Source organism: Aythya ferina (assembly GCF_964211825.1).
Source record: "Aythya ferina genome assembly, chromosome: 2".
NCBI lineage: Eukaryota > Metazoa > Chordata > Aves > Anseriformes > Anatidae > Aythya > Aythya ferina.
The window spans coordinates 46,733,542-46,804,689 of NC_140297.1; the positions used below are offsets into that span (position 1 = coordinate 46,733,542).

The window sequence follows — 71,148 nt, forward strand, 5'->3', positions numbered from 1 at the left end:
TATATCCATGCTATTTGTGAGGATCAACAAAGAGGCCATCAGTGGGTGATGTCCAGAACATGCAGGGGTTTGTTAAGCTCATGCAATCTGTTCACCAAGTGCAAATAATTTCCACTGAATGTCATGTCTCAGTTCTCTTCCAGTGCTGAGGAAGACGTTTCTCTGGCCACATCACCAGCCTGCACTGACTTCCCTTGAAAGGGGCTCTTTGAGCACTACACCTCTGTCACCAGCGGCACGCTGCCAGGAAAGCTCCAGGTAGTCCTGAGAAACAGAGCTGGCCTTTCTGTGCTTTCTTATGTATCTTCCCTTCCTCTCCTGAGCTTGACCTTCTGGGAGAGACCTGGCATCTGCCCTTTCACTACAAAGACGCAGAGTTTTACCTTGGCAGATGGATGGTTACTTTCCGCTCCTGCCTTTCCTGCTCTTCACCATGCCCTATCCCAAATGAGAAACGCAGAGGCTTTGCTCGGTGCTCCGCTTCTGTGAAAAAAAAAAGTCACTTCTGATACTATTTGATTAACAACCTGCCGCAGAAGAGGGCTTCCAAAAAATGGAGCTTCATTTTCTTCGTAACAATCTTTCTTATCCCTGCAATAATCTTTTCTGCCACGTGACCAGAGTCAGACTGCAGAGATGCGATGGGGTCTGACATTCACAGGCTCAAGTGGCTGCTGTAGCAAGTGCTAGCAGAGGGGAAAATGCTGATGGTGAGTGAGGGATGGACTTCAGTTCAGAGGTGCTCAGTGAGGTGGCAGAGTTCATCTCTAGCTCGGAGCTTCTGTTGCACTGAAAAAAAACATCACCTTCTAAAGTTTTGGCAAAAGAAGAGGGCTTTTGTCTTACTTGTTTGCAACTCAGAAAGGTCTTTTGCCTAGACCCTAAAGCAAGGACAACCCTCACCTCTGCTAGCAGCTTCTCACCCTGCCCCTCTTTCTTTTCACTGCTTCTTTTAGCTTCGCTGTTGTCACAAAAAAGCCTCCTGACGGGTTCATGCAATTAAGAAATGAGATGCTCTCTCCACAGAAGGTGCTGTTTAAAGCAGGGGTTAATGTGCTCTTCTGGCCTCAGATGAACCCAGTTGCAGAGCACCCGCATGCCCCAGCTGTCCTTTTCCACCCTGCTAAACATTATCCCTGCTTCGGATCTGCCAGCATAACTGCAGGTTGGAGGTGCTCCCTAACCCAATTCTGTCACAGTAATCTGGGTCAGCCTCAACACTTCCAGTAGTAAGTTTATTTTTGTAGCTCCCTTCACTTCAACAGTTGGGTTAGAGAACCCTTTCATGTGCAATTACGCTGACAAAATCGAGAGGGATGTGAGCTCCAGAGAGAGCTGAGCAGAGTGCCATAGGGGTGCCAGTGGCCGGGACAGCAGCATGACCATTCCCTAAAGGACACAATGAACAAACCTGGGGAGGGACAGCTCTGACTGGATTTTTTGGCCTCTTGAGACTCTACCCTCTCCCTGTAAGAAGAGTAGGTGGGAAATATGCAGACTGAGAATTTCATTTCTAAGCCCATAATATGCCTGCATGTTGACAAAGGATAGGTTCCTCAGCTAAACCATTTCCACCTTGGCATGACCCTTCTTTTCTAGCTGAAGTTAGTGATTTGGGCATCAGCCTTGCAATGAACCTTGCAGGGTACAGGTATCAAGCTACAAAAGATTTCCTAAAGGGACCTTGTGTTTTCTCAGGTATGCCTTCACACTGGCTGAAACATGTGGGCATCAAACTAGTGCAACAGCTGATGAGCCCAACCTCTATGGAAACAGCGCAGCAGCAGGTGGATTTGCTGAGGACCATAATCATTTGTGAATGCCAGGATTTTGGGTTTGTTATCAAATAGGAACAAACTACAAAGCTTGGAGCTGAACGTCCCTGAAGTTTAGTAGAGGAGCTGTGCATATCACAGGTTTTGATATTTAACTGTTGGCAGAAGGCACTAGTGAGGTGCAGAAAGAAAAGAAGTGACTGTAAATCATCTGGACACTTTGTTTTATTATTAGCTGCTTGATATTTTCCTAGCTGCTCTTCTTCTAACCCTACCCTCCTCTACTTCCTTCCTTCATTTCACTGAGATTATTGTATATGCTGGAGCTGTTTCTCTACCAAAAAAAGCAAGTTACAAAATCTTTAGACATTTGCCCCTGGAAAAGAAGTATGCTGTAAGTAATATACAGGAGCAAGAGCCTCATGAGGATCCAAGTCCAAGCACATGTCACTCTAACTTGGAGCTGAATGTAATACCTCTTATACCGCTGAAAACAAACCCGCCCTGCCAGTACCAGCCTCTGTCACCTCTTCAATAATATCTGCTCGTTGGAGCAGGCTTGGTAATTCAAGGAAAGTTGTCCTTTGCCCCATGAAAAACTGGCATACAGGAGAGCATGGGCTGCCAAGTCAGCATCAGACTGGAGTCACTAACCATTTTACACACACTTGGAAGCAGCTTTTACACGGCCTCCACCTCCCCAGGCTTTTCGACCTCTCTCTGCAGCCTCTTCCTTTATTAAACATAATGAAAATGTCAAGACTGCTCTTAGACCCACTCGCCCAGGCACATTCACCTCCCTGGTGAAAACAGGTTTGTGACTGTGGGTGCAATACGCGCTTATTGAACTATTTCAAGAGATACCCATGGTCGATTTTCCAGTTCAGCCTTAACTAACTCCACATAGTGGTGGAAATGAAACAGACACTGTAAATAAATAGATGCTTTGTGCCTGTGGTTTAGGTCACTTAAGCTGTCTTTTACAGCTGAAGAAGCGAGCGAGGAACTGATTGCCATGGAGAGTCCAACCAGCTGCTTGCACTGGGGTACACTTCCAATTCCAGAGCAAGAATTGCCACAGAGGACGGTGCCAGAATAGCTGCATGTGTTCAGATTCACATTTTGGGTTATAGCAGTGTAATTTCCCTGTAGGGCCAAGCTTTTCAATATTAAAGTGAATGTATTCCCAGAATTATGTCTGTATTTACTATGGGCGCACACGCGTATTTATACCCTATGAGGTGATCATATATCCATGTGGTAATCTGCCAAAGCAGGTGCTAAATTGTACTTAATCTGGCTTTCACCTTTGATCACCTCAGTCCTTGGCCTTGGTAATTTAAGAAGCCTTTTCCTTGAGAACTGCTTCTCTGGTTGCAAATTCCCCTGGGACTGCTTACCTGGAAATCTCGACTCTAATTAGAACAAATTTATCTATTTGTAAATGAGAACGTATATCTGAGATGTCATACCTCAGCCAATTTACTTTAAGCTTCTCCACGTTGACCAACAGCAAAAATTTCATTTTCAAATACAAAATGCTGCTTCCACTCAAAAATCACCCAACCAATCAATCAATTAGCCTGCTGGCGGGTTTTGCTCTCTGGACAGTATTCAGTCCCCAAAACAGTGACAGCTGTAAGAAACAAAAACCAATATCTATCATTATGAATGCTTGAAAGGAAGGCTTTCTGCTGCTGGTAGCCTGAGAAATCCTCCTTTACAGAGGAATATATCAAATGTTTCTAGCCATGGAGATACTAGATTTTGGAACCATGACATTGCCTGACAGAACTGCTGTTTTAGGGAGCTGCTTAGACATTTTAAAATGCACCATTTATATTTATTTTCCCTCCGAGGTCTCAGCTAAGGCAAATTAGTGGTATAGGTAGAGGGATTAAGAACATAGACTTTATTAAAGTCTCAGAGTTAGGGTTTGTGTCTGTAAATCCGTTGGCATAAACAAGAGGCAGTGGTGTGGCACAGGAAAAATCCAAGTGTCAGTCATGCCAGGGTGACTAATATAACTCACTTGTGGCCTCATTAATCATAAGTGGAGCAGGCATCCCAAATTCGTGTCAATAACAGCTTTATGTCACCCTAGCAAATAAGGAATCCTCTATAGATATCCTCAGGTAGAGTGAAAAACCCTAGCCCTTTACTGGTGTAAAGCAAAAGAGCTCTGCTGAGGGCTGTCAAGCGATGCCCGTTTTTGTTAGCTGAGCATCTGACCCGCACATTTGCTATTTGTTATTACTATGTTATTTTTTGGGAGTCAGCAGAGTTCTTCTTGCCACTCTGAGCAAAGTGTTTGCTTCCAAGTTCTGCATGTGGAAAATTGTGCTGCACTGTCTTTATCTCCACAGCTCCATAACAATATGAATTTGGGATGAGGAAGAAATGATGCTTTCAACCTGCTCTTCAGGGGGCAATGCTGGTTAGGAGCCCTCCTGTCTGCTGCCCAAGACCTGCATGCTACACTTGAAGATCAGCCTGCCTTTTCAATTCATCTGCAATGCATAAGGGACAGCAAGCCGGCAGGTTGTGTCCCAGGATGTGCCACCAAGATGCCTGCTGAAGCAGTCACGCATGCACAGATGTGATTTGAAAGAGGTGCCACTTCCCTTTGTGTGTGCACACCTCTGTCTTCAAGTAGAAGCCAAGCAATAAGAAAATGGAATAAAATAAAGGAAAGCAGAAAGTGTCAGGAGGTTTCTAGTTGGTCTGTCTCTTCGCTGAATTTAAAAGCATGGTGAAATACTCATTATTTGTGGACAGTAATTGTAATGTATTCTTGAACACCCTTGAAAATGGGCTGACCCTGGCTCTGCCAGGACAGCATCCCCACTGGTGCTGCCTGCAGGTCCTGTGTCCCCTTGGTGCTGCTGGCAAACACCATTCCTCTGCCAGCACAGGAGCTGTAATGGTTCCTGTGGAGCTGCGTTGAGTCCTCTGGAGCCAGGCCAACTCATACTGAGTGTTTCATACCGTTCATGTAACTTGAAGATCTAAGGCTTCATTTCTAATGAACCCTCTGCATGAAAGGGAGCATATCAATGGCAATGGTTGTTCTTCCAGCTAGCATGATGGCTAGCATGCCTCTGTTAGATGGCTTTGGCACTGGGAAATTTGCTCATGCTCACTTTCTGTGAAGCAGAGGAATGATGAATTTCTGCTCTTTCATCCCAAACCAACCTCATGCTGTTGCTTGGAGCCAGAGCAGAGCTGGGAGGCAGTAGCAGGGATGATAGGCACCAGAAGAGATGCAGCGTGGTTGTAAGCCATGAATTTGTTCCTTGCTCCTGACCTCCCTCACACTTGCACACCTCACTAAGGGGCATCTCTGAGGAAGCAGGCAGACCTCATCAGTTCTTGAGGTTGTTTTGTTCCTGTGCTGGAGCAGGCAGGCTCCCTCCTACACCTCAGCCTGAGCAACATGCAGAAGGGGACAGGGTTGTCACCTCCCACAGAGAGAGGTGACAGCTTTTCCCTATGCCTCTTCAGCAGTGACTGCATGGGCAGAAAGAGAAGCACAGGACAGGGTCCTCTGCTTTGGGCTGTACCCTGAATTATCATCAAGGTCAGTTGCTGGTGCTGGAGCTGGGGCAGAGGTGTAGCCACCAAACTCAGCCCTGCCAGCCATAAGGGGCAGGCTGAAAATCCGCGATGAAGGTCAGTGTGTGGTCACCGGCACTTCCCAGGCTGAGGGCTGACACCGAGGTAATTGGCAGATCTCATCACGCTGGTCAAAGGGAGCTCTCCTGCGCGGCAATTATTGCCTGGGGGGAAAGGGAAAAAACCTGGAGGCAGGGAATTAGAGTAAGCGCTGATGAGTTGGCAGATGCTGCTGGATCAATGGTGGCGGCGTGGCAGGGAGAGCAGCAACAGCCCTCTCGGAGCCATCAGTCACTGTTGTCTTGGGTAAACGCCAGCAAGCGGAGCGAGAGGAGAAACAGGGGAGGGGGCCCGGGCCTGCTGGGCCATGTTTAATTACTTCAGGTCACATTAGAGAGAGACCTGCCCACCGCCACTGATCAGTCCCGCTCGGAGGGCTGCGTGCACTGGGGGGTAGCATCAGGACGTAATGCTTGCACGGCCCCTTTTATCCAGGAAAAAAAATATATAAAAAAAGAAAAAAACAACATCTCAAAGCACTGCAACAGCCAGCTGACAGGCAGCAGCATATTGTGCCCACCCGTGAGGCCCCGCGCCATGCCGGCTCCCCTGGGCGGTAGCAGTGAGGGGCATGTATCTGACAGCGGCCGCCGAGGCCCAGCACGGCAGGCCCGAGCTTTAGGGGAGCCTGGCTCCTCTTACTTTCTCCTCAGCAATCATCCTGGTTTCAGGATCCCTCCCTGCCTCTGCGCTCCTCCTTCAGCGCAGCCGATCTGATTGCTGGTGGCGCTGCGCTTTTGGCTGTATTAATGAGCCGATCCAGGTTTAATTAGCACAAGCAGGCAGGGTTGGTTTGACAGTGCAAACAGTTCTGCCAGAGATGACGCAGGGATGCAAAGGAGCAGGGAGAAGAGGGGTAAAACTATTTAAAGTGAAATTTGCCATCATAGTGTTGAATTGTGGTGGGAGTAAAAATTAAATTGCTCCTCAGTTAAGCCAAGACATGCTAGGAGGATCAGGCGTTGTTTCTGTTTCAACCCAAAAGCTGGTATAGTCCAGCAAAGCCAACTGGGGACTTCTGTAGTGGAGAAGTCCTCGTTAAAAAAACAAGTAGCTGCTTTAATGAGTAGGTTTAATCTGAAGTGGTTGAACCGATGGCGGAGGATTTGGCACAGGCAATGCCGACTTGCCTGGGACCTGGGGTGCCTGGGCACATGCCCCACCGTGGCTGCAAGGATGCCTGGGCTGGGGGTTCCCACTTGCCCCATCTCACTTGGTGATTTTCTCCCCTCTTTCCAAATTTTTCCATGTGGCTGGCTCCAGCTAACAGCTTCGGGCAGAGTAGTTTCAGGAGCATGCAGCCTATTTCTGAAACATAACAGTGTCTTTCTGTGCTACTCTGTCATTTAGGGGGACAGCCTTTCTGTTATCAACACGCTGCCTCCCCCTTCCCCCAGCCACCTTTTAACTCCAGCAAGGTTAAAGCACAGCATTCTTATTCTTAGCCTGTCAGGTTAGTACAAACAGAAAAATGGAAAAAGGAGAAATTTTAATGCCATTCCGGAATTTTTGTGCAACTTCAGAATGGTGGCTGTAAAGACAGAGCTGACCAAATACGATAAAAAGGTTATTCTCAGATACTCATTGCTATTCCAGATAATGAGTCTACTTCATCAACAAGTCATACTTCATTTACTTATTTGTTTGCTATTTGATTATTGACCTGAAGAGATTTTCTCTCACAAAAATTAGGGGAATGGCTGCTCTTTGCACAAATGCCCCTGTTCACCTGCAAACAGAAGTATTTGAGAGGAAAGAAGAAAGCCGTGTTCCTCATTGTTTGCCAACTGCTCTTCATCCATGATTGCTATTACTGCTATTGCTAGTCAGGATCTGCACAGCATCATGCAGCCATGCAAGGGTTTGCTGTGATCTCACCTTCTTTTACAGGTTCCAGCATCTGACTTGGTGTTGTTTGGTGGGAATAATGCTCAGTAGGGGAAGAAGAGGGTTTACAAGCAATCACAGATACAAGGTTAAAATCAGATGGGTAAGTCACAATCATGAAACAAACAAACAAACAAAAACTTAAAAATCGGGAATGAATGTAAGCACTAGGGGTGAAACGGAATGTTGTAGATTGCTGGTCCCAACAGGTGTGGAGCAGTAGGGGTGATGTATACTGAAGGAGAAGGTTGGTGGATGGGAGGACACTCAAAAAGTGATTGGAGACCTACCAGCGGGATACAGTTATTTTTTACTTGTGGGCCGAAGATTCACAGAGGTACTGAAATCTGCAGGAAGGTCAGTGGTTGCTGGCCCAGTTTCAGGCATGTAGTCTTTGTGCTCTGTGCTCACAAAGACATTATTTTTTTAATTATTTTTATTTTTTTCCAGAAGTGCTAAATTATTTTGCAAGCTATTTAAAGCAAACAAACAAACAAACAATTCCTTTTTTTTTTTTTTTTTTTTTTTTTTTGCTAAGCACTTAGTGTATTACATGGGCCCAAAGGCACTTTTTAATGACAAATATTTCCTAAGGATTCTGTTCACGCTTGGACACAGCGACTGCATGCCGAAGCCACATTATGCACACATCGGCCCAAGCATAACAGCACCTGCTGCTGCTCCTGCTGCTATTAAAGAGAGAGCAACTAATCTCTTTAATTATTGGAGAAGAATTAAGGCTTTGATTTTTCTTATTGCAGGAACATAGGTATTTCCCTCCTGCAGGCTGGGGAAGAGATGCTCTTTGCTGTCCTGTTCTGCTGCAAAAAGGGCTTAAACCATTTGGTGGGTGGCCAGCAGCAGCCGAAGGAAGAGCGGGGTTGTACAGACACCCATCCCTCCATCATCGATACGGGAGCTGGCCCGTGTGGGTTTTATCCCACGGCAGAGGGGGGCAGGCCGAGGGCAGGGTTAGGGGACCAAGGCGAATGCAAATGGCAGGGGGATTGTCTGGGCACTGCTGGAGCCCGCTCGTCTGCAGGCGTGCTGCATGTTCCCGGCATGCCGGGGAGCCGCAGGACAGCCAGCACATCAGCCAGCTCCAGCAAGGAGACAGGCTTGTTATCAAGCAAGCACATCTGCTGCTTCAGCCCCGGAGGAAGATGCTGTGGATCAGGAGTAGAAAACAATCGTGGGCCAGTCATCTTCTTGATGAGGGTTTGGTGGTGCGTCATTAGGACGGCATTGATGCTGCCCCTCTAAGGGGCAAAGGGAGTCAGAGGAGGAGGACTAGGGAGGGTCTGTTGCCAGGCCCCCCAGGTAAAGCTGGACTGGGCTGAGCCCTGGGGTCTTCTCTCAAACTCTTCCAACATTTGGTGAGCCTCCTTTTCTAACCTCCCCTCCCAGATCCCTTTTTGTCCCCTTCCAGACCCATGCCTCCTTGTCAATGTTAAAGCAAGAGGAGTGCAGACATGGAAAAGAGCAAAAAAGATCCTTTCCATCCTTTTGGCTCCCTGCTGCCCTCATCTCCCTCCCTCTTTCCCTTCCCACAAAGGAGCTGTAAGGCTTCCTCTGCACCACAAAAACGACCTGCCGAGGGCTCTAGGACAGAAAGGGTTAAACTCAGGCGAGCGCTAGCTCCAACACAGTTAATCCATATAAAGCTCATGGATTTCTCTGCAGTGATCTTTGTGGTTGTCATTTGCATTTTTTTCCTTTTGTGAAATCTTTTCTTCTTCCCTTTTACACTCGTATGCATGCAGAAATTAGCATATTGTACCGAGAGTGGGAGATGTAAGAAGCCGACCCCCTGCTGTTCAGCGGATTGTGCAATCTGCAGGCGGCATCAATTTTTCAGCAGTTTTCTCATTTCTCATTACAGTCAGGGCACCGCACAGCTCCCGATTCAACACAATCCCTAGTGGTCCTACAGACAAGCATATGGGCTGTCGAATATCTGTACCGATACTTTCATAGCATTAATATCCTTGTTTATGCTTCCGCTGTAATTAATCCTGGTATTAATATAGTTTTGGCTTAGCTTTACTAATTATGCATGGGATAGCGGGATAATTATGTCAGCACGCTCTGGTGCAGATACTTGACAGCAGTTTCCTAACCTTAGATAGACGCGTTAACACTTTGGCCGATCCTGCCTTGGAAACAAGGAAGGCGAAGAGAGGAGGAGGAGGGCGGATATGGCGAATCAATGTCTGATACCTATAAATAGTGCTTTTAAAATAAGGGAATTTCACAAGCACAATAAAGTTGTCCTCGGGTATCAAACTCTGTGGTTGTCATAGTGATGTGTGCATTATTAAGAGGGTGTTGTTCGCTCCGGCATCTAATCTCATAATGAGGACAGCTCATTATCGGCCTGACGAGGGTCCCTGTCCCCCCGACCACATCCCAGCTTCGTGGGCGCTTGGGGCGGAGGGGAACTTCTCCCATGCTCTGTTCCTCTCCTCCATCCCACCCCACCCCACGCAGCCTCGGCAAGCTCTCTGCCCTCTGTACCCCCATGCAGGGCTGATCTTCCTCTGGTTTTTGACTTTAATGGGTGTGAAAAATCGTACTCTGGCTGCTTTAGCCACTTTGGCTCTCCCTGGCCCTTGTGCTCATTAACATTGCAGATTGGGGAGTTTAAAACGAGCCCTTGGTTTGCTTTTATTTCTGCACCTGTTTCTGTTGCCTGCCCATTCCCAGCAAATACCCTTTGCAGGGTCAATGATACCCTTCTGCATCAGGCGCCGGGCTTAATGGAACTTCCTTTGCTTATCATTAGCCACTTTGCATTTTTATAGAGCGCCATTAGCTGGGATGCAGGCTCGCTTTTAATTCCCTTCTGAGGTTTGTACACAGCGGTGCCTTCCCTCCCCCAGCCCCCAAACAATCCAATTATCACAGTTTGTCACACAGGCGCTGGTGACCCACACACCACCTGCTCCGCTCCTGGGACCGATCCTTCAGGGTGGCAGCGAGGCACGGCAGTCCCACTTCTGCCTCAGCAGGACCCTTTAAGTGCCTTTTAAAATCATATATATATATTTTTTTTCTTTTCTTTTTTTTCTTTCTTTTTTTTTTTCTTTTTTTTTTTTCCTGGCAAAACCAGAACCAGAACCTGAAATCGGCTGTGAAATTGCATTGTTTGAAGGACTGGCATTTGAAAACGGCTTGAAAGGATTTCATTTGTCCCTCTCTTTCTCTCTTTATTATTATTATTATTTTTCTTCAGAAATAGATCCCTGTCTAGACAGGCAACCTGTGCATTGTTCCAGCCAAGTTAGGATTGAAATGACCCTGGCAACATAAGGATCTGATCAGCTGGAAAGTCTGAAAGTGGGAGTTAATGGGAGTACTGCTGTTAGCCTCCTGTACAGGTATGTGTGTAAGCATGAGATCAGAATTAAAGCTGTGATTAAATGTCATCATCTTCAATTGGATTTATCATGTGCTGATGCATTTTCCTGAAACGGGTCCCAGATCTTGTCCAAGGGCATGAGTAGAAATGCTCCCCATGACTTCAGCCAGCTTTAGCAGCCCTTTTGAGCTGTGCCATTAACCTCCCCCTCCCCAGGCCAGGATTTTTTGGGCTCAACCCTCCCTGCCTGATTTCAGCCCTTTCCCTACAGCTTTGGGCTGTCGGCAGCCCCAGGGCACCTGGCTCCTGTGATCCCAGTGGCTCGTCCCTCATCCTACAACATTCTACCTCTGGTCCTGCTCCCAAGCATCTTTCTTGAAGTGGAAGGGCCACTTGCTAAAACACAGAACCAGGGCCTCATTGCAGGCCTCCATGCCCTCAGGCAAGGATTGCAATGAGAAACGACAGTGTCTTGCTCTCCTGTTGGCCCCCAGCCCTGAACTTGCCTTCCCCAGCAGCGTGGTTTCAGTGGGGCTGGCGGCTGGCTCTGGCAGCCCTGGGGGAGGCGAGATAGGCCGAGCTTGGATTTCAGTGCGCAGAGGTAAGGCCTGAGCCAAGCTTTTACGTTTCGAGGAAAATATGTCACCACTGAAGCATGCGGGCAGTGCTGCCTCGCTGGGTGGAGATAAAAGAAAACGATGACTTGGAGGAGTGACAAACAACCTCTTTCTGGTTCGCAGCAGCATTTAGGAAAAGCAAGGTGCCAGATAGGGGTAGGTGGGAGGAACACACAGGCCCTGTGCCTTTGAGAGACCTCGTGGACCCATTTCCATGAGGAGTGGCGGCTACTTGACAAATGTCACCACAAGGGCAGAGCCTGCAGTGAACAGCAAACACATAGTGTCACAAACAGCACGCACAGGGATGAGCCAAGGTGCCATGCACAGCGAGGGCCGCTGACTCCATGCCTGGGGTAATCCTCAGGGAGCAGAGGGTTAGCTGTGGTTTGCCCAAATGGGAGGTAGTCCTTCTAAACTGCCCACTGAATTTTACCAAGACATCTCTTATAAAGAGTTCCATACGTACACAGCATGCTCCAGGGCTTCTCCGCTGCCTCCTTCCTTCCTTACATTGTTTTATTTTCTTTTGGCCAATGCAGTCATGCATTCCCACTGGTTAGTAGGGTCTCTCCAGCAACAGTTCCACTCTTCTTCTCTTCCTCACACCAAAATCAAAGGGAATTTTGCACATGACTAAAGCAAGGAGTTGGAAGAGGCCCTCAAGATATGGCCTGGCAGTCCTGGATTCCTCCATCAGTCCACAGGAGGAATCCTGCTGCCCTGAAGCAGTCATCTCCAAGTTAAAACTCAGTGTTTTGTGCTTTTAGACTCAAACGGATAGACCGTGGACCAGTATGAACCTTTGAACTTTCCACTGAATCCCCAAACCATGCTATTCCCAAGTCTTCAGATCCAGATTTTCTGAAAGTTACAAGGTGTTTAAATGCTGGACGTTCCTCTCAGTTCTGTATCTTTTGAAGGCTGAGAGCCAGTAGCAGGGAGCAAAATAAGAGAAATGTTTTAAATATGTGTGACTAGTAAATGGATTGACATTTTGTCTTGTGTTTCAAAAGGCTTTTTCTACTGGGAAATTAGGCTCTACTCATAGCGTTGTGATAATCCGCTTATAGCCCAGTTCATCACATGCTTTTCCTCCACAACAAAGTAACTTTGTCATTTACATGCTGGTTGTCAACCATCTCAAGAAAATTGCCTAGCAGAATATGGGTGAGTTTTAGTCAGATGCATATACTTGAATTTCATGGACTAAATAGTACTACCAGAAATTATATTGTCCCCTTACCAGGAGCTTGTTGGACCCCTCAGAGCACAACTCTGTTGCTCTCTGCCATCAAGACCTTGCAGACTGACATGGATGCAGTAGGGAAAGGGGATAGAATGACTGACTACAGGAATGGCTCGTAGAGCTACAGCCACTGATTGCCAGGACAGCCGTAAGCATAAGTGGTTTTGGCAAAGTTTTGGATAGAAATAGGGAGGATGGATCTGCTGGTAACTAAAATACAATCTCTGCATACACAGCCTGCTTCTGTCCTTTGTAAATATTTGCTTCTGGCCACTGTCAGAGGCTGGTGGGATGGAGAAACCCTTGGCTTGATGCAGTGGGGCCTTTCTTAATTCAGTTCACAGTGGACTGTTGCATGCAGGTAGCACTACAAATTCCTGGGCAGAAATCAAGGCCCTTGCTCTTCATCCCCATGAGTCAAGATGAAAATTAATTTTAGCCCCTACAGGGGCAGAATTACTAATGCAGAATGCTACCAAGAGCTTGCTCTGTTATTTTGGGGTCTTGAAAAGGGAATCCAGTGTGGATATTAACTTGTTTTCCTAGATTATTACAAGGGAGATACAGAGGAACAGAGATGTTAATGGAGCAAGGGATTTTTTATTTTTTTTTTAGTGCATGAGCTCTGAAACTGTAACTCATGACGTATAGTTTGATTCAATGCAGTTTTACGTTATCTGCTGCACATGTATTCACCATACATAAACGTCTGACTGCAGTTAAACTTAGTCATGCCATTGGAAATCAGAATCGTATCTCCTCCCTGAGTTTATAAAAGGAGCTGTTCAACCTTAAGACGTCAAATTAGCAAACAAATTATTCATACATGCTATTTTAAGCATGTGCTTTAACGCAGGCCCAGTCTTTTAAGCACACCTCCAGCTGAGCAGGTAAGGGAGTGCTTTGCTCAACCAGACCAGAGTGAGATTTCCAAACGCTCTTAGAAATCAAACAGCTGGAGTTATTTTAGTATTTCCAAGGCTGTAATGTCTTTGTAAGGAGTCCAGGCTCTGATAAAGTGCTGGTTAATGAATTCACTTGGAGGAGGATAATTCCAATTCTGTGGCAGCGTCTGAGTTTTGCCATTTGTTTTCATTCTTCCCATTCAACACAGTTGGACAATCCTGGGTTTTCCCCTTCCTTCAGCACAGCTGCAGGTGAGTGGTGCTGTACAGAAATATGCCTGCTTTTCATGTATACCGAATAGGTGTGCTCACCCACTTTTTGACAGTCTTTGTTGCACACCAGGAGTTATTTAGTCCATGACGGCACCCTGGTATTTTCTCTCTCATGAAACTTTTCTCATGAAAGGTAATTTGCCCGAAAACATTTTGCTTTCAGCAAAGCATAGAAGTCACCAGAGATGTCCCTTTGGCAATTTCTGCTCTTTGCATCCGCACCCTTTCCTGGTGGTGTCTGTAAGGGCAGTGAGGCTCTGGGTACCACTTCCTCCTGTGGTGTACATGGCACAGAAAGCTCTCCGTGGTGAGGTCCCACTCCTGCACAGCCCCAAGTGTGCTGGGCTGAGCTGAGAGATCTGGTCTTTCTCTACAAGAAGTCAGGACAGAAGAAGCAGGTCTCTGATGAATTGCATGCCAAAGGAGATCCACATTCTGCCAGTTGCGTGATTATGTGCTGGGACATGTTTTTTTAATGGAGACTGTAAACAGACATTTTGACAGGACCGAATTTTGCTCAGGGCTATCTATGTGCTGCTCCCACTGAAGTTTCTTGGCCAAATGCGCCCCTTGTTTGAGAAGACACAGCTCTACTGAGGTGTGATGGAGCTGAGTTTGATACTGAGGTGCAGCTGAAGAAAAATAATCCATGCTGTCTTCTGTCAGGGTAGTATGAAGAGCCCTGTGAGAACCTTGTTACGAAATTCTACTGCTGCCCTGTGCTTTTTTTTTGCTGGCAAGTATGCAGATTTTAAGAATTATTTGATTCTCTAATGGCTTTTTAATTCTGGCTGTCTTCGTCTAAGATTGTCTTGTTGACCACACTCCCCATGCATATGCTGTTTTTGTTCTGTGCATAAGAAAATCTCAAATGCTGGCTAACCTTCATGGGCATAACATTTTGTTGAAATAAAAATAAATAAATAGATGAACAGTAGTAGAATCACAGAATCACAGAATATCCCATGTTGGAAGGGACCCACAAGGATCATTGAGTACAATCCCCTGCTCCACACAGGACCACCCAAAAATCAGACCATGTGTCTGAAAGTGTTGTCCAACCACTTCCTGAACTCTGGCAAGCTCCGTGCCATGACCAATTCCATGGGGAGCCTGTCCCGGTGCCAGAGAAACATAGAAAGAGAGGAAAAAATAACACAGTGAATAATCTGCAGCAGCGTTTCAGCCCCTGAAATACAAGAGGGAGAGAATTTTACAAGGACCTGTATGTGGAGCTTGTTAGAAGTGATCATGTCAGCACAAGCTGATGTTTTCTTCTCTTTGGTGACGGCACTTGCAGAGCTTAGGAAAGCACCAGTGCTCTAAGTACTGCAACATTACCTTTCTACAGGTTTGGGAGGAATTTCTTTCCTCTTTTATGAAGGTACTTTTTTTTGAAATGCCTACACTGGTGCTCAGCCATCTCTCTGGAAGACTTCAGGTCAAGGCTAAGATTGTGTCGAAAGATGCACCATAGATAGATGCAGTTGAGCCTGGCTGAACTGCAGTATCTTCGCTGTATTAGCCCTTGGCCAACATTAGATGGAAGGTCAAATTAGGGTATTTGAGAACCTATTTACATAAACAGCTACCACTGTATTAATAGGAACTATCAGGCTGTTAAGCTAATGCCAAATGTCAACAATGACATTGACCTCAGAATGCTTCAAGAAATATTGGAAAGAGGTTTTAGTTCAACAGGCTAGACTTCATGTAGTCTACACACATGAGGCAGTCTCACTGAAGTCTTAGGATCTATTCTTGTCTTTTGGCCCAGGTGTCCTCAGTTACCCTGCTGGACTACAAGCTTATCATTAACATTATCTCATATGAAACTCATATGAGCCCATATCGAGTCATTTGAGCTGTTCCTCTGAGAGGTTCAAAGGGCCACCGTGGGCGGTGGTTGATGCTGCCAGCGGGGGTAGTTAGAGCTAGCTGAAGTCAGTCTGGCTCTTGCAATAAAACTGACTCCACCACCTAATCCCATCCACCACTGAGTGACCAAGCCCTGGAAATGACTTTAAGCTTTGTCTGTCTCTGCAAGGCTTAAAATGAAGGTGTAAAAGACAAACCTCTCCTCCATCATTGCACATAGCAGCCTGCTTCCTGCTTGTTTGTGGAAAAGTTTATTTATTTATTTATTTATTTTAAGGAAAAGTCAAGCATGATAACAGGGTATGAAAAAAGTATGAAATCAAGCTATCTGCAATGAACGGGGTAATAATTCTGAGAAACAAAGCAATTTAGGTATTTAAATCTTCTTTCTCCATAGTAGAAAAACCCATCTGTTAGAAGAGCCATAAAGCCCTTTAAATCAGGCTCAGGTACCTTTTTTAGAAATTGATTGCCAGATCAGGATCTGCTCAATGTGGAGAAGTACAAATGTACTGTTTTTAATCATGATAAATAACTTCTCTTTTATCAAATCTTCTCGGTTGGAAATAGTTCCACTCCATGCAGTAACAATAATTTGCGCACTTATCATTCAGTCCCTTCCCAAGACAAGCAGCCAGCCATGGGATGTAATTTAACAACTTATCAACCACGGGTTCAGCCAGCCCTTTCCAGCCAAAAGGGCATTTCACATTATTTAAGAGACCTCACCATATATCGCCATCTATTTAAGACTTCACCAGCCCCCCCTGTCATTAAAATGTTCCATTCAGCACTTTCCTTTATGGCCCGGGGACGTTACCAGGCCCTCAGGATTATCTGCTCCACGCAGGTGATGGAATAATTACCAGAAGGACTCAGATCGTTAACTGCCTAACAAAGGGAGCAATCATGATTAGCTGTCTGTCTGTACAGAGGTGGGAAAGGTATGGTGGAAAAGCTGTGTATCTGTGGCATGCTTGCTCTCATTGCGCGTCTAGAGCTGGAGGTGTCTTTGGGATTGTGTCTGCTGAGTGCTTGGAGCAATGGGGTCTCCTTCAAACAGCAGCAGAGAGGCGGGGAAGGTCTGCAAGGTCCCACAGTGAACCTACATGTCGGGTCCAGGCCTAGGAAACTCCTGGAGTCAAGGCCAAGGTACTTCTTCATGACCACACGTGCTATGTTGTCAGAGCTAGGCAGGTTGGAGTTGCATTGAGGAGGGGCAAGCTGTATTTTTGTTCCTAGCGAATGAGACCATGGATGCACAGGCTGCCCCACATCTCACCCATCTCTCCAGATCCACACAAGGCCTCCAGCAGATTGAAGAAAAGGGTAAATGGCTCGTTTGCCGCTCTTCTTGGTTGTTCCCTGCTACAGGCACCTGGAGACCTGTTCTGCTGCTTGGCAAGGAAAAGAGGGCATGGAAAGCTCTTCCTGGCCAAATAAATCAGTTCTGATGAGGAGCACGGGGATGGTGCTTGTGGAAAGGCAGGGGTGGCTGTGGGTGGTGGAGAACAGCAGGTGAATGACAAAAGTGTCATCTGGTGGATCTGCCGCTGTGCGTGTAGCACGCTAGGATTTTAAGATCTGCTTGTGCTGTGTGAGAGCTGCAGGTAAAGGCTGGAAGAGCCTGCAGGGGATTTACTGACATGGGGGAGAAAAATGGGAAAAGAGAGGCGGCTGCAAGGGGATTTCTGGGCAGAGACAGTAGCTCTTACCCTCACCCCTTGGCTGAAGACGTGAAATGGGATGACTGCCGGAGACATAGCGGAGTCCTTTTAAAAAGAGAAGTTTTTAATAGTTTTTTTTTTTTTTTTTTTCCTTTTTCTTTTTGGTCTTTGAGGTATTCTTCATTATTTGCAGCCTCTGCAAATTAGGTCTCTGGGGGTGCGGTGCTACTGGCTAGATGGCTGCTGCGCCGCCCGCGTCGGCTGGCAGGAGGCTAATGTGCACAGCAGAGGTTTGTAGCCGAGGACTGCCTTTGTAGAAAGCCCTGTTTGGTCCCTCCCTGGTGCTTAGGAGAGCAGCCTGGTTGTGTGCTTCTCCCTGCCTGAAGGATGGGGAATTAACTGCTGTGGCAGAGAGGGTTTGCAAAGGGAGTGCTGGGCACAGAGGAGCATGGCTCTAGGTTGAGGGTACAGCGCTTGGAGCTTCTTTGCTGTGCTGGTTGACCTGGAGTTTGGGACCCCCTCCTGCTGAAAATACCTGCTTTTGGGAGTGTAATTTCCCTTTGGATGGTAGGGTCAAGCAAAAAGAGGTTAGAGGGACTACTGGAAGGGACTTGGCCCCCTGAAGAAAGATTTCCCCATCCCAGTTTTCTGCAGCAGAGACCCTGTGCTTTTATTCATTTTATTTATTAATCAGCATACACATAACTCACATAGTCTTGTGTCTTCCTTCCCCTTATTGTCCTAAACTAGGTTATGGAACCCTAAATCTGTGTTGTTCTTCCCTTTTTTTCCATAAACAGAGACACAGCTGACCAGCTTAGTGGCAGACTTCCGTGTTGCAATGTGAACAGTGAGAAGAGTCCCACCCGCTCCCATTGGGATAGACTTGCTGAGGCTGGGAACCATCTCTGGCTTTTGCAGCAGCTCTCTTCTGACAGCCCTACCAGCTCCTACTGGCCCTGTTGTAATTATCTTAAAAATAAAAATAAAAACACACCAGTTCAGTGTCCTGGTGGACACGGTCAGGCCCAGTACTCTCTATCTGGCTGCTGGAGCTGGAGCTGGTTCCCCAAAAGCCTGCTGAAGCCTCACTGAAGGTTGCTTACATTCCTAATTGTGCCTCCCAGCCCTTCAAGGAGCGATGCTGCTCACGGCTGCGTTCTTCCTCTTCCTCCTCGCTCAGGTCCCTGCTTGGACTGGGATGCTTAGACTGGGATGCTTGGCACCTGTGGCTACCAGCACGGTGGGTGGCCTGCCTCCTGACTCCCCTGCTGTGGAAGCTGGCAGGTCATACAGCATCGCCTGCAGACCTTTGGTGTGTGGCAGTCCTTTTACTTTTCCTCTCCACCTCCCCAAAAAACCTCACTGCCTTCTGTGAACTGTCCTAAGAAGTCCTGCCTCTCTCCTCATCCCTCCTCTCCTTGATCCCCTTCCCTCCTGCCCTCCTATATCCCAGAGCTCAGTGCTGGGACTCCTGATCTGGATCCTGCCCCTGGCAAAGAGCAAAGACTTGTGCAGTAGCAGCCTTTCCCTCGATGCTGACATGAGGCTTTCCTTCTCTGCTGACTGCCTTGGTGCTTGCAGGAACCTGAGGTGCCTGCCCATTTGGTAAACCTGGCTGAGTCTGACCAGACAGCCCAAATGCTGTCTGGGGAGTCATCCTGCAATCTCATTGCCTTGAGAAACCATAATTTATTTAAAGCTTTTCTTCATTTAAATAATTTAAATAGGTCTTTTCGTTCCTTTGGCTACTTCTTGCTTTTGAAATGTCCTACGGACTGGAAGAAAAAGTCTATAATCCCTTCTGTGAACTGTTCAGTGTCCATTTTGAAACCCTAAAAAATGTGAAGAGGGTGACTTACTGCTACCACATGGTGATTTCAATATCTGACCTACAGCATTGGAAGCAGAAGTCCAAGACCTGGGCCAGCCTTTCACAGGCTGCACTGAAATACAAGGAGAAAGAAGGGATAGGAAAAAGCAGGGGAAGGAGAATAGGAGGGAGCAAAAAATATGCACATTGAAATGAATTCTGGATGTATTTTTTCCAATTATTTTAATGTCGAGGTGATTTTTGAGAAGATCGTTGTGGATGGCATTTCAGCCAGACCTGTTAGAGCAAAAGCTCAAAAACTCACAGTGCAGTGCAATTTAATTAAAAAAAAAAAAAAAAAAAAAGTTACCGAATTCACAAGTGCTCATTAAGCCTCCTAGCAGAAACCACAGTGCCGGGAGGAGTGCAGAACCGGGGGCTGAGCTGCCTGGTGTCATGCACCACCCACATCCCTGGAGTCCCCGCCACGTGTTTCAGTCATCCCATCAGTTTTTCTCCTCACTTCGCTTAAGCCCTTGCTGCCTCGAATGTAGGCAATGCCTGGTGTTTTTATGGTCCGGTGCAAGCTGTGGTGGTCGAAAGGGGTGTGAGTGAGAGGGCTGGCTGTGCTCCAGCTGCTTCTCTCTGCTGAAAATGAAGGCAAGCTTTCCCCAGTGGGCTCTGCACACCAGAACCACACCGATAAATGCAGTTATATGTCTGGGGACAGTCTGACCATTCCCTGTCATCATCCTCTCTGGTGACTTTTAGCATGCTGGAGAAGTGCTGCCAAAGCCCAGCCTCACAGACTTCCACGACTGCTTTATTTTTTTGCTCACAGATAAAACAATCCCGATGTAAATTTGGTGAAATGCCATTGGACCACCTGAGAATGGAGGAAAATCCCCCCCAACATTTCTACCAAAGGTAATGAATGCACTCCTGGCCTTACACCTGTGTAAACACGAGGAGAATGAGGCCCGGCTTGGCATTACGGGAAGGCTCGTGGCCAGGAGAAGAGTTATGGCTCAGGGGAGATGTGGAAAGGATGGTGCTGAGATCCGTGCTCTGCCTTAGCAGCCAGGATAATCATCTCTCGCTGTCGTAACATTGGGGTGGGCTGTTTGCATCCCTGAAGCTGTTCATCTTCCAGATGGCTTGCAGGTGCTGCATGGGATCGGCATTAAGCTCTGCTTGCATAAGATATCAGGGAGGGAACGTTTACTTGAAAAAAAAAAATAATAATCTCAAAATGCAGGAAGAATCCGGTGTGGCATGTTGTGAGGACACAGTGGTGGGTCAGTGGATTTCCTGAGTGAGAATCCAGCTTTTCTAGCACTCTTTGTGAAGGGGCCGTGCCTTAGGGAGATGGCACTTCTCACCACAGCACATAACCTCAGGGCAGGGTCTTCACCGGCGCCAGGCACTTAGCATCACACTGAGAGCTGCTCACTGTGGGAGTTTCTGGTATAAAGAGCTGTGGGGTGTTTCTGAAATGTGATCTCAATTGTATCTTTTGAAAATTTGGCTGGGTTGTTCTTCAGCTGGGTGCAGAGACCCAGGGAAGCCTGCAGGTATGAAATGTGGAGACCAGGGGAGAAATAGTTCATGGATGGTGATGCTGAGAGGCGGGGAATGAAGCCAAGAAGCTCCTGCGGGTGTCTTTTCATTAACATGTGTCCGCATGGGATGCCAACAAAACCTCAGTTTGGCAGCTCTGACATAGCTGCAGAGCCTCACACGGGTGGCTGCAGAAAGCACAGCCTCCCCTCGCTGGGGCTCAGCCCTGGACACTCTCCCCATGTTTCTTCTCACCTCGAGAGAGTGAGGATGTGCCCCAGCAAATTTGCTGGGGTGATTTGTGGTGGGGGAGCTCCAGGTGCCTTTCACCCAGCAGGTTCAGCCCAGCCTCGTACCAGCCCTGCTGTAAGCCCTTCTCTTATGCTCTTGGTGTCCACTAAACACCTTTGTACACTTGGTTGATGAGACAACCTTTTTTAACCATTTGTAATTTCAGTCTTTGCAACATCCTGCGGTGATGTTTGTGTCTTTGTTTTAAACCTGATGTCTGGATGTGTCGTCGGACGGCCGTTCCCCTTCCTGCCAAAGCCACTTGGCTTCACCTCGTTTCTTCAAAGAGGGCTCTGATGCGGCCCCATAAATCATTACGGCCAGAAAACATCCTTTGAATCCCACAGTATCATTTCAAAGCTCCGGACTGTGTGTGGTCTTTTAAAGACATCATGTATGCCTGAAAAATGTAAGGGTATTTTTTTCCCCCAAGTGGTCTGGAATGGAGCAGATTGTCCTTGGACCATTTGCAGAAGCTGGATTTCAGCAGCTGCCATTTGTTTGGCTTCTCCCCACCGCCAGGACTGATGATGTCCTGGAAGGCAGGGAGGGGGACACAGTTCAGAAAGGCTGGGGGAAGTGGAAAGAGGTTTTGAAACTGCTAGCGGCTGCGATTTCACATCTAAAAGATCTCTCTTCTCCCATCTCTTAAATTTATTGTACTCATTTGTTATTTCCTTTGACCAGAGGCCAACAAACAGCAAACAATGTATATATATTTTGCAGAGCAGAACTAAAGAGTGGCTTCCAGCTCAGGGCAGCAGCAAAGTCTTAGAGCATTATTAAAGAATTTATATTCACCCTGCGTGGTAGAGGGGAGGAATCAATGCTGTAATCAGCTATTTAGAAACAATCCATTACAAAAGCTAAAAAAAAAAAAAAAAAAAAAAAAAAAAAAAAAAAAAAAAAAAAAAAAGACAAGAGCAAACTTCTATCCTTTGAAATAGAAAATGAAAAGGAATCTAAGCAAGTATAAATTTGCTGGTGATTTTGGAGACCTGAAAAAAAAGCTCTATCCAGGACAGAGCACACTGTGGTTCACTAGGTAGAGATTTTGGAGAGTGAAATTCATGGAACTCCGTGCTCCTGAACGTGCTGCAAGATTAAGAGCCTGATCTTACTCTGCTTGGAGGCAGTGGGACTTTTGTCAGGCAAGTGTCAGACCTAAATAAAAGGCTTATGTCTCCAGCAAAGCAGGTGTGCTGTTCTATGGGGTATGGGCAAAACACCTCTGGTCTCATCCAGGAGATCCAGTTGTCCTGGCAAGATGAGTGAGCTTTTTTCTGCATGAAATCTCTCTTCCCTTGTTTTGGGAGAGCAGTTCCCAGAGCTAGCAGCTGCCTGGGAGCTGCAGCTGCCCCAAATACTCATTTGCAGCAGGCATGCAAGCCATACAGCATTGCAGAGTGATGGAGGAGCTCTGTACCTGCTACAACCACCCCAGCAAGGACAATCCATGTTGTATTTCTGCCTACCTTGCCTGCTGTGCAGCCTCTTAAACCACTGAAGAGTTACACAAAACTTGCCCCTGTATGAACAGAGTGCAACATGGCAAAAGGCTCTGAGAATCTGGGCAGAAGAATGCTGCCATTTTCTGCCTTTTTTTTTTTTTTTTTTTTTGAAAAAGGAGCAAATTCTTTTGCTCTGATCTGTCGTGCTGAATCCTGGCAGCAGTGGGCTATTAATAGCAGCCAGTTACTGCGTGAGCATGCATGAAGGAGGTGAAGCGTGCGGCAGATGTGTTTGCACATTGAGGGACACAACAGTTGGGCAGAGGAGAGCTTCATCTGGGCACCTCTTCCTGAACTCGCAAGCTTTGCCCCCTTCAGTAGGGGTGCTTGGAGCTGGCAGTGCCAGCAGTTGCAGCCACTTCGGGTCTTTGGCCTCAAATTGTGCAAAACTGCAAGCACAAAGCGTGCAAAATTGCTTTTACTGATTTCTTAAAAGTGAGAAAAAAAAAGAAAGAAATGTTGCCATCCTGACAGCAAGCCTGGTGCGTGAGTTTGTCCTGATGACAGCCATATGTATACTTGCATCTAAATCAGAGAATCTAAGTCAACTTAGTTGTTGAACTGTTTTTTTTTTTTTTGTTTTTTTTTTTTTTTTTGTTTGTTTGTTTGTTTTTTTTTTATGCCAAGGGAAGAATTGGTGACACACCAAAGAGCTTCCCACCCAGCACTGGTTTTGTGAAATGGTGTCATGGACGTGGGCTGAGTTTACAGAGCCAGATCTTTATTGCATTTATCCCTTCTCTGATAACATCTAGGCTGACGTCTGAGGTGATGGGCTACGTAACTCATAAAAGGCAAATCATATAGCAACATGGTCCCACCAAAATGGGCCTTGCTGTTTAGTGGTAGAGGAGCTTGGAAGGACACTGAAAGTGAAGGTGGCTCTCTGGTAGTCAGAAGACAAAGCACCCCTTGTTTCAGAGCAGCGGCTCTGAAAATGGCTTGAGTTTTACCACGTCCTTAAGGCTGAAAGGAGAGGTACATGTGACTCTCTGTTCTTTCAGTTAATGCAAACTTCACTGCAAAGTATTTGTTCTTTTGTTGTCTTGCCAGCTGGGTGGCTTCAGGAGCTTGGATAATACATGTGCAGCGTTGGACAGTAAATATTCCCCATCCTGAAAAATTCACAGATTACGAATCCATAGATGGTTTGTGCAGCTGACGATGGCTTTGAGCATCTCCAGCGTTAGAAGAGGACTGCACCCAGCGCGGAGTGCGTGTATACAGCTTCAGTGGATCTGGATTTAATGTTTATCCTGAGCCAGATCTGGCAAAAGTCCATCAGCCCCGAGCCTCCTGCAAAGAGTGCAATAGGCTGAAGAGTGTGAGGCCCAGGTTCATCCTGACTACACCTCGATGAGGAGATATGTGAGGTGCCTGATTCAAGAGCATCACCTGAGCGATACCATCTCCAGCCAGCACAAGTCTGCAGGTTATTAGTATGGGATGGATCACCCTGCATGACCTGGCTTGGGAGAAGAAAAATAAAGCTCTTAGTGTGACCAGCCAGTAATGCAAAGTACAGGTAGTGCTTTTAGTTCACAGGCACTCAGGCCTGTGTGCCTGAAAGTGTTCAGGTTGTGCCAGAGAGGGTCATAGAGCTTGTGAAGTGTCGGAGTGGCTGCTGGGAGTGCTCAGACCCGGGAGGAAGAGTGTCCTCGCAGCTGGAGGTGAAGGAGAAAAAGCATCCAGAAAAAGGCAGAGGAGTAATTAGGAACAAGGAAAATGAGGAAAAGAGTGAGAAAACAGAAAGAAATCTGGAACAAAGAATCCAAAAGGGATGTGACGCTATGGCAAGAGTGGTTCGTGGTGGTGCACATACTGCACATCTGCTGCAAGCAGTGTTTGTTCTTCTCTCAGGCAGAGTATGCTGGCGCTCCAGTTCCCCACTGCTGAGCAGCTCTAAGGAATGCTCGTCTGTACATCTCCTAAACACCTCCTATGGCTTCTGCAAGGTACACTAACGTATTTGTAAAGGTTTGCTTAGCAATGAATAGATCTGCCTAACTTCAAAATACATCAGTGGCATGTAGCCTCAGGACCCCCTGTATCTTAAATGAATCCCTGGTGGCAAAACAGATTTGACTGTATACAAAAGCAATGTTGTTTTCTTTTTTTAGGGCACATCTTTTACATTCAGCTACAGGAGCTGCAGCCATCTACAACACATTATCCTGATGTGAGCAGGAAAGGAACAAAGGAGTGCTCTTCACAGATGTATTTGTCCCTGTGTATCCTCGGTGTTTGCATCAACTTCGGGAATGAAAAGCATTTATATTTGATTACTCTCCTTTTAAAAGAATGTCACTCTCAGAGAGAATTTCAGTGCCTCGGGGCACGAGAAAGGGATTTTTTTTTTTTTTTTTGGTTGCTCTGAATGGAGCGTGGGCTCTGTGTGTGTCAGGGTTCTCTGCTTCAGTTTCCTGCTTGTGGGCTCTCTGCCCTCATGCTGGTGTTCAGCAGATCTCACTGAGAGCAGTCTAAGAGTGGGGTGGATCAGTGCAATCTTCCAGAGAGAGGGAAACTTGACACAGCATTTCTGTCCCTAAAATGATTAATTATTCCTGCAGTGAGGTCCTGAAGACCCAGGGTGAAAATTGGAGACTGAAAGCGTCGCTCCTAAATCTCTTTCTGGCCATATAAACACAAGTGCTCCGCGGAGGATTCTTCTAGGACAGACATTGCAGCTGAGGGAGTAACTTTTGCCTGGAGAGACAAACTCCTGCCGCCTGGGCTCTGTGAGGCACGGGAGGGCCTGCAGCCCATCTGCTCTTGGCTGCTCGACAGCCCTCAAGGGTTCCTGCATCTGGAGTGTGGTTTGGAGCAACCCCAGGTCACTTCTCCAGCGAGGAGGCTACGGGAATCTCCTCTGCAGTTCCCTCGCTCCTCTGGCACTCAGATCTCAATCCCAGATGTTTGAGGCTTTGAAGAAGCCACTGCCCATGTCCAGCCGCAGGGTTACTGACATGATGAAAGCTGCTGGCGACTATCCGTAATGGGAGGTGGCTGCTTCAGGGAAAGGACTTGCTGAAGCACAGTCACCCAGGAAAACCTGATGTGAGTTAACTGAACGTGTGAACTGAGAGTGGATTAGCAAGGCCACATAAGTGGATGGATCCCTTATATTATTGTCTTCAGAATTTAAACGGTCCCAATTTGTTTCAGAGTAATTATGAAAGAGAATGTTATACAGGCTTTAATGAGATCTAATGTGCTCACCATAAAAGTTAGTCTGGGTTAGGTTTTTGTGTCTCTCAGCAGGGGTGGGATTGGAATATAGTGCTGATTTTTTTTTTTTTTTTCGTAGAAAACTTGTATTGTCTTTACTACAGATTTTAATAACTGATTCTGATAATGTAGTAATCTGTTTTTATTATTATTATACTATTTTTAATCACAGGATATAAAAGCTCTGAATAAGCAATTAATTAATCCTTACCATGTCCCTCTGAGGTTGGTAAAGGCTTTGTAACACTCATTTCATTCATTACTGCACTGTGTCTGCTTTTCGTGTGGAATATTGCAATATAGCTACAGGATATGGGAGGGAAGATGAGTATCAAATCCTACTGAATGTATGGGAGGAACTTAGTAAGAAAATAATGTTATTGCCCAGTTTAGGATTTGTTCAAGCCACCATGATGCGCTCACAAGAAAATGTCAGGGGAGCTTTAGCGATCAGGGCATCTGCTTTATGTCTAACTCAATTCTCAGCACATATAACAGTACCACACACAGTGCACCATGGTGGGGAGCAGCTTAATAGCAGGGAGTAAATATCTGGGATTAAAAACATTTTATCTGATTTCTCTTTATTTCAAAATAGGATTTATTTATTTAAATTACATTTCAGAAAGAGAGGAAGAGGGGAAGAGAGAAAGGAAGGAAGGAAGGAAGGAAGGAAGGAAGGAAGGAAGGAAGGAAGGAAGGAAGGAAGGAAGGAAGGAAGGAAGGAAGGAAGGAAGGAAGGAAGGAAGGAAGGAAGGAAGGAAGGAAGGAAGGAAGGAAGGAAGGAAGGAAGGAAGAGTGGTACTCGTCAGTCCCTTCTCCATCAGGGCAGCTTCTTTTCCTCAGTGGACAGTTTATTTTCTACTCGATGCCTCGTCTCGTGTTTGTCTAACTTCTTTAAATGAGAGCAAGCACTGTGCTTTTGTTCTGTTCCTCTTTCAGGGCCTTTTTGCTGATCTTCTCTGCATGAATCTGAAAGATCGGGAAAACAAATCAATACGGAAAAGGACCTCCTGCCCCTTTTAACCTAATGTGTGGGAGGGAGGGAAGGGAAATGGCCAATTACATGAAAGGGAATTTTAAATATGTTTGAAAACAACACAGCAGGAGTAAGGGTTTGGAAGGACAGGTGTCGACAAGACCAGCCTCTGCAGTCCATGGGGTGCCTTTATGAACTCGTGGTCTTCTCCTCCACAACAGCATATAGTGGCGGAACCATACAGCTGAAAGGCATCCCGTGGATAGGCACTGTAGCAGGTTGGGGAGGGATCACTGACCATGAAGTTCTGTGCAAGGGTGACCCTGGCACACTGGGAGCTGGTTTGAGACTCACCCCATGGTTTGAGGGCTAGCACATCTTGTACTATCTGGGTTTGCCTCAGTACTTTCTGGTACCACTGTGCTATTTGCACTCCAGGTGACCAGCTCCTGTCTTCTGTGGATAGCCACCATGGCCATTGCAGAGCATCGAGGAGCAGGAGAGAGGCTCCACGTCTGCACAGCAGCTGGACCCCTCCCTGCTGCACGTTCACTCAAGCACCGAGGCCTCTGCATGAACTCAAGCCTGAATGCTGTAGCCAAGTTTACTAATTATGGCCTCTGTTCCCAACATCCACCCTCAGGCATTCAGCTCAGAGACCCCACCAGAGAGCTCTCCTGGGAGCTTCATTGGTGGTCGATGGCAAGGAAATGGCTCTCCCATTCTGTTTCAGTGATGAAGGCTTCTAGATTGCTCATACGGGGTCTTTGTGCAAGTGTCTTACATTAAATGCTATAAATGCAGATCCTCATCTCTTAAATTATTTTACTTTTTAAATATATCTCTTTGAGTTTATCATTGATTGATTGATCTATGGGGTACAAGACCAGTGAACACCCTGCCAATGTACCTTCCTTTCCCCCTAGACCCACCCAGGTGCCTTTTCAAGAGCCACTTACTTACTTATTCACTTACTACTTATTTAGCAAATCCCACAGTGTGGAAAAGTGGTTAATTGCTCTAATCTCTTTCCAGCACCAAGATCAGCAGATAGAGAATGCACCACTTTAAAACCAGGGGTTTCAAACAGTGGCTGTCCCTCCTAGGTAAGTAACAAGACTTTGCACAACTATCAGGGGACAGCTTCCACACCCCCAGCTAGCCCTCTGCTGAATTGCTGTTCTCTTCCCTACATTGCAGTTTTTCTTACCAAATTGCAAAGCAAGAGGAGCAGAGAAACAATAAAGAAAATATTTACGCTTCCTTAGGTGGCCTGTTGCACTACTGAAATGGCTTCATTAAAAGCCTTTTAGGAATAAAGTTCATATGCTACTTGCATTAAGAGCCTTTTGCAAAAAGCAGCTGTTGAAAAACAAATTTTTATTTTCAAGACCTAAACACTTTATGGATGTTCTTTGTTCTTTGTTCTTTGTTCTTTGCTTTTCTTTCTCCCTGGTGCCCTGCACCAAGCCAGTACAGTCCTGCACCTGTTGCTGTACTTTGCAGCGTTGTCAGAAAAGTGAGCCCAAGTTCGATATGCCCAGAAATGAAAACACAAATTGGTCAGTTAGACCAAGCAGGGAGTAATTTACCTGCAGCTTGCTTTACTCTGTCCAAGGAGAGTAAAGCTGGCATTATTCTGAGTGTGATCACAGGTGCTTTGCTGTGCAGAAGCAATATATTTTGAGACAAGAAGGCTTCCTATGCTGCTCCAAGTAGCTCTGATCTCCCTTCAGGTCTCTGCATGGTTTCAAAATGCTGCAAATAGGGAATTATTAACTTTAGCCCCCCTGTATTGCTGGATCATAGAGGCTATAATGGGCCCTCCTTATGGGAGGGGCCGGATTCTGACAGCAGTGGTGTAAATCTGGAGTATTTTAGATGATTTTAATAGTTATTCCCAAACAATCAATTTAAAATAGAAGGAGATGAAGCATTTTAAAAGCAAAATATTTTTTATGCTGGTTAGCTGCCCCAGTCCTTTACTCTGACCAATTGTTTAGGATTCTCATGTTGGTTTGAAATGTTTGCTCAGACACGGTCTCTAATCAGTCCATATACACACTGTGATGGAAATTTGCTTCTTGCTTGCCGTCCGATGTACCTCAGGAAATGACACCGAGCAGCTCAGCATCTCCCTGAGGTGATGGCACGGCCATCCATCTGTAACTCAGCTGGGAGCATTTTGTAGACCTTTTGAGGTTGAGTTGCTCAAAAACATCAGGCAGCAGTGTTTAGCGTGAACTTCTGCTCATCTTTATTTCTCCATGGAGACAGCAGTGCTGGAGCAGTAATCTCCCCTGGGACTCCTCATCTAATGCGTGCTCTGAACGGCCAAGACGTGCTGCTCACCTCCTCCACAACCACGAAAAGAGGAGAGAGTCGCTAACTGAGGCTTGAGCAATGAAAATCAGAGCAATGGGCTGCAGTGGAGTAGGCTGATGATATAAAAAGATGAAAAACTAACATCTAAAAATTAATTGGTGAAGGCATTAGGTGTAAAATAGCTCATTTTACATGAAGACAACCTTGGCTGTTTGTTGGGGTGGCAGAGCACTGTGGGTTTGTGCCACATGCTTCACACCACTGCTACACATTTATTCTGTTGATCAGATAACCTTTTATTCCTATTGCTCCAAGCTGCCAAACTTGCTCCTCTTGCTGAATTATTGCGCTGTGACAGCAGCCCCACGTGTACCACCAAGTTGCAACAGCAAGCATGGCGAAAAATCACCTCCCTCTTCCCTCCCCTGCTATTTTGATTCAGTCTCTGCTGAAAATTTGGCACCAGGTTCCAGAAGCTAACCAACCCCTTGTCTACTGCAGTTTACTCGTAGATTCCCTTCAGAAAAATGCCCTCATGACCAATCTGCAACACAAGGTGCTAAAAGATTATACTGGAGTTATGTACGAGAGGAGCCCACATAATCGGTTTGTTTCCAATACCACTGCTGCTTTGATTTAAGGTTCTAGCTGCAGCCACCAATAGTATATGACTATTCGGTGTGTATGTGTGTGTGCATAACACGACTGTATTTTTACTGCCCACAAGCTCACCTGATCAGGCAGAGCAATCTGTCCCTGTCTGGAGGACTGGGCTCAGGAAACAGCTGTGTCCAGCAATGTGTCCTCAGAATGCTAAAGGAGATGAACCACAAACATCCAGAAAATAAATTACTTAAAAAGTGACTCTTCAGTAGTCCCCTGAAAAGGCATGAACAAATGGTAGACATTTACTCAGAAATCCTTCTATACAGTGTTTTCTCATCTTCGGTGTAACACTTGCACTTGCTCATGTAATAGTAGAGGATCTTAAAAGCTTCAAGGGTGTCCTAGTAAGTGAACCTCAGGCCCATGCATCACCCCAGTGCCTTTGTGTTAGATGGCTTCTTAATGAACAGAACTGTCAAAGCTCTGTGTAGCTTACTGGAGGGTGTGGAAAAGGCCTTTCACAATTGACTGGTCTTTTAAATTTCTAAAAACAGCAAAGGTTTCTGAAACACGCCTAGCCATCACCGAGACACTTACTCCTACATAGCCACGCATTTGCTTAAACTCAGACATCTTTTTGGAGCCCTTTTTCCCTGGTAGACTATTGTGTACAGGTATGATAGGACCTAGATTTGAGTCACCCATCATCTGGGGTTTGATTTTACAGAATACAAATCCTCCCCACTGAACTTCTTAAAGAGCATCTTCCAGTGTTACCTCAGGCTGGACTGAGGAGCTCAGGAGGAGCAGCCAAGACGTGTATAGGGGACCTGCACAACCATAATAAGTACTGGCTTGCCAGGTTATCGGGCATGTCAGTCCTGCATCAAGCATTGCATGGGGTGCAGGCTGGAGCAACTATAGCTCCATCAGCTCCCCTGCTGAATTCTCACTTATGGCTAAACTAGGGTCCTTGGAAAACACTAAAATCCCCAAAGGTAATGCAGGCCAGTACTTAGCTTCTCTAATAAATGAGCAATACTGGGTTCCATCTGCATTTTCACTCTGTGTTATTATCAATACTACTATTATTATTATTGTTGTTGATGATGATGATAAATAACCATTTGGTGTCCTCCAGCATCCCGGATTAAAACTACAGTAATTATTTTATTTTAATAAAATAAAATATAAAGAAAGAAAATAACTTATTTTATTGCATAGCCCCTTTGCCTGCTTGGAAGGATGCAAGGCTGGTAGCTAGCTTTGCAGGAGTGATGGCAGGAGATGGGGCCTACTGCCAGGAGCAGAGCTGCTAGCTCAGGAGCACGTGGCAGGACAGCAGGGGAAAGGAGGCTCAGCTTCACCCAGGCCAAGCTGAACCCTGCCAACATTTTAGAGGTCTGAGTGGGTCATGGGGACTGTGAAGAAAGCAGTTATGAAGAAAGCTGGGAGGGATTACAAGAATAAGTCACCCACCAGTGACCTATAATAGTCTCCCAGCAGTGCTAAGGGCTGACTAATCCCAGAAGCCGAGGTCAAATCCATGGGAATGAATTGCTAGCGTGATTAAATTCGGGTTTACGACAGCAGCCAACACCTCTGGGAGCAGCCATGGAAACAGCCAGCAGGTTCTCCTGCCCACACCAGGAGGTGGTGACCCAGCACAGCCTGGTTCCTGGACACCGGTTGTCATCCACCAGCAGCCTGGCACTGCTAATGCACTGCCTGCACATCAGGAACTGGGAAGGATGGGGAGCTGGATGGACACGGAGTGATATAAAGTCTCTGGAATGCTGTTCTGGGTTCCTGAGCAAGGGAAACATACCATTGCTAAGGCCAGCATCAGGTCCTTACATCACTTAGCACTGGAAGAAAGCCCAGGAGTTTTGCTGGTTGAGGATTTCTTCACAGCTGGGAGAAAAGCTTGAGTTAGGCTTTGGGATTTTTGTTTTACTAACCATAACCTTGATTTGCTCTGACTTCACATTAATAACAAAATTTATTCAGTGTCTCTCCTGAGAACCTGCTTTCTTGGGTAAAGAGAGCCCTACACTCAAGGAAACAGTGCCATATGACCATTAAGGGAAATCCATGCAAAAGATGTGGTTTGTAAATTAAATTTCTTCGGAGGCCTAGTTATTAATCCCTTCACTTGATTTTGATATCCCCCTTCTTGAGACATAAAAACAGGTTTTAGATTTATGATGGTGATTCTGACTTATAAAGTACCCACTACCAACTTCATTCAAGCAAGGAAAAGTCCCTGATCTCAGTCAAGTTCTGGCTTTTGGTATTGCTATTGCTTTTCACTCGTGCTAGCAAATACAGGAGCAGACTAGGGTCCTGACAATTAAAACCCCTGCAACACATTTTTTTGCCCATCCATGACTTCTGGGAAGGCTGTAAACACCCGTATCCCTTAGTATGCTGGCTCATAAACAAAGTTGGAGGTGTGGCGTGTGAAACCATTCATTTCCAGCTGAGACACTGGGCACTAAATTCGACTCTGACACTGGAAAAATGACGCAGCGCTGGATTCACATTGGTGATACTATCTCCTGCCTGACACCTTTGTAGCTTAATAAATTAGAGAAGATATTGGAAGAAATTTCTGGGGGAGTGGGATTGCCTCATATTAATCCTGAAACCTGGGCTGAGACAAAAAAAAAAAAAAAAGTGCAGCAACTTACTCCTAGTACTGCAAAATTGACTAAGACACTGGGACATCCTCCTCATGTCTGTGCTACATAGAAAAGAAACAAATAAAGGCTGCTCCCAAGAATGCCATTTTTGCCTAAGCTGTACCAATCTCTTGAAGAAGATGTATAATGAATTGATAAATGCAAAGCAAAATTATTTTGGGAAAAGGGAAGAGCTGGAGTCAATCGCACCACTTCAGCCCCTGAATGTCCTCAGGCTGGTGTTCCTGGAGCATTTGGGTTGTGGCATGTCAGCTTTCGAGTCGTGTTGTTGCACAGACGTGGCATGACAGGCTCCTTATCACACACAAGCTATGTATGTTGTCTGCATAAATGCACTTACCACCACGTGGCTTACTAGAGGTGCTGGCTCAGGGGTGCTCATTTCTCTCTCCTTAACAGTCCCACCAAAGACCCTGCATGAACTTTACGAGTCAGTCAAAACCGGTTTTGCATGGAGTAGCTACTACTTGTTTTGTTTGACTTGTTTAGGTTTTGGTTTTGATTTTAATTCATATTCCTGTTTCAGTGTGGCTTGCAGAAGTTGCCTAGAAACCATCTCGCGTCAGCTCACTCATCCAGGACACACGGCTCCCCATATGCAGGCAGAGAGATAAGCTTAACTTCCTAATTTTTTTTTTTTTTTTTTAAGAAATGCAATTAACCCCCCTTTCCCCTCCCATCGTTGTGATATCTGAGAAGTAGGAGTCAAAGAAAAAAAATAAAAGCTGAGAAAAGTCTGGCATGCATATTGTGTGGGGGTGTGCGGGTGGAGAAGGAAGAGGAGGAGGTTTTCTTAAGGCAGTGAAAGAGTCAGAGACGAATTTGCCCCCTCTCAAAAGTCCAGCAGGCTTAACACAGCCTTCCACTGCTTCCGGGGACACAAAGCAGCTACAGACATATTTTAACTGGGATTTGTATTTTTGCCTCCCTGTTTGTGAAAATATCAGTCATGACCTTCACCGTGTATCCCATTGAAAGTCTTCTCTCAGCTCTTCCTGTCTTTCATAGTAGTTGTGACTGGCTGCTCGGTATGAGGGGTACACGTTGGGCAATCAGAAAGCTGATGACTTTTCTGGTGTTCTTCCAGGGTAAAATCACCTCACTTGTGAAAGATTTGGAGAAGCTGGGAGCACTAAGCACAGAGCTGATGGTGGAAACAGACCCGTGCAAACAGAGGTCAGAAAATAAAGATGCCGTCTGGGTTGAACTAGAAGAAGTTGGGTTTTGGACCAAAACCCAAAGGTTTTATTAGGCTCTCTGGTAAAATTCAAATTCAATTCTGGGAAAATAATTTTGGGTTGAGATGTAGCTCTTCATTTGGAAAACTTTTATTTTGGGGTGAGAGCCTTAAACAGCAGGTAGTTACCTTTAGGTTACCTTTTTGCTTGCAACTCAGGGTGCTTGTAAAATGGAAAATGCCATCTCAGAAGGAGGTGTTGAAAGGAGTTTTAAATTCTTCTTACGCTGTAAATGAATGTTTCAACATTGAAAAAAATTCTGCCTTTGTGGGACCTGAACCAACTAAATTTGCATTGAATTTCCCAATGTTTCTGCTCTTCCCCAAGTTTCACTTTCTGGCAAGATTTGCTATGCCTTTTTGCTATGCATTTTTGTGTGTATGCAGACAACAGGCAAAGGTTTTAAGGACTAATGTGAATACCTGCACAATAGGAGGATCTGAACTGCCATTGCTAAGTGTAAATCCTTCTAATTGACCAAACCAATTGTCACATATCCCTCCTCTGATTCTAAATGCCCTCTTGCTGCTCTTGCCATTTTTGTCGGGGTGCTTGAGTCCGCTCCCTGTGCTGTGCATTAGGCTGACACAGAAAGCCTTTATCAAGATCATTGACATGACACTCTCTGTCCAGCATCCTTTTAATACTCCAGGCTGCTATCTTCTGTGACTAGAGCCTCCAATCACCTTTTACTGATGGACACCAAAGATTTCATACTGCAATCCCTATTGCAGAGACTGGTGTGTGAATTCACTACTAAAGGTGACATGTAGGGATGCCTGGGAACGTTTTGCTTCTCTTTCCTGCTAAACACTCACAGTCTCTCCTTTGGCTGTTCCTGCAACAATCTGTTGCTCAACAGTCAGGAGTCAAAACATTCTTATAATACTATATATCATACGCAGTCAGATGGCTCAACATCAGTAGTGCTCTGAGGCATGCTCAGGCTCCCTTCTAGTTTTGGGATGAATTATGGGCGTTTATTTTGAGAAGCTTCATGTGACCTGAGCCTTAGAGGACTACTCCTTCACCACAGCATGGTCCATCACTCTTCAAAGTAGCAAACTTCTGGTGTAAATGGCTGACTCAACTTCACATTGTAAACCAGCTTCTCTGCTTGCTGAATAAGAGTCTGAATCTGTCACCATGGGGATAGTAAATCTTGGTCAATTGCAAGTAATAATGTCCACTCGGTTCTCCAGGGGTAGGTGTGCTCTCCCAAAATACAAGGGGTTGCCTACACCAATTCCAGAGTTCATGGGTAGCCCCTCATAAGGAGGGCAGAGAAAGTCTTTTTAAAAATTATTATTATTATTATTTTTTTTTTTCTGGATGCCCTAGGGAACATGCTGTACTGGAATCTTTGGGTGAGGATGAAGAAATGTAAGGGAGCCTTTGTTTATACCTTCCTCTTTCTGGAGAGTGAAAAGAGATATATGAGAATGTGGCCGAAGTCTCTCAGTGTGTATTTACAGCTACTGACTGTTCCCACCTTTCACAGGGTGAAGCGTGAGCTCCAAAAGATGTACACAATTTACCAGTATGCTAGGGGTCAGGCAGCAAGACGCTGTGCTTCAGAAGAGGGATGCTAAATCTGCTTACAGATTTAAATGCACACATTGCTCTTGGCAATGTAAACCATCCTGTAAGTCTTGAATGCTGACCTAAGGAAATATTGCTGATAAAGACAATTTATTTTGTGGAAATTAGAGCACATCAGAGGCTTTTATCTGAAATCATGCAGAGTTATCGCTGTCCTGATGATCTAACAGACAGACTGAAGAAGTCCTCACATTGTAGGGAAATGGTGCCATTAGCACTGCAAAAATGTCCACTTCCTCTGGTCCCAAGGAATTCAGAGACAAAGGTCTTTAAGATGGAGTGCTTATTTTCAATTTCAAACAGTTCAATGACTAAAAAGTATAGGGGGCATTTGAAAGAAATCTTTGTATGTTACTCCAAGAAAAATACAGTTTAAACAATCCTAATTTGCCCTGCAGAGGAAAATTAAATCTGTAAGCAAAGAAATCAAACTTAAAAGCTCAAGTGCCTTCTTGCTCTAGCCCAAGGGTATGGTAGCCTCTCTGCAAGTCACAGCCAGAGAATGGGGGGCTCGCAGGTCTGGGGGCTAAGCAACATTTGAAATAAATGCAGTATGTTTTGAACACAAACAGCAACTCTTTAGGGATATTTTAAGTTAATTCAAGGATCTCAGGTTAATTCAATGAGTTGCAAGCCTTTGCTATTTATTTTTTTTTAATTTATTTCACTTGCATAAGCAGTTATTTCAGATGGTCTGGAGTGCTTGCTTTAGACAGTAAATTCAGCAGCAGAGCAGAGCAATGCAAAGCAGAGGAACATGCCCCGCTTAAAACTTATTTGAGTTACCTGGCTGCAAGATGGCTGAGGTCCGTAGTGATACAGGACTCTAGTTTTTGGTTGATTTCTGGGGATGTCTGCAGCTGCTGGCACCCTGAAAGTTCCTGTCGTACTGGTGGCAAACCCAAGCACACCTTGTCTAACTGGAGCTGGATAAAAGCAAGGCATGAAGTTGTTATCATAAGGCAGCTGGAGACACCTGCTCTGAGATAAGTCAGAAGGGATGAATTGCCTCTTGCAAGTGTCGTGTTCTCCCTCCACTGCTCCTAGGGAAAACCTATGCAGACAAATTAGGCTAGGTGCAGGTGGAGCTGACATGCCACGAGGGACTGACTTACTCTTTGGTTCCTACCAGTGCTCGTCCCTTTGACCATTGGTCATGGCATGTTACTAACTAGCACTGCTGAGGCAGCATTGCCGCCGGTAGTTTTTCAAATATTGGTGCACAAACAATCAGGCAGCTGTGGAAATGACTGATTTGTTGAGCTGACCCTGCCAGTAGTCTATATACTCATCACATGTCCATCATTTTGAGCTTGGCTTAGTTACAAGCTAATGTCTTCAAATGCAGTCTGGGCACTCAAGACTTTCATTCTGAAGTGTACAGGAAAGTTGTACAGAGGACGGGCAGAAGTGCTAAGTAGCGTAAAGGCTATTTTATTTATTTATTTATTTATTTTAACACAATCACTTAATGGATATTATGGTAATTCTCCTGAAAACTCACCTCACAAAGCGCTGCAAGTTTTTAAAGGCATGAATGCATTAATCATAGGTAACAAGGCTGAGTTCCCGTTTGCAGCTGAAGGAGCAGACCTGACATCTGAACACCACGGTGCGGTTGGTACCTCCCTAACATAAATGGCTGTGCCTTGTGGCTGTTTTCTCTGCATTCTTTGGTTTCCTTCCAGTTATGCCCTATCTCTCCTTGGCTATCCAGGCTATATTAGCATCTCCTGTAGAAGTTAAGTGTTCAAGGCAGGGTTGAGCTCTTGTTGAACAAGTTTTCCTTGAGAAGAAGCATTAAGCAGAAGAGCCATAGAACCAAGATGGGAGGCTTATTGCAGTCATTGGAATTTGGCACTCTCTGTTTTTTAAGAATGGGAAGAAAAGGCGTTATATTCCAGAAATGTGGTAAAACAAGTGCCATTTTGTTTTTGCAGTGCTGTAGTTGTATAACAAAACAAAGTCTCTGCTGTTGAATCATCGGATGACAAGGCTGTTACATTGTGCTGCTGTAGTTCCTGAATAAGCAGTCCAGTAATCAAGTTCTTTGCTATAAATTCACGTGTGCCTATTGCTGTGTCTTGCAGCTTCCCCTACAGCGGCAGTTAAAAGTTGTAGTCACTCTATTCTCTTGCTTTGTTCACACAGAGCAATCTGGTTGCTATCAAAGTTGTAAAGTACAGGGAGACCACAGTGCAATATTCAAGTTAAAAATAAATAATTGGGCCAAATGCTCAAAATGTTGGTCCCAATTTCCACTGAGGTCAGCTGCAGCTCAGCCTCAGTACTTGTGTCTGTCTGTCTGTCGGAGCATTGTATCCTGCTCAGCAGTCATAAATTGTGCAGTTGAATTCGAATTTAATAAACATTCAGGAATGTGCCTCACAAAGCCCTGACTAAACACATCCTCCCACACTGTGCTGTTTCGGCAGCTGTCTCTGATGTCTCCCAAGCCCACAAAAGCACCTGAGTAAGGTATCTGTCTGCTTGGACTTGGCAACCCATCCATAAATCCCTAGCTGTCATTCCTGTGCTGAAAGCTGTCAAGGGGCTGCTGGAGGAAAAATTACCCTGAGCTCCAGCCCTGCCTTCTGTCTAGACATATTCTCCTTACCTGGCACGTCGTGAAAGTGAGAAGGTGTGCCGGGATGTTCACCGGTGCTGCATCTGGGAATTGTGATAAATAGAAAATGTCTGAAAGCTGAAATTCAGCTCATAGCCCTGAAGTGCACAGGAGCCACACGGCACCTGCAGCCTTGGAAGCTGGGCTGGAAGATAAGTGAATTTTTACATATGCTGTTTAAGGTTGTTACCAGCCTCCTCGTTACTGGAGATGGTTTAGGCAGGGAAATAAAATGCCGGCAGCCAGGGTCTAACAAAGTTTGGGTAAGATGGTTTGCTGGGGTGAACTGGGGTGGACAGATCATAACTGCAGCATCTGGGAGCAGGGAAGGAGCCAGCAAATGCAGGGCTGCAGACTGAGGCCGTACTGAGCGATGTGTGTGTGCAGATGAAACATGTGCCTTAGTGATAGCAGGGCTGCTGCTGTGGGCTGTAAATGGGATCCTACGACAAGCCCGATCTTTGATAGCACTGGATTAACATCACTGCTCATTCCAGTTCATTGTGTGTCCATCAGTACCTGCCACGTCTTGCTACAGAATTTGGTATCAAACAGGCAGGTTCTGCTTCATTCAGGGTCTGACTGAAAGTCCGCCAAAACCCAATGAAAAACTCCTGCGGGCTTTGGTGTTCACTCAACTATTTCCAGCTCCCATCCTGCTACGTCCCTCGAAACTGTGCTCATCACGGTGCACCACCAGCTGGGGTGGGGTGAGCGTGAGGTGGCTGAAGGTGTGTTTGGGCCTATCCTCCCTCTTCCCTCACACCCTCACGTCTTCCTGCCCTCCTCGCCTCCAGCCTGCCATCCCCTGTCTCCACCCCTGCAGGGATCCTAAGGCAGCTGCTGGGTTACCATTCCCCAACACAGCTGTGAAACCCCAGCTGGAAGGTCCTGGTGGGCCCTCCGCCCTGCCACATCGCTGACTGCACCTTAACAAAACAATCTGGAAACCACAGCTGGAGGCAGGGCAATGGGGGTATACAAGGAGGGTCTGCTCTGAAACAACCCGCATGAGCTAATGCTTTAGGTTTAACACACATGGCTTCGGTATGGGAGCCGTGTTTAGAAGAAATATGGAAATAATAATAGCACTTTTAATCTTCAAAGTGCACTCCATTCACTAACTAATGAGTGTAATGTTCAGCTTTACAAATTGGTCATACTCTGAAAATACATTTGGTAGCAAAGAGCAAGGGTCAAGCTTTCTGCTACTGTAATGTCTTTGAACTGTCAACGCCAATTTCATGGTGTTAAAATTAAGGACCAAAGTCTATCGTAAGGGTGCAACATCTTGTTGAGTCAACGGGAATTGCATGCCCCTAAATGAGAACAGAATCAGACCCTAATTAATTTCAGACTTCCTACGTATATCTTCCCATTTTAATGCATGTGATTACTGGCAACATCTGCCCTCTCATGTGAACAGACTTGAGTGTTAGGACATCCAAGTTGGGGATTCCTGCTAATGTGAGACTAAATACACCAGCAGCTCTCATACTTGTTTCTGTGGGATCCTTTGCTTTATGGGTTTATGGGAGGAAAGATCACAGGATCAGAGCCTGAGCGCAGCATGGGAGCACTGGGGGCTTTCTCCCAGAGCAGGGCTTGAGTCCCAGCCTTGCAAAGCATGCTTATTTTATAGGTATCCAGCTACTCAGAACTGAAAAGTGCCTGTTGCTGAGCTGCCTTGCTCCCCCCAAGTACTGCAGAAGTGCAAGATGCCTGTCCTCCACTAGCAATGACATGATGCAGAAGCTGGCCCATGGCAAACAGTACTGGGATCTGCTTCATGAAAGCATCACAGGCACCGACTCCTCCTCCTCTTGGGTGAGAGACAGAGCAGTGTTGTGTTTGTGTTTTCAAGATTAAGTAACTCAAATCATAAATGTCAATAAAATTATGAAGTACATTGAAAGCTTCCAAGTTACTTAAAATTAAATAACAGCCCTGTAACGCGGCCAAGGCAAGTATTGCTCAGATCCATCCGACCCTTGCAGGAGGCAAAGGAGGCTTTCAATTTCTTTGTTCAACCACTTCATTAAATTCCAATTTCTTTTAAAAGCTTGGCAGTCCTTATCCTATCCCACTTCCTATACAAGTCGCCTTGTTCTGCTCTCAGCTTTCTCATTCTTTCTATGCTTACACACCTTCCTGTACTCCAGAGCCTCACTGACCCTCAAGGCAGTGCCCCTTGTAAAGACAAGCTATGCTTTTTTCCCCCCCTTTTTTCCTAGAAACATGTGAAATCATTGCATTAAAATGGGATATGTCTCTGTACAAGCAGGAGAAATGCTGCTCTGGGGTTCTGTGGGATTTGGGAAGGAAAGTGCACTGCGTGCTACCAGCCAGCAGTGCCTCTGGGGAAAAGTGTCTTGTCCAGGCATTGTCCTCAGGAAATATGGAAATAACCTGAAGTGAGCAGTAGGACAGTCGTGTTGGTAGAGGGACATGACAGAGGTAAAACTCCTGACCTCAGGAGCATCATTACTGTACAAGAGAAGCATGACTCAGTGAAGAAATAGCCCAAAAATTCCTGGCACTGTTAACTGGTGTAAGTCCCCGCCACGCTGATCAGGCACCTGCAGTGTGTGTTTAGGCTGTGAAAAACACCATGACAATGATCCCTGGGCCCTACAACTCCAAGATGGAGACCTAGACCATGGCACTGTAACTTTTTTTCTCCGTACTCTTTCCTCTGAGGACAGGCATGATGTTAGCATATTCTGTGATAATGGGGAAATACATCTGACAGGCTGCAGCTCAACCTGAGGGTGCACTACTTCTATCCGAGGGATTTGTTAGCTTTCCTTTCCCCTTTTCTCACAGGTACTCAGGGAAAGGCAACAGCAGAAGATGCCGTAGGACAGAGCCGCAAAAATAAACCATAGGTCCTGAAGGATGTGATTTTTCTCTTTCTAAAGAAGTTCTGGTGACGGCTGAGGTTGCCTTATGTTTAACTTGTGTTTGTAACAGCCTGTACTGGCAGTAGGCTTTACAGCCTTTCATGTGTTCTCATTTCTGCTGGCCATCCCACCAGCTCATGAATGCAGTGCCTGGACTTATTTTCTTTTATAATCTCTTCCTAGGTTCTTGCTGAGGTTTCCCGTCTTGGGGGATCTTGCTTAGGCTGGATGGATTACTCAGATGTTCTTGGTCCAGCTCCAATTCCGGCTTAATTTATCTCTAGCTGTTATGGTTTCTGGCTGGAAAAGCTACCCTATAGATTAACGAATTCTTACTGAATGAGGTGCAGGAGCTGACGTGCAGCAAATATGTCGGGATCCCCATGTGCAAGGCTCTACCATCAATAGGAGCATCTGCAGGAGCAGTTTGCTGAAGTGCTCTTGCAACTTTAGTAGCAAGTCCGTCTAGGAAAGAAGAGGGTGGTTTTGCCCATTCCCTGCAGCAGACAAGAGGCTGAAAGCTGCACAGGTCTGCCCATGGGCTTCCACACCACCATACCCAAAGGGGAGACAGGGTCAGTGTCATGCCTTGCTTTGGACATCTTTAGTGAAGTAAAATCAGATCTGGAGAGAGGAAGCTTTCAAATTCTCATTGTGACATGAGTGAAAACCTCAAGTCTGCAGCACAGGGGAGGTTTCTGGGCTGGTGCTGGGTACATAGCTCCTTTGCTGTGCCAGTCCTTGTCCTCATTAGCTCATCTCTGGGTGCTATTGCTGTGCAAAGATCCACAGGATGGGCATGCAGCAGTACGCACTGGAGGATACAGGCAGCTCTCCTATAGAAATCACAATACAAATTGTGGGTCTTACTATGCTCTTCATTAAGATGAGACATTCCTAATGCCTTGAGGCAGCAGTTTCGCAATGGCCAGTGAACTCAGGTACCTTGCAAGGGCTGGACCTGAGGCTGACTTGGCAAACTGCTCCCAGGACTGGTGCCTGAGGCATAGGTTTTGTCCAGTTCATGTCTTGACGTGGCACCTGGGTTTCAGTAGTACAGGGTGAGTTGCAGATCCCTCAGAATTGGTCTGTGTGAGTCCCAGATGTCTTTCACAAACTAACGCTTTATGACTTGAACACACATTGAGATTAACCCAAGGTGTCTGCCAAACCTTTCACCTTGCCTTGGTGACCTCACATCTGTGCTAAACATCTTTAAAGTTTTGCCAGTGCAAGACAGAAGTTAAATATGACATCAAGGACTGAACATATTCTTGATACTCTGGAAAATTGACTCCACCATGCCATAGGAGAACATGTGCGGCCCACAACATACATTTCACTAGCCTCAAATTTGCCCAGCAGGGGCCAATACTAACCTACACTGGTCACTGCAGTGTTTCTGAGAGGTGATGCTTTAGTTCTCTTGGCACGTCTAGAAAAAGACCTCGTGATTCCCCCGCGGAGAGATTGTGTATGATCTATACTAACTGCTGAAAAAACGGGTCCCAGGACTGTTCCAACTGGCTGATCGAGTGACATGAAAGTGTTGTCATTTACATGCTCTGTGGAGCTTCAGGATGCAAGGAAGATGGATGGTTATTCTTCCTGTGCCCACTTAAACAACACATTTGATCCTGTCACCTGCCCTGTGTCAACTGCCTTCTTTAGAAGTCAGTATTAATGATGCAGATCAAATATAGATGCTGCCACTTATTCCACTTGCTTCAACAGACTTTGTTAAAAAAAAAAAAAAAAAAGTGTGTGTGAGAGACCTTAAAAAGTGGAGGCAATATTACTTCTGCAAAACTGTTAAGAGAGGTTTTGAGGACTAAACCAAGTGCACCATTTGAAGAATGTAGTAGCAAATGCCACTTGATCACAGGGCCATCTGTATCCTTGGTAAGAGACACTGAAAACAGACCTGTGATCAGCTTATCTCCCTCAGACATTGGCATCGCCTGTTCTACGGCAATCTGGCCTTGCTTCACCGTCTTTAACGACCCTTAAAAGAAACAGCACTGTATAGCCTGACTGTATAGGTTGACTATACAGCATAGTTTGCCTATGGAGTGGGTGTATCTTTGGCTGATAGCGCTCACGGCCCATTGCCACCTTCCCCTTCTTCTTCCCATATTTTATCCCTGTGTCATTACAACCCAAATGAGCCAGAGTTTCTCAGCTGGAACCAAAGCAGGGATTTGAACAAAGCTGTCCAACTCCTCAGGCATGTGGGCTGCCCATTACATCTGTCTAGCCAGGTGGCAAGTGTCTGCCAAAGATCTGCCTAGGGCTGTGTCCTGCTTCCAGCAGTGGCCAGATGTCGGTGTCTGGGGAAGATTCCGAACAGGGCAAGTATGCATTTCCTGAATGCGCTCCCAGCCTTCAGCTGTCCTCAGAGATTTCCTGAATCGAATGCTGCTTCTATGCATTAGCAACACCCTGCGTATTTCTCTTCCACGAATTTGCCTGCTCTCCCTTTGAATCCCCGTTCCAGCTGTTGACTTCGATGACCTCTTCCAGCTGTTGGTCCCTCCAGCCTGTCCTCAGCTGGTTGTTGTAACTTTCTTGCCATCATTTCCTACCACTGCTTCATGCCATTTGCATTACTTTGTTGATTGTGCAATGATGTAAGAGGTTCAGAATTTTATAAAAATATTTTCAACAGGAGTGTGTCCTTAGATTTATTATTATTATTATTATTATTATTATTATTATTATTATTATTATTATTATTATTAAACTGGAGAGTTTACAGATTTGAGTTGGAAAGCGATCTATTGATCTGTTTAAACTGGGTAAAAGCATGAATGTGATAATTACTGTTAGTGTGGGGAAAGGCTGGGACAGTGAAGAGTGCTGGGGAGTGGTGACCTCTTCACCTCAATCAGCAGCAGCTGGAACAATTTGCCCTCAGTCTGCCTGTGTCTGCTTGCTAAATGTTCAAACACTCCACACAGAGTGGAGTTGCCTGAATTTGGCCACCCTGGAAGTGATTTTTTTTTTTTTTCTTCTGCAAATAAATGATTCACCAGCCAAGAATAACACAGGCACCTATCACAACAACTCCAGTTGCTCCTGTGTATCGTGTAGAGCAGACCTGTTAGCTGGCGGTCTAGTCTGTAAGCGGAGGAGGTGCTGGGTATATATGTTTGTCCATTTGTGCTTGCCACCAGACCTCTGCAGGGAGCATTGCTGATCCAGGCAGGGCTGCCTGCTTCTGCCTAACCTGGGGGGATCTCTTCCTGCTCATGCAGGAACCTGGGGTCCACCACCCTGTTGCAGAGCTAAGGAGAGCAAATGGACACAGCTTGTGAGCCACTGGGAGGCTTAAATTTGTTTGCCTGGAGCACTTGCCAAATGGGTATGAATACCGAAGAGGGCTGTTTAAAAAGAACTTCGCTTGCAAACACACCATGGACCAAAATCTCTGAAATTATTTGTGACAAAAAATGTGGTCAATTCTATGTGTCTCTGTCTGATACTTGCACAGACAGGAGTTGCTCAGCTCCAGAGCAAACAGGGCAGCCCAGAGTGCTCTCTGGTTAGCAGGCTGGAAGGACACAGTACGTTTCTGTGAGTATTTGCTCTGACTTAAAAATATGCTTGCTTTATCTGCGTTCACACCTCTCCTGCATTCATGAGCTGTGAACATTCAAACAGGCGAGATTTACTCCTCCAAATACCGACCGAAAGCAAAATTAAACCTCATTATTTGCAAGTGGAATAATGCGTTTTAATGTGGGATCCTGTCTTCTGAAAGCCTCGTCAGGTCTCTGGAACAAAGGCTACGGAGTGAGCCAGACATGGGTGTGCCAGTCTTCTGTAAATAAAAACATGCATGTGCATAAGTACGTCTCAGGAGTGCTCAGACAGAATTAACTGCAAGATCCATATCTTGCCAAAAAATCTGCTAAGCAGCCTACTTTTATTTATTTATTTTTTAAAGTAGCAGTGCCTCAGGCAAAGGTCTGTGTGGCCCAGAGAGGAAAACCTGAAAATGGTCTGTATGAAACCTGTGGAGTCACGGCTTCCCTCTCTGCCGTCCCTTGGTAGTGAAAGCCACCAAGTGCCTTTGCAAATCCACCCCCTGATTATAAGACTTGTGCTTATCCAGGCAGGAAACTAATACTGCCATGGGACCTGTATGGTCCATTACTACAAGAAAGGACATTTGCAACAGATTGTTGGCAGCCTTTTGCTAAAAGCAGGAAAAATCACCACAGATCTGCAACTTCAAAAAAACCTGGGGGGTTGCAAGTCACCGGAGGCTGATCCGTGCCTTGTGTCTTGACAGGTAACGTGTTTCTGGGCAGTGCCAGCTTTTCTTTTAGCATGAGGAGAAAGGAAAGCAGGCTTCATTGCCTGCTAAGTTGGTGCATTGATGCAGAGGATATGTTAGGGTGTCAGGGCAGAGGGTTGCTGTCTCAAAACCCTCATTTGGAAAGGCAGGCACTGAGCTGAGGAGGGAGCTCTAGGGATCTCTTGCCTGAGATGGCAGAAATAAGGGATGTGGATGGGCTTTCCATGTGCTGCTGCTTTCTTCTGTCCCTTGTAACCATGCTACCTTTTCCCAGGGCTTCCAGAAACCACACCAGAAGAAAACAATTATGATAGGAAGCTCAGCACCTGGCCCTGTGACTCAGCTGATGGGCATAGCGCTGTGCTGAGTGGGAGATGTGCTGCCCCTCTGCTAGCAAGGAGCTTGCTTCTCAGCTCCTCGTGCTGGTGGTGGCTGAAAATCCTCCTTGCACATGTCTGTGTGTGCCTGTGCGTCAGCATACTGAAATGTGCAAGTTGTAAAGGAAGGCTCCTGAAGTTATGAAGTCTGTAAGACCAAAGTTAGGGACTGTCAAAAATGACTGTCTTCATCTTTGTTCTGCTCCTCCTTGCCTCTGTCTTGTGTTTAAAATCAGGCAAGGGTCTGGTGGAGAAGTGCAGCACTCCATTGCACATGTGTATGTGGAAGACAGGATGTTCTGAGGAAGCTGGCATTTCTCAAGTCCTAAGTGCTTGGCTTCATACCCCTCCTGGCCTTCCTGCAGGGGAAGTTTTCTGCAGGTGATTTCCTAATGGCAAACACAGCTCTCAAGCCAGGCCTGAGAACAGTTGCTGTGACAGAGCCCTAATTCTTCTGCTTCTTTGCTTTGCTTTTGTTTTCCTCCCCACTGCTTTCCTCATCCGTGCAATGGTGGCACTGATGTGCGAGCCGTGCCTGGCCCCAGCACCTTGGACCAAGCATTTCTTTGCTGTAGGGTGCTGTGGCTCAGTGCTAAAAGGTTTCTGGGATGTCCTGGGGTGGATGTGAAGAGTACGGGGTGAGGGAATGAGGGGGAGTGAAACAGCAATTCATTTTTAATGCTTTATCTACTTTAAAAAAATTGGGAGAGCAGTTCACAAGGCTAGGAAGAGGCACGGCTTTTACCCAAGGGCTCTACCTCCTGCATTTGAGATCTGCAAACAGCAGCCGTCTCAAAGCCTGCCCTACAAACCTGCACAGATTGTTTATAATGCAAAATGTTAGGTATCCTAAATACAGTGGAAAAGGCCTGAATGATCATGCCTCACACTGCTTTTTATGCTTGTTTCTTAACCAACGTTTATGTACTTCAAGCAAAAGTGGCCTCCTCCGCCTGCTTCACCCAACAGTAATGAGTTTGGTTTATCAGATTCTGGGGATCCCACTTGCCCCACACACCATAAAAAACATCTAATTTGGTGGTCCTGATGAAACGTGCTTTCTGTTTCATGTTCCCCAGTGAGATAAGACGGCTATCGGGGCAGGAAGCCTTCTTGGAAGTCACTGTGGGCTTGGCATTGCCGTGCATCGAGGTAGCCATGGAAACCTGCTCTCAAAGCCGGCGCCGGCTGATAAGAGCCTCGAGTGCCACCGCCTGTGTCCGGCCGGGAGAAGGTGAGCAGGAAAGGTCAGTGCTGATGGAAGTCCCTGAACCGCCTGGAAGAGATGGAAGGATGCGTGCCATGAGGTGGTGGAGCTGGAGCAGGAGGGAAGGGGAGGGGATGGGAGAGGAGTCGCTCTGGACGAGCTCAGGAAGCAGATGAACCCCTTTGCAACCAACAGCAAATGCTGTCGGGGAAAGGTGTCTGCAAAGTCCAAAATGGAGCCTGGCAGGATGGGGAGGTGGAGTAAATGAAATACATGGCCAGCCATTCTTCACTCATCTTGCCACTTCCACTGGTGCTTGTCTCTAAATTGGGTGTTTTCCACCTGGTAGGCTCCGTTAGCACCCAGTCACATCCTCCTGGCTGCAGCTCCACCTTGAAAGTCAGTCCCCAGACAAGCCTGTGGAAATTCCTCATCACAAGTGCTATTTATTATTATTATTATTATTATTATTATTATTATTATTATTATTATATCTCCAGTCCATGGAGACATGAAAATCTGACACAAAATGCTAAAGAGGATGAGCAAAGAGCCCTTCCAATAGGTAGATGCAGAGACTTCTGCAAGAGGTGACTCTTCTCCTCATGTGCATTACTGAAATTGGTGTAATCATGGGACATGTGGCTTTTTATTGCTCCTGAAACTCCCTTGGTATTTAGCTGTGCAAATGAAGATTTCATTATATGAGTCATCAGAGATCTGCGGTCTTGATGACAGTGAACACCACAGCCTGTGTGTGCTTTCTTGTTTCTGTTTAGGGCCCTGACAGGTTCTTTAAATGATCTCTGCATTTTGATACAAGGAGAAATTCAGTATCGATTTTTAATATGTTCATTTATATTCTGTATTCTTGTTTTCTCCCTACCTTGCTGTCACCTCTTCTGTTGTAATGTGGGTAAATAAATCTCAGTTTCTCTTTCTCTGCCCTCTTTGGATTCCCCTTGCCTCATCCTTGATTTACTGCCAGCCACCCTGTCTTCCTGAAGTGCTGGTTTGCCTTTTTCATGGGTTGTTCCAACATGTCCTTGCTGGCCTGGCACTTGAACTGCAGCTGTGCTGCTCATCTGCTTTTGTAGCCAGCCCTTGTGGAGCTTTCTTTCTCACTAGATGCCACCAGTGCATTTTACATCATCATCAGAGCTTACTGCTTCTTCAGGCAAAAAGAACATATTCAGTGTTTCCCAGTATTTCTGAGGGCTTTTCTACAGCTGGAAATGAGTGCATGGGGAAGCTAGATTGCTAATCTGTCCTCATGCTGTATGTTAGCCTCTTCAAGCTCCCTAGGAGAAGCTGCTCCTTGCAAGGCACTCTTGGCCTCCGTGAGACGACAAATACTGGATCATATTACTGGAGTAGTTCCCACCTTATTCAGTCTCTTATTCAGGCCACAGTTTGGACTCAGATTTTCCAACTGGAGCTTTGAAAGACCTGGTTTGGGGGTTGCTGCTGGTGAGCTGATCTATACCACAGTCACACCGGTCCCTCCAGAGACTGTGAGCAAGAGCCTGGGCAAAGGTAGAGAGTCATCAGTTGCTTCAGTTTGGCCCATGGCATTTTAGGTGGTGAATGGGAATAGCTTCAAGCTGAGGAGATGCTTAGGGTGAGCGAGCCTGGCCTTTCTCTGCGCAGTGAAGACAGAGGGTGTCGGGTTCTCCCACACTTAACCTCTGTGCTAAGTCCCCCTAGAAGCCCCCTAGGCTGTAAGACATGTCTTACTCCCCTATAGCACGTCAGCTATGGTAAACCCCTCCCTGCCTTTCTCGGGACACATTTGACGTCCCTTTTGAGCCACGTGGGATCCCAGCATATTTCTAGACCTATGAGCTTGTCCTATTATCTCTGGTCTTTTTCCATCCTTTCACTGACAGCCAGTCCCCACTTCACATCTTGAATTCCAGCTGCATGGAAAACAATCAGCAAATAAACATTGGAGGAAATATTGGAAAAACAAAAAAAGCTACGTCTAGCAATTGGGCTTGCTGCCTCCAGGCAGGTGCAGGCTGCATGTGAACAGCAACATTTCACTCAGCAATGCTTTTGAAAGCAAGGAGCTGACGGCACTGGGAAAGCTGAGTGATGCGATGGGTCTGGGGCCAGGGAAGCATCATGTGTGGATGCCAAGCAGACGGCTGAATTTTAGACGCCGCTAATTTTAGTTCAGCCTGATTTGCTTCGCTGAGCTCTCCTGGAGCTCCGAGTGCTGTCATTCAGGTTAATCATAATTCTTTGCAAGACTTAAAACTGTCGGGTACGCAAGAATCTGATCTGAGCTTTTTCTTTCTCAAGATGAGGCTTTCCTATGTCTTCTGGCCTTACCACAAATACACATTAGACCAATACCAGTAATCATGCATCTGCTCTTTCATATTCTCTCTCCTCCTCATTATGTTCTTTAACCTATTCTACATGTAATACATTTCACAACGTGCAGCCAACCGAGTGTTTAAGCATTCAGCTCCCTTCCTTCCCTCCTGCCTCTTGTTCTTGTGGTCGGCTGCGGATCACTGCCTGGAAGTGGGCAGAGCAGGGAGCGAGGCGAGCGTTGTTCCTCTGAGAATAGCTCCTTCCGAGCGACTCTTTACCCAAGGTGACCAGTGTGCCCCAGTACCGTGTCTGGGATGAAAGCACTTCAGTTTCTGTCAGCGCTGTCACCCGACCGTGTTCTTAAACAAAGCTGAGCGCTGGTCCCCAGACACAACTGCTGCAGGAAGCCAGGGGCTGATACAGTGCCATACTTCCTCTGTTTTCTTTAAATCCTGCAACTTTTCTGTCTGTTTTAGTTGTCTGGACTCAGCTACCTACATGTTTTCAGCGGTGGTGGGAGGGAGAAGGCCTGCATGAGAAGTGCTCAGGTATAAAAACAAGAGAACAGTTAAAACCTGATTTGGAAACAGACCCAGGCTAATAGAGTTTCATTTAATCTCCAGGTTGCCACTTGAAATTCAGTTTGTGCAGGCTGTGATGACATGTGGTTACCGCTGGACGAGTATTCAGCGCTCCATGTAATGAAAATTGGCAATCTGCAGCAAGGCCTGAGCAGGCGCGACCGCAGCTGCTGTGGGACGGCCGAGGACATCTGTTCATCCCACAGCTGCCACCACCATGGTGGCCCCTTCCCGGCACCCTCCTCAGCCTGGGCACGGGGTGGGTGGTGGTGGGGCTCAGCACACCACAGCGGTGCAGGGAAGCAGAGGCTGTGGTTGTGCGGGTGTTTCTCCTGGCAGTAAGGACAGGTGAAGCGTTTCCTGTCCTGGGCTGCTTCTTTCATAGAGTCACAGAGTCACTGAGGTTGTGAAAGACCTTCAAGATCTTCAAGGTCAACCGCCAACATGACCTGCTAAGTCCCATCACTAAACCATGTTCCTTAATGCCATAGGATACCCCTCACACATAGTACCCTGTTAGCTGTGTCCACGATACTGCTTTTGGGGTCATGTGCTAAGAGCTATACATTTTCGGGATCTCAGCCCAGAAACATCTTTCAAGTAAGAGTTAATGTACAAAGCAGTGAATTGTAGGACATTCATGTCATTGTCCATCACCTCTGCTTGCCTTGCGTCCTTTCAAAACTGGGTACTTTGCTTTCTGGTTCTAGTCTCAGTTTTAAAGCTGTGTCTATAGAATGCAGTGCCACATTCTTTCATTCTTTTTTTTTTTTTTTTTTTTTTTTTCTTTTCTTCTAGCAATACCTGCTCGGCATACTTCCACCAGTGAGTCTGTACAACTGTAACACTAGTCTTACCCTGCAGAAGTCTGCCCAGATCTGGTCCACACCAACCAACGTGTTGCTGCAGTGACTCCTCTGAAATTCTCTGTTCTGGAAGGAGACCATACATAAAAGCAGCTTTCGTACAGTGGTGAAGGAGATTTGCATTCAACAAGTGGTTTATTTTGTCGTGATTTTCCTGCAAAGACAAATTTTAACCTTGTAGGTAGTTCCCAGGTGGCTCCTTGGGTTGTGATTGCAAGAAATGTTGATGAAAGATGGCAGTGTTTGTATTACACCTTCCACTGGTGGGCCCACCTTGCCCTGAGTAGCCACTGCTGCAGGATCAAGGCAAGAAAGGGTTTGATTCATCTCAGAGATACATTTCCAGCTTGCATGAGCATCCAAGTTACAAGTAAAGACCTGTGGAGGTCAGGTGCACAAAGCTAGTATAGTTTTTGTGCAAATACTAGGCAAATGGGAGCACAGCCACAGAAGTTTTATATCTATAAATTTCAAGCCTGGGTCATTTATCCATGTTAAAAAGAAAAAAAGGTCGTGTGGTAAAGTTCTCATTTTGGTTATGAAATTCTCCCAGTGACATAAATCTTGTTCCTGCCAGGGCAGAATTATCCCTCGTGTCAGTGGGGTTCCTGCCCTCCTGGGGGAAGAGAGAGGTGACAGCAGAGAGCCTCCATGCAGCCATCAAGCAGAGACTTCCTGTAATGCCTTTGTTAATAGTGTGTTTCTGGGAGCGGGTCCAGGCCCGTTTAAAAGCGTAAATACTGTTTTACTGTTATTCCTTGGGTTGAGTTTTGATCCATGAGGCTTTATCTTTGGACACAGCCATTTCCCAGAGCTGTGTCCCTGTCCTCATGATGAAGGGCTCTGCAGTACATCCTTTGGTTCTCTAAAACACGGCACGCTTTGCAGACCTAAAACATTTCCTGGCTGATTGATGGCAACTCATTTAATGCAACGTGTAGGTCTAAAACTATGAATATATTGAGCTGAGGAACAATATATTTCTCCTTCTCGGGTATACTTATCGTACACCACTCTTGCTTAAAATGGAGGGAGCAATTGCGTTTTATCACCTGTTTGCAAAAAGTCATTATCAGAGGCTAAAAAATTTACAGGCAGAACCTCTGAAATCTGACGTCTTGACACATTGTGTTTTTATTGTTTGTTCTATGGCCCTGACTGAGAGGCAGTGAAAGCAGAGTCCTCCCCAGCCAGGCAAAGGTATTGTACTGTCAGAGTAGGGATGGAAAGTAAATTGATTCAAAAGCTGAATTTTATTTACGTCCATAGGGACTGGGCCAGGCTCAGTTTTGCCACTTTCTGGGTTAAATATTAATATTTTTTATTTAAGGTTGTCTGATTACCTCAGGACCTTTTTTAATTTGTCAGGTTTTGTAATGAACATGTCATCAACAAGGATGTTTTTGTCACCTTACCCTATATATAATAAGGATGGAACCCTCCAAATTGCAATACATGGATGGCGATATTCATATATTGCTTTGTTAGCAAATAACTACGAACTACAAGACAATTATAAAGGATTCTGTGCAGCCAAGGGTGACCATTATTTCTCCTTACCGGGGTTTAGGAAATGGAAATAAGCAATGCAGCGTGGAGGTTATGGAACTTCTGGAACTGCCAGGGTTGCTCAGGCAGCCATCCCCTGAAATGGCTCTCATGGCAGATCAGGCTTCAGCACTGCACATGGGGTATATTTTCAAAGAGATGACCTACTCCATGGCTGCTGGTGGTAAATACACACCAGCCTTATGCAAAGAGGCAGGGTTCCAGCTCCTGCGGCCACTTCAGCGTTTGCATTTCCTTTGCTCTCTGTGACCGTAACCATAGAACCCGCTACAACACTTGGAGAAATATAATCTTTGGCATTTAGTACATTTTCTCCACCCATATGCACGTGTGCTTTTGAAGAAGCAAATAGAAAATCCACGTAACTCTGGTGTCCACAGCCAGGAACAGCTATGACCTGAGAGAGACGGAAAAAAAAAAAAAAAAAAGTAATAGCTATAGGGGGAAAAATCATTAATTTGGGAAATTACAGACCCACTGATGGAACCAGTGCAGCCAAGGTTTTCATGCCATTCTGGCAGCACGCATGGGATGCAAGGGCAGAAACAGGTCAGGGGAACAGGGGTGCTCAAACCAGCCCCCAAGTCTGGTTTAAACATGTGCAGGGTTCAGACCAGCCATTAAGTACTCAGTGAGTTTTAATGGAAAGGAACACAAATAGCTACTATGAATGTCCTGGGGTGAAATGGCTCACCCAGGCTATTTTGGCAAACACTTATGAATGACAAATATGTTCACCCATTAGGGCTGGCTCAGGAAATAGGCTGGATTAGTTGTAATGATTGCAGTGGATCTGCAATCAATATAATGATTCAAATGGGTCTACCATTAAAGGTAGCCTTGGAGTGAGTTGTGTGGGCAGAGAAAATAAAGAAAATGAAATGGGCTGATGTGGTGCTGGATGGCAGAGAAAGAAAGAGGAGAAGGCATGTAACCAAGAAAAAATCTACCCATCAGCTGGGGCACTCAGTTGGGATGTGAGATGCAATCTCACCACTTTCCTGTGTGGATCTAGGCATGGCAGCATTCAAACCATGGAGCTGTTCTGTTTTCTTTTTCTTTTTTTACTTTTTCCCCCAGGCAAAATTGGGTGGAGAAGTAGAACTATCAAGGCAAGTCAAGCAAGACCAGGTCCTGGCATTGCTGTCCCTTCTGGACAAGAGCTGTCTCCCCACAGCCCCGGAAGGGTCACTGAGATGCTGGGTGGGTTCTATCTGGGGGTGGTGATCTGCTCATGCAGCAAATATTGAAGGATTTGGGGCTAAGGAGGGAGTGCTAGGGAGGGAGAAGAAGGGGTGTGAGGTTGCACGGCAATTGTGTGGAACAGTTGTGTTCCTAAATCTGGTCCTTGCAGCAGATTTACTGTTGGCAGCATCTTGCCCCATCCCTCCCTCCACAGTGGGGGTTCAGAGCACAGGTCTGGAAAATATCTCCTTCCAGCTTCATCCTTCACCTGTAGATTCATTTTGGTTAATTAGGCCCTTGTGCTGTTGCTTCAGGATGCTTAATATATGACACACTCAGAAAACACGTGCAGGTCATCTCCCACAATTTCTGTTCTTCTGGCACCATGTTTTGGAGAGCCCCATGTAGTATGGCAGTACAGGGCCTCTTTCTAGTGGGGTGTGCTAGTTTGTTGGGGTAGATACAGAGGATAGCAGAACAGATTTATGAACGATGAGGAATGGTTATGTTGCTTTCCACAGATCCTAGCCTTGCATTGCATGTCTGAGCTCTGCACTTCAGCGTGGGCTACTTTAAAGACAAGGCAGGCAAGCAATGGCCATTACCACCTGTGAAGCAGAAAGAGGCTGCTCCTTCCTGCCCGCTGCTGCGTGTCCCCCCTTCATCAGTGCTCTGTACGGACACCCAGCAAGACAAAGTCGGGCACTCCCTGGCAAGGTTGGGGTGCTCTGACGCAGTGTTCCCCCTGAACACCAAGGAAGAGATCAATGCTGTTGAAACTGGCCTGCTAAGGTTTCACTCCACTTTCCCCAAGCCTAAGTTGCTCTGATAGGATGCACCCAATTCAGTCTGTCTCTCAGAGCCCAGGGGACCTGTGAAGCCTGGTGGGCCAGCACTGCAGCATAGGCCCAGGATGCTTTGATTTCTCTCCAGCAGCACCCAGGAGAGGCAATTCAGAGCTCCTGGTGACTTCTCCAACCCCTCCAGCCCTGCAGGGACACGGTGAGGTGGGCCCCATGCCCACCAGGAAGGGCTGCGAGCTGCTGGGATGAGGATTTCTGGCGCGGGCGCAGCCAGCTCACAGAGGAACATCTGTGTGCAGCGCCAGGGAACTGGGAATGAACCCTTGCAAAAATAATAATAATTAAAAAAAAAAAAAAAATAGCCGGGCCTGAATTTCACATTTCTCTCTGCCCTTCCAGCAACCCTTCCTTGAAAAGTTTATGTCTACATAGCGAGAGGCGGCCGCGCTCGCACACAGCCAAGCCGTCTCCCCCCCGTTTTCCACAGCTGAGCTGGCCTCGGCACAGCGCGGGGCCCCTCACCGACAGAGCCGGGCCTGTCTCCGAGGCGTGTTGCACTTGGCCGGTACCGCCTGTCTGCCTCCAGTTCCAACCACCACCTTTCCAAAGGAAGGGGGAAAGCCGGCGTGCCCCCCTGGGAAGCCTGGGCGGTCGCTGACGGCGGTTCCTCAGCCTTCTCGTGCAGATTTGCTCCCTGCTCTCGCAGGCACCCGCCTGGCTGTGTTGTGTGTTTTTTTTTTTTTTTTTTTTTTTTTTTTTTCTTGATTGAGAAGCTGAAATCGGGCGGCTTGATTGCAATCAGCCTGAGTAAGCCGTGTGCTAAACCAGGCAGGAATATAACCTGAGAAAACACAGCCCCCCTCACAAACAACCATCCCTTGTGCTGGTGGGCGGGTGGTGGAGCTTGCTGTGCTCCTACACAGCCCCATAACTTCCCGTGGGCTCGTCTCTTCCCATCGGGTTCGGCAAAGTCAATATTTGACTGCAGACTGCTTTGGAGCTCGGCCTGAGCATACTTTTTCCCCTTTGGTGTAGAGGAAGCCGGAGCCGGGTGTGGATGGGGTCTCTGTAGGTGGGTGGGTCTGGGTGTGCTGGTGGGTCTGGGTGGTGGGGAAGGGGAAAGCTTGTCATGCTGCATGGGGGAAGAGGAGTGTCCCTCTGGAGAGGAGCAGGCCTGGCCCCACATCTCCCCTGGCTGGAGGGACACGAGGTCCATGTGCGGTCAGTGGGAAGGACCATGTGGAGGGTTTTGGGCACTGAACCCTGCGTGCGCGGGGCTGTGGAGCGCAATTGTTCCCTGTTGCCATTTCCACCACCTCATTAACCTCGCCGTCCATAACACAGTGCTTCTTGTGCTGTGGGAGCGCAGAGGGCGGCCCTGCGGGGGCTGACTCACTCTGACTCACGGCTCCTGGGAACGCGGGGGCATTCGGGTCGGCCTCAGCCCTGCTGAACCCCAGGGAGAGGGGCATCCCCTCCATTGTCTGCCCCTGTGTCCTACTGCAGCCTGCCAGGCCAGCTTGTGCTGGGACAAGGCAAAGCTCCTGAGGACAGGGTGAAGGAGCACAGCCCTCCAGTTCCCCCTTCTGAGCACCGGGAGCCTCACAGTGGTGTATGTGCTCTAGATAACCTGGGCCATTCAGGCCGAAATAGGGAGCTTAGGTACTTGGAGGCAGCGCCTAGACCTGAGAGACATCACTGAGCTCATTGCAGTGCTTTTTTTTCCTCTAGTTTTTTGAACTTGCCCTTTTGGAAACAGCAGAGACACAGGGCAGAACAGGTTCCCAGGGAACAAAGTTTGGTTTCCTGCACTTTGTCATTTGATGGTCTCAGTTCTGAGGGTGATCTTTGCCCAGGCAGAGCAGAAACTTATTATAATCAACTTCTTAAGGATGGGTGGGAAGGTGGGGGGCACAGCAGGGCCTGTCTTGCTGCTGGAGATGTAATCACACCATACCGCTGCTCTGCACCAAGCTTGGATGGGTACAACCTGGGTTGGGGGCAGCAGCACTGAAAGTCAGTGCTGATCTTCCTGCCACTCCTGAGATAACGCTTCAGCTTGCAGGGATCCTCACATTGCTTTTCTCTTTGCTTCTGTTTCTCTCCCAGGAAGAAAGGGCGAATACAAGAGGGCTGAGAGAGCAGAAAGTTACGAGACCCAAGCCACCCTGTATCACCATCCTTCTGGCAGGTGCCATGATGCTGAGCCCTTCAGATGGACATAGCTGGAGTTAGGGAGGGGTGAGGGAGGAAGAAGGAGCATTTTCTGAAATGTTTGTCTCCAGCCAGTCTAGCCCCAAGTTCAAATTTTCTAGTTAAATAATAAAAAATAAACAGCTTTGACACTGGCCATCTGCCTAAAGATTATTATTTTTCTTTTTGGTAGGAACTGCTAAGTTTTGGAACAGGACAGCAACTGTGATGGAGCAATAAACAAAATGTTAAAGTAAATGAGAATGACTGAGGTTGTCTTTGTGGTTGTATGCTGACAGTGCTTTTCAGATTCAGTTCCATTTTCCTGTTAGTGGTGTGCTCCTCCCTCACCCTCTCCCTCTTTTGGGTGCCCACTTCCTATTTTCCATTTGCCCTCTTCCCGATCTATTCCTTCCACAACTGCTCCGAACCTTCATCCATCCCAACTTTTTGTGATGCTCAAAGGTCTTTCCAGTTCACCCAGCGCAAACACTTGGCTTGAAAAGCCTCAAAGAATTTCTCATGAGATAATGTTTTTAAACTTAGTTTGTTCTGCAGAGGGGTGACCACCACCCCCACCACCACCCCAAAGCATGACTAGATCCAGTAGTCTAGATCCAGTCAAAGCAAGTGCAGCCTGACAGAGCTCTGATGCTCTCAGCACCCTGCCCAAAAGTTTAGCATGCTGAACATCTGGATTGGCAGGGAGACATACGATGGACTTTCCTGTGGTTCCCCTTTCTATTCATTTAATGTTTGGTTATCACTTTCCATTCCCCCCTCCAGCTGAGCAGGAAGGCTCAAGCAGCAGTGCTGATTGTGGGGTGATGGGGGGCAATAAACCCACAAGGCACAGCAGTAGTGAAGCCGTGACAGCAGCTCTCTGGTTAAAGCTGAGAAGCCTCTGCCTCCCTCATCTCCTCTGGATGCCTTGCAGGGTGCCCAGAAGAGAAGCTGTTAACAGCAGCCCTTGTGCATTGTCAGCCTGGATGTGTGGCAAGGCCCTGCTATCAAGGTCCCCTGTTCTGGATGGCAACCAGAGCTCTGAAGCACAAAATTAAAAATCCTGTGGCAGTTTATTTCCCATTAGGGAAAACAAACAAACCAACCGACAAACAAAAAAACCAGACTGATTGAATTAAGCATATGTGCCAGTAATATAAAGCATGGATTGTCCTCTGCCTTATCCCTGCCTCAGCGTGAGTTATGCTGTTTGGCTCTGATGTGCCACAGCCGCAGTGCTCCCTGTGCCTGGTGGGGCTGCTGGGGGAGGCAGGAGGTGCTGGCAGCAGTACTTCTCACCGCCAAGACGAGGAGGCAGCTCCAGGCATGGGGAGCACGGCTCTGCTGAAGCCATCAGCGCTCATACAGGTGCTGCAGGATCAAGCTCAGCCTTGAGGAGTAACGCTCAGGATTCTGCATGCTCCAAGCCTTCACGACCGGTGCCATTAATCGTGTTTTCACTCGCCTTCTGGTTCTTGAGCTTTTTGTGCCAGCGCTTTTAAAGTTTTCTTGGAAACTGAGAGCAAGAAGCATCATTTTCTCAGTAGACAGCTGAGCTTGTTGTGTAATGATTTCGGGAGTCGGGACTTTGAGAGGAACACAAAGTATTGTCATACTTGCAGTGTAATCGTGGCACCTTGCAACATTTGTCTCATTGCTTCCTCAGCAGCCACTTCCAAATTCAGGGACATAGCTGTGTATTAAACTTTCGAACATAAGCAACATTTCTTTCAACTAGAAGGTCTGAAACTTAAGTCTTCAGATTCCTTCATGAAGCCTTGCAGCAGAAGATGCGTTCAATAGCATCTGAATGGCTCCCTGAAAGTCACAGCTCTACCTTATCACACAGATATGTTTTGCTTTCAGAGAGTAAATATTCCTCTATCATGCTGCAATCTGTGTTGCTGGTGAGGCTGGCACTAATGCAAATATGCTGTGAAGCTATGTGCTTCCTGCTCACTCTGAGCATCAGATTGCTCCCACCTTGGAAAAGCAGGTTTCATCTTTATTTACAGAGCTGGTTATATCACTGATGCACTTTGCTGGAGAGGAAGTCTCTTCCAAGAGTTAAAAATATGCATAACCCCATAAAGGGTTTAAGATATATCTGAGTACCATTCGGTGAAAGCTACTTAATTGGAAGTTCCACACTGCGCTTTGTAATTAGCAGAGATGCTGCTGTTTAGAGGAAATGAAAAAAAAAAAAAAAAGAGAGACTCCAAGTTGGAACACAAAGTACAATAATGTCTCATCTGAAAATGTGGCACACAACTACAGATGCTATTAGCTCTGTTTCATATCAGTGCCTCCTAATTATGAATGAGTTTTACTCCCAGCCACATTTTTTTTTTTTTTTTGTTGGGGGCTGTAGGGGAGCTGTCGGTACAGCCTGGGGGCTATATGGTTGAACCCCCTTCTCTGCTCTGGGCAAGGGAAGTGAGATGCTGAGTGCCTGCTAGCTGCCTCTGAGGACCTTCTTCACATGATAAATGACATGAAAAACAAAGACCTCAGGCATGTGGATTTATTAAAAGTTATGAAGGGTTGGGGAAGAGGCATTTGATGCTGGTCTTGCAACCCAAATCCCAGCAACAATGTGTTCATAAACTCCACCATTTCTTTTTTTTTTTTTTTTTTCAGGGTGTAATGGGTTATGGGAAGAGAAGGCCCAGGGCACCTGGGCTGTGCTTTATTTGCCTCAAACCCTCCCCTAGATTAGACAGTTAAAAATAAAAAATAAAAAACAAGGACAGGAATTTCCTTGTTGACGAGAACAGACTGGCTGAGCAATTCCTAGGAGCTTTCAGCAGACTAACCACAAATTTGCTGACTAACCACAAATTTGCTGTGGAGCCTTGCGCTTGGAGAGCCGTGTGGGCAGCAACTGCTCCCCTTTGATGTTGGACCTTGAACCCACTTCATTCTCAGTGTAACTGTCCTTGTTGCTGTGGTTGTTACAGCTTGCAAAGGTGAAGTGGCAAATTCACACCAAGGGAGGCTGGAAGCAGCCCTGTTTTTCCCTCCTGCCTCCTGCAGCTGCCCCCAGCCTCTGTCTGATCATCCCTCGGTGTGTGCTGCGTGGGCTGGTTCGATGGTGGGGAAATGCACATCAAAACAGCCACACCACGTTTGGCTGTGCATGTCATCCCACCGTTGTAGGGTGAGGAAAGCCTGGCTTCCTCTACCACCTGTCCCTGCGAGCCCCATCTCTCTCATCTGCTGGGGAAGGAGCCTCACAAGCAAGCCAGGTCTTTTGCAAAGCCATTGCAGCTCTCATCCAACCAGAAAGGCAACGTGTGCAGGGCCGGTGATGATCAAAGGCCTGTGATGAGTCATCCTAAATCCAATGAATGATCATTAGTTGGGGGAAGAGATAATTAGACTGGCCTCACTATCTTGCTTTCATGCTCAGAGGAGTAATGGGGTGGTATTGCTACCATTGAACACTTTATTTGTTAGGAGTGACTCATTGGGGATGTGTCATAAATTATACATGGGAAAAACTACCAGTGCTCCCCGTTGAGAGATGAAATCCCAGTGCAATGTGCCCAGAAGATCCTGATGGTCGCTTAGTGATGATAGCACCACCTGGGGAGCATTCTCTTTCCCTTCACCTCACCTAGAGGGACACCATCGAAGTCAGATCTTCCCTTGCCACCAGTAACATTAGGGGCTATGAATCTGCCCCACTGCAGAATCTGAAGGGGAAATGGCTTTTGACAAACTAGGAGAGAATCAGAGGGATGAGAGGAAGATCTCTGTGGCCCACGAGAAGGAGGGTAACCTGCTGCTCTGGGTCAAGGCTTCCTGTTTCAGCGATAAGCTACAGTGAGGGTTGCTTGCAAAGCCAAGACATTTGCAGTATCCAAAATCTGTCCCCAGATCTGAATTTCACAGTTGAGTTGGCCCATTTATTTTTTTCAAGATTGAGTGAACTTTTATTCTTATTTGACTGGTTTTTATCCCATGAACTTGGAAATTTCAGTTGAACCAGGTCATCTTGTAAAACTTTATATTTTTTTTTTCTTTCTTTCTCTCTCTCTTTTTTAAATTTTTTTATTTTTATTTATTTTTTTTATTTTCATATAGATCCTTGTGTCTCTGCTTCCAGAATAGCATGAGGTTTGGAAAGACAGAGGCAATCAACAGTAAATGTAGACAAAATAATTGCTTGGATCTTTACATTCTTTTTTCACTTTTAAACCTAATTTTAAATTGCAGCTGAGGCTTTAAGGTTGTTAATTTGCTCAGTCTGCTTTTCTTTCTTCCAATAGAGCAAACTTGGTCAAGCCATGATTGCCCTTCACAACTGAGCTCCGAGAAGAGCCCAGTGCAGGGTTACTCAGTGTAATGAATGTAAACACTGTGAAGATTTCTTATTTCATTTGTGCATGTTCTTTTAAGCTGGAATTTGATTACAGCACTTGAAGAATATCCTCTTGCTGTATAAAAACACAATTATGGAGACCTGATCCTCACCCTCACTTCTTCTGAGGACTGCTGCTAAGGTGTGTGGCTGGAAAGCAAGCGTGTCACAACGTCTGCTGGGATGCTGTGCTGTGGGTCAGGTGGGATTGCTCTGCTTTCAGACAGTGTGTCCTAGGCCAGATGTTCCTGCTTTGTCATGAAAGCAGCCTCCGGACAGTCTCAGACACCACGAGCAGGTAGTGAAGGGCTTGATCCTGAAGAGATTCTGAGAGCAGCACTGTAGCCAGAAGCCAAGGGGAGCTGTGAGTGTGACAAGACACTTTAGAAAGGGAAGAGCATGGTGTGCTTTGCAAGGCCCAAGCTGTTTTGGTCAAATCCCATCCCTATTGCCATGTTGTAGCTTTTCCAGTCTGGTAGAATTTGTGGAGGTCACTGAGCTGCACCTTCCCCAAGTGCCCACCTTGCTCTCCATGGCTGGGGAAGCTGAGGAGCAGGCAGGTTGCTTCTGCCAGCCTTGCCCAGCTGGGGGCAGCAGTTTTTGAGTTCTCTGGGGAACCATCTGCCTTGTAGCATGGGCCAGGTGCTGCACAAACGTAACAGGACCATGATTTTGTTTTGATGAGAGCCCCTGGGCTTTTCTATGTATTGGTGGAGAGTCCTGCAGAACAGGCATATCTCTGGGAGTCAGATCTCCTGGGCATGGAGAGCAATACAAGGGCAGACCTAGCAGCAGAGCCCCAGGGCGATGGGGGACACCCTGAACCAGGGACACACGCTCCATTTCCCAGCCAGTGGGCAGCCCACACTGGGCTTTTGGTATTTCTGCTGATGAGAAACACAGCTGGACATGCCCTGTGCTGGCGTTTCCGTATTTCAGACCCCCAGCCCATCAGGTTACTCGACACCTGCCATCTCCTGGCCCTTGCTTGGCTTCAGGCCACCAGGGCTGCTGGTGAAGGAGTCCCCCAGACCCTGGGCCTTGATGGCTCCTCTCTGCTTCCAGCCTGGTCCTGCTAAGTGGGGAATCCTCCTTGCTGGGGAATGCTTCCCCAGTGCCATTCTGGCATTTCTGAGGTTGTGAATTTAACCTTCCTTTGATTCTTGCTGAAGATTTCTTATCAAGGGTTTCTTTTTTCTCCATGACTGAACTGCTGCTTTGGCTTTGGGGTGACTGTCTGTCTATTCCACACATTTGCCTCACATAGTTTCCTTGTGGGGGAGAAGGGAATGGTGATGGAGAGCACCCAGATGCATGTAATCCAGCACACCTTCCTACCTGACACTGTGCACAGCAAGCCCAACATACTGGCAGACAGACATTGCATTTTTGGGGTCCCTTTCAGCCTCGGTGAGCCAGGATCAAACATCTCCTCTCCTTGCTTTTATTTCTCCAACAAGACAAGAATGGAGAAACAGAAGGGGGTCTGGTGTTGCCTCGAAGACTTAAAATGTTTCAGATGGGGTGTGGGGAGAGATGAGGTCCATGGCAGAAGTGAGTCTAAAAGAGATACAGGAAAGTCATACTTATCATGGTCCTATTTTCTTTGCTCTCTAACCTCAGCCTTTTGCATCAGTGTAGAAGGAACATTAAACAAACAAACAAACAAACAAAAAAGAATTTTACACCTCTTATTATACCACTGTCATTATGCTAAGTGACTATAAAGTACAGAAAGGATCTAGAAAATCGGGTTTTCTTTTTCAGCCACTTATTTTTTTCAGATAGAGTTAGTTTTGTGTTAGGTTGGCACTGGCTGACATACTGCATTATTTTTAATAAGCCAGAAATCAGCTCCAAGATAGTTGTGGCTGAAGAATTAATAAGATAACATTTCCATTTTAGGAAATCCCCTGAAAACAAAATGGTAAAGAGCCTAAACCCCACTAGTCTGGTTTTCAGGGATCCTTGCTGCCTGGGGCTCCCGTCAGTCCATAAGACTGGAGGCAGGGCTGCATCTCCCAGATGTTAACCCAGCAATGCACAGGAGTTGGGCTGGTACAGATGGGAGGAGAACCAGGGCCAAAAAATAAGTTTGCCCCAGAATTTCCCATTTCTTTCTTGCTCAGATCTGAACCTCTCTTTGGTTGCTTGCATTCCTGCCTCCCTAGTGGCGGGCTTCCCATATTGCACACAAGCAAGCCTCTCCATTTTTATTTTTTTCTCCTAACCTTGATACTAGAAAAGGCATTTATTTGTTTCTCAGAAGAGGCAACCATAGAGACCTGGACCTTCAGAGAATGGGAGGGGAATTTATTAAAATCAAAGGAAGACTGCAGGTGTAAAATATTTGTCATGCTAACACCTGAACAAACATATTGCCGTGCCCTTGCTTATCTCCTTCCTCCTCACTGCCTTTATTGAGTTCAGTGTCTTGCTAACTGCAGACACATTAATCAGGCAGTTAGATTAGAACAAAGTCACTGCCTATGTGCTGCCTTATCTAGACCATATAAGTGTGTCATTATATAGATCTGGGCCAGGCCGGAGGGTTTTTTATACCTTTGTGATGACCAAGCTGCTCACTGCTGCTTGTTTACGTGAATTCCTTTTGCCTTAAAGGGAAATCCAGCCTCTGCGGTGACTGAGACGAAGTCCACTGTTGCAGTTTCTCTTTTTTAGTCACTCCTGTGTAAATAAATATGTAGCATTTTTTCTCCTCATTTCATGGAGTCCTTTCCTCACAAACATCCATGTTCTCCTTTAAAATCCAGGTTGATGAAGCAAGCTCTCCTTTTGATCCCATACCATTTGCAGCCCAGAGCTGCATTAGCAGCGGGGTTTTGCCAAGGCCAAACAATTATCCATGATTTCTGCTGCTCTGCACTTGTTAACACTTGGTTTCTCACTGGGTTCCCCTTCCCCTGCTCACTTTCTAGAGTCCTGCTGTGAAGAGGCTGCTGTACCTAGACGAAATTCCCCCAGCTGCATGGCTCAGAGGTGCCAGCTTGGGGAAGAAGCCAACTTGGCCTATGCAGAGAAAGACCTGGCACTGTCGCTAAGGAGGGTGCTGCTACCCTGGCAGCCTTGTAGAGGCTGGACAAGCCAAAAAACAAATGGAGCAGCAGTAAACCACCGCGAGGGCAAGTTGTTTGGTCAGGGTGGCACCAGGCAGGGCAGGAGGGAAGAAAGGAAGGCCCCTGGTGTGGGCAGCACAGTGTTGCCCTCACCATGGGACACACAGTGGCCATGCCTCCTTTCTGCCTCTCTTTGCTACCACAGGCAGGATCATGGTGGCCATGATGTGGGTTTTGCTCTTTCTTCCAGGTCTTGGGCTTGCTCTGTGTCAGTAGGGTTTTGTCTGTCCTGCTCATGGCCCTGGAGGCTGTGGCAGGGAGCTTCTCCCTGTACGAACAGAGCATAAACCTGCTTTCACACCAACTCAGAAAACAAAGTCTCTCTCTTTCCTTTCCCCTTCTCACCTTTTTGATGACAGTAGACAAAGATGTATGCAGACAAGAGCTTTGGGAGTGTCACTGTCTGCTTGGTGTGCTAAAAGTATACCCTTTCCTTTGTGGGCTTTCAAAACACAAGATGCTTCTGTGATAAAATGAGTTGTGGGCACCATGGCAGCAGCAGGCTGCCGTGTTCCAGCTGGGTCTGCTAGTTCCTGGCTATCAGAGTGCCTCTGGAGGAGCTGCCCTGGTTTTCAGCCACCTCCTTTTCTGTTCCTTTTTCTGTTTCTGGCTCATTAAAATTAGAGGTGCAGTAAAGGTACATCCTGGGAACTGGATGTCCTCATGCTCTGGAGATCTCTGAGTCACAGCTAAATGCTGGAGCAAATGTCATGGTTAAGTAAAGGGGATGGGGTCATGAATCAATGCAAGAAGTGTCTCACTTCTTATAAACAGCCAAGAAAAACCCAGCAAAATCCTCACGGCTTAATGCATGGATTAATACTTATGTACAACATACGTGGTTATAATATTCTTAATCAAAATAAATATGTTTACCAGTTCCACAAATCTCCATAAAGCCTTCTTTCTCTTTCGCATCTAATTCTCCAAAGGCTCACAAATGTGCATGGTGAGTCCCTAATGCTCACTTTATTTGCTGACTTCCAGCATAGACATTTTAACTTCAACAGAACATCTCAGCAGGAACTTTCTTATCAGGATTTCTGAGCCTCGCAACCATATTCAGAGCATCCAGTAGAAAGATTCCCGAGCCTCTGGAGACATCCCTGCTTAAAACCATATTTGCTTTCTGGCAGTTTCCTCTGAGAGCCTTTGAGCGTGGGGAACAGTGCCATGAGTGTTAAGCTTTTCTTTTCCCATCGCTACAACTCCAGCAGACGTCGAGTCTCCTGTGCTTGCGCTCACCGTTCTGCCAGGGAATCTGGTGGTGTGTCGTGAAAATGACTGGGATTATTATGACAAAAGGTTCCCTCCACCTTTTGTTCCAGGAACCTCTTTTGCCCTAGGAAATGTCTGTGTTTCTGAAAATGGCTTAGCAGCGATGTTGCAGCAAACTGCTCTCTTAAAGGAAACTCCCCTGTTCCGTTAGAGGGAGAACACTGAAACAGATGCATCATGTCTGGCAAATTTTGCAGTGCTAATTTTTACCGTGACAGTAATTTTCTTTAAGTGGCTTGCTGGGATAAAATAGGATGAGAATACACCAGCTAAGCTGTTAAATGCAGAAGAAAGCTCTGTCCTAGCTGCAGATGGGATGCAAGCTCCTTGGTGTAGCTTTCTCCTCCATATGTGGAAGACTGATTGCCCTTCACTGCTTCGCTGCAGGTATAAGCAGTATGCTGTGAGGATAGACCCCAAATGAGTGCAGAGCCAGAGTGCACTCAGGGACTGCTAATGGCTCCATAAACTTTGAGAACATCACTTTGAGTGGCTGTAAGTGGCAGGCAGGTCTCCAGAGTGATTTTGGTCATGTATTCACTGCAAGGCAATGTGTACAGTAGCTATTTTTGCTTGTTTGCGTAATAAACCTCTCTCGCAGGTTTTTGCCTTTTAAGTTCCCCTTTGAGTGGCATTTATGAAGGGTAAGGTTGCCGCTGTTCCTGTGAAGTCTGGGAGAGTGTGATGCTGTCAATGCTCCTCTAATGGCTGTGCACTGAAAACAGGTTTTAATGGCTCCAGAGCGAGGATCTCAAAGCTCTTTGTAAACAGGACGCCATTTAGCCTCAGAAACACCAAGGCAGGCAAATCTTGATGTGTTTGCTGCTGAGAGAGGGTGGTACAAGAAGGCCCAGCATCAGTCTTAGTGAGAGCATCAGGCGATAGGCAACCAGCCCTTGCTGGTACTGTGGGACAGAATGGGAGCTTCCAAACCCCAGAGCCTCCATTGCTTGACTGGAAAATCCTTCCTGAAGCAGGTGTCACCTTGCACTTTCAGCTCTATGATTTGCATGAAAGGATCTCATACTGCTGTCAAAACAGCAAAGCTCTCACATTGAATACCATGCCACAAACTAGTAAATATAAAATATATTCCAATGCAGAAGGTGTTCAGTTGCCTCCTTTGAGAAGCTGATCAATATCCCCTCTCTCAGCCAGCACTGCTTCAGTTAGCAGCAGACAAGCTGTTGGGTTTAGGCTTCCTGGGCTGACTTTATTTTTAGCTGGGAGTGCCATTTTTCCCCTGGAAGCTTTCCCTGCCTCACATCACGCAGTGAAAGCTGCTTGCTGGCATGACACTTTCTCCTCCTCATTACTATTTCCCCTCTGCTGACTTCGTAGCCTTCAAAAACATCAGTTTGCTATTAAACTATCATGCTGCCCACTGAGAGAGAGCAAAACAGCTTAGTGCATAGCTCTCCATCTAGCATAACGTAGGGCAGCCCATCTGCAGCCTGACTGGCATCTGGGGAGGCAGGCAGGATGCTCTGGGGTACTGGGGCTGCTGCTTTGCAGCTGGCTGGGTGGCCAAGCTGCTCGTCTGCCTGAGGTTTTGGTCTGAGGTGCTGAGTGTTTGACACCAGTGAGACCTCAGGTAGGTCCTGACAAAGGCAGCGTGAGTGCAAGCTGCATGAGAGACCCCTTGTGGACCACCACACAGCTAAAGACCTCATCGTGAGATAGAACGGGCCTTGTGGCCTGAGGTGATGCAAAAAGGGGAGAGGAAGGAATAAAGGCATAGCCTTGTGTGGTTTGCTGGCTGTGTTGAGGACACGTGCATTTTCCAGCAGGGCTCCTGCTGTTTTCTGTCACTACTCGGCCAGAAGGTTTGCCACAAGCTCCACCTCTTGTGAAGTGTCATGTTTCAAAATGCACACTTTTATGTAAAAAATAAATGTCAAGTTTTGAGGGCTGTAAAGAAGTATTTAACAATATGAGGAAGTGTGCACCATTTCAACCTCAAATAAATCTTTAGAGAGCGCTGAAAATCTGGGAGGGGTGGATGAACTTGCCTCCATCTCTTAAACCACATGACAGCTTATATCTCTACAGTGAAATGATTTGTGCACTGATCAATCGATTCTAAAAAGCATGCCCTTCAATCTTAAAACTCGTCCGTGCCCTTTAGAGCTCTGTCTCCATGTTCCCTCTGTAGCCACCAAAATGTCTGGCGGCCACCTCTGTGATGCCATTATGCATGGTAAATATTAGCATGAAGGAGTGCTAAATACACAGGTGCTGGGCAGAATTAATGCAGTTCATGCCTCTTCTGCAGTCCAGGCATGCTTCCTCTGAGCAACGATAACATCCTGAGCAGGCAGGTAATAGCAGGCTTCGTACCGAAGAGATGCACAGACGATCCTTTGTCCCTCCCTCCAAACCTTTCCAAATTAGATGCACAAACCTGGCTGCTGCTGCTGCTGCTGCCTTCTGGAGGAGTGTGCTGCAAGAGCAAGGACCTCAGCAAGCACGGTATAAATTGGTTGTGATATCTGAGCCTGTTTGAACTTTGTGCTTTCCTTCCCTTGTGAGATAACATTATCAAAATCCCAGTGTTAAAGACCTGCAAGGTTGCCATGCAAAAGCGTAGGGAAACATTCCTGTCTGTGAACGTATGGGTCTGCGTGTCTGTGCTTTTTAAAACCTCTGCATAGCTGTGGCCAGATAGGTCCATACTGTCTCTTGCTTCTACTATGTGCATGCATGCACATTGGGGTTTCTCTTCATTCTTTGCTGATGTGAAATGAACCCTTTGAGCTTCCCTTTTAGCTCAGCCCTTCCTGGAAGACTTTTTACCCCTGTTATTTCTCTCTAAGACTTGTAGTATTACTTAGTGTAAATACTTAGTATTTAGAGCAGTGAGAACTGCTGTCTCTGGCAGGTGGGATGAATCAACACAATGGTTCTTCACCTCCACGTTGGGGGCAATGTGCCCACCCCAGCTGGTGAAACGGCAGCCACCAAACACGTGAGACCTGATGGATTTGGTTACAGCTGTATTTTAGCATCTGTGCAAACAAATGTTACCAGTCACCAAACTCTCCATCTTGGCTCAGAAAGGACTGTTCCAGTGGAAAATGTATTTCCCCTTGTGGTTTTCACTAGCTCTCAGCTAATTTCCCCCTGTCCTAGTGTCACTGATACGCCTGTCACTTGCCGTGTGACTGATATTCCCAGCGTACTCAGAGAGACGCACGCCCCTGTGCAAGCACAAACTGCTGCTTACTTAAAGCCATGCTGATCAGCCAGAGCATGGGCAGCACAAAGCACCCAGCCTGCTGCTGCGTGTTACATGGCTTCGGAGGGGAGAAAAAAAGCCCTGCTATACATCATCCTCCCCCAAATAACAGAAGGAGTAAATGATATTAATGAATTTAACAGCACACCCCATTAAGAGCAAATGCGTATTCTTAGAGGGCTCCATGATGGAGTATAAATGCCTCATTAATACTGGATATGTCAACCTGGGAGCACAAGCAAAGTCAGAGAGAGCAGTGACTGGCAGTACAATGAGTCCACCAGACCCCATGCAGGGAGGTTTTCTTTCCTTGCTCAGCCTGCATTCAGATACAGCCTGCTCTCTAAAGACACCATCTGTGCAGGTTTCCAGCGCCGGGCTCCTACCTCTGCACTGCAGCCCTGGCTGGGTTCCCTGGGCTTTTCAGGGCTTTCTGACCAGAGAAAGCAGCTGCGGGAAGGATGAGTACAAGACAGACCCCAGCTGACACTGAGGCTGCCTCCCAAAGGCTATAAATATTGCTGCCTGATATTCCAGTCAGCTTCCTTCTCAGTGCGTTTTGGGAAGAGTTGCCCATTAAGAAACAGCATTTCCTTGGTCTCCAACTCTTCTGTCTCCAGAAACAACCAGAGGGAAACACATCATACTGTGCTATGAACCATGCTTGGCCAGGGGACTGTGGTGGTTCACCTGTCTCAGCACTTCTGGCTAATCACACCTTTCCCAAAGAAGAGTGGGAGCTGTTGGAGAGATGGAGGTGGATGAAGGTGCAGGTGGCTCCAATTAGTGTCGTGTGAGGGACAGACCCCTGAAGATAGATGTCCCAAGGGCAGTCCTGGCTTCTTTCCTACTCCTTCTAGGTAGCAGAGAGCTCCTCTGGTCTGTATATTGCTTTCCCTTGGGTTATCCACTAGATGCCTTCTCCCAGTGATCTCCTAGCAGGACTCAGGTGGTGGCAACAATGGAGATCCTGAGATAGTGGGAGGAGAAAGAAGGACCCACCAACTGTTTTTAAAAGCTCCTTCCTTCCAATGCCATCCTCTGCAGTCACCTGGAGAAACATTTCCTGTGAGTCAGGTTTCTGGCTCAGGCTCACCCCAAGCTCAAACACTTCAGCTTCCTCTGCTGAGAGCAGCAGCACTCAGCCACAATCCTCTTCTGTGCAAAGCTCTGGTGGCAGTACATCTGAGGGGGGATCGCTATTCACTGCCAGGAGGCTGGTCCCGTATGAATAGCCAACGGGTTATATTTCCTCCTTGAACCCGATATGCCCATCGTAACTACACTTCAGTTGTGTATATATGGGAAAGTTTCAGTGGAAAGTAGCATTGCTCATGTCTAACACCCTTCTGTAATTAATAAAGATCATCTTCTGTAATGTATGTGCACCTAATTACAATCCAAGTGATCATTAAGATGTGCACAGAGTTAGCAGGAGCCTCGATACTCCTTTATCTGGACAGACCCTATACCACAGGGAGGGAAAGCAGGACAGAGGAAAGCACTGGGCAGTCCAGCATTGCTCTCTGAATGCTCCTGCATCCACGAACGAGGTACAGCTTGCTGGTTTACCCCTCCAGAAGGAACAGAGCTGTGTGTGATCCCGGGGCTCACGTTTTAAACCAAGACACACTTTACCAAGTCAGCAGTGAGTTTGATGAGGTGTTTATGTGCATCCCGTGCTCTTTTCTCTGGGGCTTAGTGTGGTGTCCGTCAGCTCCTGCTTTCATCGCGCAGCTGTAAGTTTCTATTATCAGGCACGCAACAAGCTGGGCACGGGCTGTTTCTTCCTCTCCTGCACTGACCGCAATCTGACTGTCTGGCAGTCTCCCTCTTATTTATTCAGCTTTGGCAGGCAGGAGAGCACTTCTTGCAAGGGCCGAGGTGCTAAGCCTAGGGAAGCGAACGCACCGTGCTAACCGCTGCCGTATCTGACCCGCATCTGGTTTTAATGTGAGCGAGAAGGTGACTGCTGTGCTCAGAAATGTGGGAAGCATTTGCAGCAGTGAGTGAAACCATGCCAAAACAATAACTGGGGGTGGCTTTCTTCCAGCAGCTTGTGGTGGATCACAGCACGGATCTGCTGGGGTTCTCACACAGCACCCGAGCCACCCAGCTGCAGCCCTGAGCCTGTGCACAAGCAGGTCCCCACACCAGTGCTCTGTGCACAGGGGAAAGCCTTTTCATTTAATTTCTGTGTATTGTATGACTGTAGTACAGTCTCCAGGCTGTACAACCTTGGAAGTCATCAGAAACCAGAGCAGTCTCTTGAAGGGAATGGCCTCTTCACCTGCTGCTCTGCTCTGGAGCAGTTTTAGGGTAGTGCAGAGGTGCACCCGGGGCTGGGCATCCTTGGTCACTAGCTCTTGATTCATGAAAAACTGGGAGGAAAATGGGAAATGGGCAAGGCAGGTCCAGCTCCTGGGTCAGTGGTCAGAGGCTGCTGGTGGGCATCCCAAGTGAGTCTGGTTGGGACAAAGAAGGTCTAGGGCTCTTCTTCAACATTGCTTAGTGTATAGAGCTGTAATGGTTTAGAAAGCCTCATCTATAGCCATGAAATCACTACTAACAAGAAATTTCATTGTTTGTTCTGTATTTTTGAGTATCAGCACCAAACATGAGAGGAAAGCAGGTTTCTTCAGAGCAGAGGCAAAATCAGGTCATGGAAGGAGACGGCTGGGCCATGCTCATATGTTCAGGAACTTTGTAGGCTACATCAGTGTATAACTCCAAGAGCAAATGGGGAAAGCGGCTTTGCTTACAAATAAAGATCAGGTGCCATTAATTATTTTCTGAAACTAAAACATCAAACGAATAACCTCGGCTTGTTCCAAAGCACACCAAGTTCCAGCAGAGCCTTTCCACCAACCTCAGCAGGTGTTGGAGCAGGTCCCTGTGCTGGCACGGGCAAGCCAATCTCAGCCGCCACTCTGTTTCTCTCTTTCTTTCTTTATTTCCATTTAGGAGGTGGTTGAGGGCTTTTTGCTGATAACCAGATCACAGTCTGCGTGTCTCACAGCACGCCTGTAAGCTGCAGCAAGCG

The 71,148-nt window shown here is 46.6% G+C and overlaps 1 protein-coding gene across 2 annotated transcripts; it reads left to right on the forward strand.

The window, feature by feature from the left end:
- The first annotated feature begins 24,985 nt into the window (after positions 1-24,985).
- Positions 24,986-56,341, forward strand: LOC311432268 (uncharacterized protein). 2 transcript variants are annotated; one of them, XM_084510531.1, is made up of 6 exons: positions 24,986-25,519; positions 27,705-27,775; positions 32,832-33,481; positions 46,434-46,588; positions 56,000-56,081; positions 56,277-56,341. In XM_084510531.1, exons 3-6 carry the CDS (start codon positions 33,255-33,257, stop codon positions 56,284-56,286), a joined length of 474 nt encoding a protein of 157 aa, XP_084366657.1. In that variant the 5' UTR covers positions 24,986-25,519; positions 27,705-27,775; positions 32,832-33,254; the 3' UTR covers positions 56,287-56,341. The 2 variants fall into 2 exon arrangements, with proteins under 2 accessions (XP_084366657.1, XP_084366656.1); XM_084510530.1 differs by having other exon boundaries at positions 46,434-46,601; positions 56,004-56,341.
- Positions 56,342-71,148: the final 14,807 nt, after the last annotated feature.

Bases quoted from the DNA above. Each gene is read 5' to 3' on its own strand.
- LOC311432268 (XM_084510530.1), top strand. From the start codon at position 33,255: ATGACCTTCACCGTGTATCCCATTGAAAGTCTTCTCTCAGCTCTTCCT. The intron at 33,482-46,433 runs GTCAGAAAATAA...CATGTTCCCCAG, and splicing joins ACAGACCCGTGCAAACAGAG to TGAGATAAGACGGCTATCGG. The intron at 46,602-56,003 runs GTCAGTGCTGAT...TCTCCCAGGAAG, and splicing joins GGAGAAGGTGAGCAGGAAAG to AAAGGGCGAATACAAGAGGG.